Source organism: Cnephaeus nilssonii (assembly GCF_951640355.1).
Source record: "Cnephaeus nilssonii genome assembly, chromosome: 14".
NCBI classification, from domain to species: domain Eukaryota; kingdom Metazoa; phylum Chordata; class Mammalia; order Chiroptera; family Vespertilionidae; genus Cnephaeus; species Cnephaeus nilssonii.
This window is the reverse complement of record NC_137085.1, coordinates 29,513,983-29,584,526: the sequence shown is the minus strand read 5'-3', so window position 1 is coordinate 29,584,526 and position 70,544 is coordinate 29,513,983. Positions and strand designations below refer to the sequence as shown.

Here is a 70,544-nt window from a genome sequence, read left to right as displayed (position 1 = left end):
CCTTTGTCTCCATCTGGATGTCCCACAGGTATCTCAAACCTGAGACAGCATAACTGAACGCATCTTCTCTCCAGTACCTTAACCTTCTATGTCTTCATGGTCCACAGTCATTCAACTCTATCCTTAAAAATGCATTCCACAGTCTTTCTTCTCCTTCCCCAACCTCACCCATATTTCTTCACTTGTCTAACTTCTACTCATTCTTCTTGTTTTGCCTTAGACATAGTTTTCTTTAGGAACTTTTTGCCAACCCCACAAATTTGTGTAAGCTACTCCTTCTATATGTTTCTACAACACTTTATTTTTTAAAATATATTTTTTATTTATTTCAGAGAGGAAGGGTGAGGGAGAGATAGAAACATCAGTGATGAGAGTGAATCATTGATCAGCTGCCTCCTGCTGCCCCCTCCTGGGGATCGAGCCTGCAACCCAGGCATGTGCCCTTGACCGGAATAGAACCCAGGACCCTTCATTCCACAGGCTGACACTCTATCCACTGAGCCAAACCAGCTAAGGCTATTTCTACACTTTAAACTTACCCTCTCATAATACTTATCACAATATAGTATTGTAATTGCCAGGTTATTTATCTGTTTTTTCCCCACACTTCAAGCAGGGACCTTATCTAAATTGTTCATTGTTTTATTTCTAATGTCTAACACAAGCACTGACACATAGTAGGCACTCATTAAATATTTGTTGAAGTGAATGAATGAATAACTAAATCTTCATTCAGCTGGATTCAGCAGTTCAAGAATGTTCACAGTTCAGCCGAAACCAGTTTGGCTCAGTGGATAGAGCTTCGGCCTGTGGACTGAAAGGTCCCAGGTTCGATTCCCGTCAAGGGCATGTACATTGATTGCGGGCACATCCCCCGTAGTGGGTGTGCAGGAGGCAGCTGGTCGATGTTTCTCTCTCATCGATGTTTCTAGCTCTCTATGTGCAGGAGGCAGCTGGTCGATGTTTCTCTCTCATCGATGTTTCTAGCTCTCTATCCCTCTCCCTTCCTCTCTGTAAAAAATCAATAAAATATATTTTTTAAAAAAAAGAATGTTCACAGTTCAATATGCACTGTGCCTATCTTGTGCCATTTTACTTCCTAAATTGTTGATTGGATGTGTTCCCTTATCTATAATGCTACTGTCTTAGCTCAGGTTCTAATCATTTCTTGATTGGACTCCTGTAACAATTTCCTAACTCAAACCTCAATCCCCTCTGCTCTCTTCTCCACACAGCTTCTAGAATAATCTTTCTAAAATCAAATTAGAAAAAAAAATCAAATTAGATCATACCACTCCCAAGGTTAAAGACTTCAGTGAGTCCAAAACCTAAGCCTAGTATAACAGAAATCCCCATGCTCTGTCCCCTGCTTACCTATTCTCCAGCCACATCACCCACCACTCCCCCACAGGTACCCACCTCACCAGGCTGCTAGACTCTTCACACATACACTATCTCCAACTATCTACTCTCACTCACTCCTATTTTTTAATAAAATGTTTATTGACCATTTGACCTGTGCCTAGCAATGTTCTAGGTACTGGCGATAGCATGATGAATAAAAAGACAAAAATACTTGCTCTCCTAGTGAATGAATTCTCTCCCTACTCGAATGGCACCTTCAGCAGGATGCCTTTCTTTAGTGCCTCCACAGAACTATAATAATATCTTTATGATGCTTTATCACAACATGCTATAGCTGTTGGTGTACTTGAATACAAGGGTAGATCTAGGTTTTATGAGACATCTAGGCTCGTGTCTGTTATTTTGTGTGTGTGTACATCTTTAAGAAAAATTATTACTAATATGATATTTCTAAGCCCTTTCCAAGGTCTTGGAATGAGCCTATGCAAGCCACTTCATGGCACATCCACTCCTATTTACTTATCTCCCTCTAGACGGTGAATTTTTAATTTCTATACCCCCACTCTACTCACACTCATGCCAACTCAGAGAGGCCTTTATCCCAAATGTATTGTCATTGTTTACTGCTTTCCCAGAGAGGCCACTAAATAACAAGAACCTTGCCTAGAAGCTACATCGACCTGTCTTCTCTTAGGGGTGACAATGCCCTGGAGCTTGCTTTTGAGCTAGTGGATCACTAATTCTAACATTTCAATCCAATTCTTGCATGCTTTACTGGAAGTAGGAGTCCTCCCAAAGGACCACTCACTGCCTCTCCAGGGTTTTCCAGACACTTCAATTAGTTTTCAGACAATCCCATAAGGCATAGGACCTCAGAAAGCAAATTAAAAACATGTATAAGAGTCTCCCCAACAATCACCAAAGGATTTCAAAACTGTTTACAATAGGGGCTGTCACATGTACAGAGAACAGACCCAGAGTCCAAACTTAGATAAAGTTTTTCTGGCTTCTTCACTCAGTTTACATAAGACTTTAAGGCTATCTAAGTCTGCAATCTTCCTGGTCCAAAATAATTTTGTCTGCTTCTTCTAGAAATATATATTCTATTGGTCCAAATATTTTCTGAACTTTCCAAAATCAGATAATCAAAAAAATTAGAATAATAAGGAACTTAGAATAAAATTAATAAAAAGATACATAGATGTATATGTATATCTATTATGTTCAAGCTATTGTGAGAAATCAAAGAAGAATAACATTATCCCAGTTCTCAAAGAGCTTATAAACAAGTCTTTCCATGGCCAGATTTATATTACCTGTATTGTTATTTGCCCCCTCTTTTCTATAGCTCTGAACATTTTATTTTTCTAGGGTTTTACTGAACATGAACCAAGTCTCATTAATAACTCACATGCTTCTGGCACAAATTAGAAGTAACTGCAGAAAAAATAGCACACTTACCAACTATTCTCCTAAATGGGGAAGACATACTCCAACAGAGAAAATTGACTTTGTAATGTCTTAGAACCAGGCAACATATCCTAGAAATTAACTAAATTTCATTTGCTGGAAACTAAGCAACTGCGTTCCAAGGAATGACTAAGCGTTTCCATGGGCTACTATGGCCTCCGTTTAGAGGCAAAAAAAATAAAAATTAAAAAAATAAGGGCATAAAAAGTAATAACCACCAAACATTTATGTTAGTACCTTTGAGTACTCACTAAATCTCAGACAGTGAGAGTAAAACATGGTCCTTGCCTTGAGAAATTCATAGTCTAGTAAGAGAGACAGAAATCCAGATAGTGATACTACAAAACGGTAGAAATGAAAATAGGGACAAGCACGGGGGGTGAGGGTGGGGTACTAACCTAACCTGGTGTGAAGGAAATAATATCTGGCCTGACTTTTAAAAGAACATAAGGTTTATGGCAAAACTGTGAGGCAAGGTAAGGCAGGGTACATACACCAGTGAGGTTACCAACCAATAAACAGAAAACAACTTGGACTGATTTAATTAGAAAAGGAGTTTATTGGAAAAGAATCCCTAGAAAGACTGAAGATCCAAGATTAAAAAAAAAAAACAGAAACAAAAGGATACTTCTCAGAGTAAAAAGTCAAAATCACACGAGAGAACCAAACAAAGGAAGATGCTGTGGTGCAGTCACTGAACCCTGGTTTCTCCAGCTGAGCTTACCCGGCTATTGCACTGGACACGGAAATGCAGGTACTAGTCAGTGAGTACTGGGACTGGACACTGGATGCCCAGTGCAAGACAGTGGTTGCCCACTGGCACCCTTCAACACCCATAAAACTGGTGATTCCGAAACCAGAGAAAGGAGGTTCCGATGCTGACAGTTTAAAGAGGAGCACTATGGCAACATTCCAAGGAGATGAGAAGGCAAGAAAGAGAAAATGTACAAGTGCAAGCCTTTATTGAGAAAGAATGATCCCAAGTCAATCACTTAAGCTTTAAACTTAAAGTAGGAAAAAGAGGAGCAAACCAAACCTAAAGCTAGCTGAAGAAAATAAATAACAAAGAACAGAAAATAGAAATAAATTAAATAGAAAATAGGAAACAAGGAAGCAAATCGATGAAACCAAGAGTTGGTTCTTAGAAAAGAACAAAATGGACTAACCTTTAGCTAGACTCATCAAGGGAAAAAAAAAGAGAGAAGACATAAATTATTAAAATATGAATGAAAGAGGAGACTTCACTAGCAATCTTACAGAAATTAACAGGGTTTTAAAGAAATGATATAAACTTTATGGTAACTTATATAACATAATTAGGAAGATTTATATAACATAATTCTATAGAATTCCTAGGAAGACACAAACTACCAAAATTAATACAAGAATAAATGGAAATAGACCCATAACCAGTAAAGAAGTTAAATCAGTAATTTAAAAGCCCTCTACATGCCAAAACCGGTTTGGCTCAGTGGATAGAGCGTCGGCCTGCAGACTCAAGGGTCCCAGGTTCGATTCCGGTCAAGGGCATGTACCTTGGTTGCGGGCACATCCCCAGTGGGGGGTGTGCAGGAGGCAGCTGATCGATGGTTCTCTCTCATCGATGTTTCTAAATCTCTATCCCTCTCTCTTCCTCTCTGTAAAAAATCAATAAAATATATATTTAAAAAATAAATAAATAAATAAAAGCCCTCTACAGATAAAAGCCAAGGTTCAGATAACTTAAATGGTGAATTTTATCAAAAATTAAAGAATAAATAACATCAATCTTTCACAAACTTTCCAGAAAATAGCAGAGGAAGAATCACTTCCCAACTCATTCTATTAAGTCAGTATCGTTGGAATACAGACAAAGGTAGCAAAAGAAAAAAACCATAAACCAATATCCCTCACGAATATAAACACAAAAATCTTCAACAAGATAATAGGAAACTGAATCCAACAAAATATAAAAAAAATTAAACAACAAAATCAAGTGCTGGCAATGAAGTGGAAAAAAGGGAACCCTTGTGCACTGATGCTGGGAATGTATATTGGTGAAGCCACTACAGAAAACAGTATGGAGGGTCCTCAAAAAATTAAAAATTAAACTACAACATGACCCAATAATTGCACTTCTGGGTATTTATGTGAAGAAAATAAAAGTACTAACTCAAAAAGATATATTCACCCCCATTCTCATTGCAGCATTATTTACAATAGTCAAATGTGGAAATAACCTTAGAGTCCTTTGGCAGATTAATAGATAAAGAAAATATATAAATTTAGCCATAAAAAAATGAAGTTGTGCCATTGGCAACAACATGGATAGATCTTAAGGTCATTATGCTAAGTGAAATAAGTCACTTATATGCGAACTTCTAGTTAAAAAATAAATAAATCATGAGGACATAATGTGCAGCATAGTGACTATAGTTAATAATACTGTGTTGCATATTTGAAAGTTGCTAGAGAGTTAATCTTAAAAGTTCTCATCACAAGAAAAAAAACTATGTAACTATGTATGGTAATGAATGTTAACTAAATTTATTGTGGCGATCATTTTGGGATATATACAAATATCAAATTATTATGTTTTCTACCTGAAACTAACATGATGTTGTTTCTCAGTTATACCTGAATAAAATTTTTAAAAAATAAGGATCTTAAAATGGGGAGATTATTCTGGGTTATCTGAGTGGTCCCAATGTAATCACAAGGGTCCTTACAAGAGACAAAAGCAGATAGGTGAGTCAGAGAAGGAGATGTGACAATGGAAGAAAAAGTTAGAGTTATCTGCTGTAAGAAAGATTTGATTAGCCGTTGCTAGCTTTGAGGACAGAGGAAGGGGCCACAAGCCAAGAACATGGTGGCTTCTAGAAGCTAGGCAAAGAAATGATTCTTCCCCAGAACCTCAGGAAGGAATACAGCCCAGCTGATACCTTGATATTAGCCCTGTAAGGCTCATTTTGGACTTCTGATCTTCAGAATTTTGAGATAAATTTGTGTTGTTTTAAACCACTATGTTGGTGTAAATTTGTTACAGCAGCAATAGGAAACCAATCATCACTGAGGAAGAACACACTTACAAGCTCACTCAGATTATTGGCAGAACTCATTTCCTATGGCTGCAAGGCTGAAGCCCTGGATTCTTGCTAGCTATTGGCCAGAGGCCATCTTCAGCTACGAGAGGCTCCCTTAAACAGATAAAGAACGTCTCTGAAAAACCTATAGCTAACATACTTAATGTTAAAAAACTGAATGCTTGTCCTGGCTGGCATGCTCAGTGGTTAGAGCAATGGCCTGAGCACCAGAGGGTTGAGTTAGATTCCCAGTCAAGAGCATGTAACTGGGTTGCAGGTTTGATCCCTGGCCCTGGTCAGGGTGCATGTAGAGGGAGGCAACCAATCTATGTGTCTCTCATTCTCTCTCTCTCTCTCTCTCTCTCTCTCTCTCTCTCTCTCTTTCTTCCTTGCTTCACTCTCTTCCACTCTTCCTAAAAATCAATCCTATCTAATAATAGACAAATATGCAAATTGACCATACCTCCGATACACCGACAAGCCACGCCCACAAGCCATGCCCACCATCCAATCAGAGAGAGTATGCAAATTAACCCAAACCAAGATGGCTACAGCCACAGAGAGCAAGGTTTCCTAGGTAACAGAGGAAGCCAAGCTTTCTGCCAGCCATTGCAGGCCTAAGCCTCCACTCAAGCTACAAAGTTTCAATTATAGAAGGTAAACAAATTCAAACAAATGGCGGCAGAATGGAGCTGAGAGAGCAGGCCAGGGTTGCCGCCGGCAACAGGGGAAGCAAAGCTTTCCGCACACCCTGGCCGGGCCCACCCGCTTAAGGCAACAAAGTTTCAATTATAACCCCAACACAAATGGCTGCCGGCCCTCGGAGGGAGCCCCAGGCTTGGCTCTGCTCCAGGCTACAAAGTTTCAATTGTAGAAGGAAAATAAATTCCAGATACCAGGGCCTCTGCTTGGGTTGCCAGGGGGCGTGGCCCGCCTGCAAACCACCATAGGCCCCTCACTCAGGCCACCCCACGCCCCAAGGGAACCCCACCCTGATCAGGGACAACACCCTTCAGGGCAAACCAGCTGGCCCCCACCCCTGTACCAGGCCTCTATCCTATCTAATAAAAGAGTACTATGCAGATTGATCATCACTGCAACACACAATATAGCTGCCCCCATGTGGTCAAAGATCCTGCCCCCATGTGGACACAAGATGGCCACCACAAGATGGCCAGCAGGAGAGGGCAGTTGGGAGGCACCCGGCCTGCAAGGGAGGGCAGATGGAGGTGATCAACCCTGCAGGAGAGGGCAGTTAGGGGTAACCAGGCCGGCAGAGGAGGGAAGTTGGGGGCAAACAGGCTGGCAGCAGAGTGGTTAGAGGGTGATCAGGCTGGCAGGCAGAAGTGGTTAGGGGCAATCAGGAAGGCAGGCAGGCAAGCAGTTGGAAGCCAGCAGTCCTGGATTGTGAGAGGGATGTTCGACTGCCCGTTTAGGCCCGATCCCATCGGGCCTAAACGGGCAGTCGGACATCCCTTGAGGGGTCCCAGATTGGAGAGGGTACAGGCTGAGCTGAGGGACAACCCCCCTCCGTGCACGAATTTCGTGCACCGGGCCTCTAGTGGAAAAAATATCCTCAAGTGAGGATTAGCAACAACAAAAATTTGTGCTTAGTAACCTCTCCATACTCTGAACAATCCTTACAGTAAAAAGCTATCTTTTCTGAACATGAGAACTTTGCATGGAATCTTTTAAAAAAGGAATTCAATAAATTTTATACTGTTTGTAATAGTGTAATTTAAACAAAAATTAAATAATAATTATGCATTTTCCTTAACCCACACACCTCCCTTCTGTCTCTCTCCTCCTTGGAACTTCCATTGCATTTCATTCCTCTGTTGAACACAACTCATTTTCTGTTTTGCATTAGATTCTCCGTCAATGCTTGTTTCCTCTGTGAGATTACAGTTCCTTGAGGGAAAGTGCTGTGTCTGACTCTTATTTGCATCCCTTCTAGTTCTCAGCACAATGCCTGGCATACTATAGGTGTACAATACACTTTTTCTTTTTTGAATGAAGAAAGAAATTAACCGACAGATTTCTATGGTGATATTATTACACCCTTGTCTTCCATGTAAGCCTAACACACAGCCTAGAAATAAGACACTCACTGAAAACAGTCCAGAGAATCTTATCTGTGAAAATTGTTGGTGTGATATAATTCTAAAGAATGTCAGGGTCCGCCAGGCTATATGGAAAGCTGCTCTTCTGTGTTACTTTCACAAGCAAGAAAAAGAGGGGGGAGTGTAGTGGTTCCTGAGAAATATGTTCTAATTTTAGAACTCCATATATTAATGGTTAGTAGCCTTTCCTTTCACAGTGGTACTACAGTAAAATGGTTGGGAACTTGTAGTCTGAAGTCAGAATACCTGTATTTCAATCTCACCTCCACCACATAGTAGCTATGTAACCTCAGGCGAGTTGTTTAACCTACCTGTGTCTCATTTTCATCACCAGCAAAATGTAGAAACTAACAGTACATACCCTCCAAAATATGGTGTGAAAATTAATGGCTAATATATTTAAAGGGTCTAGACTAGTACCCGGCACTTTGTTTAAAAATGATAGCAAACACTGGCCGGTGTGTGGCTCAGTTGTAGAAGTGTCCCGTGTACCTAAGGGTCATGGCTTTGATTCCTGGTCCGGGCACATACCCAGATTGCAGGTTCAGTCCCAATCCGGGTGCATGCGGGAGGCAACCAATTGATGTTTCTCTCTCACATGGATGTTTTTTTTCCTCTCTTTCTAAAAATGAATAAAAAACATCCTATATAATAAAAGGCTAATATGCAAATTATCCCCTTGACAGGGAGTTCGACCAGGGGCGGGGCCAAGACGGCCAACTGCCCAAAGCCCGCCACCCCACCAATTCATGCACGGGGCCTCTAGTATTTAATAAAAAAGGAAAGAGCCCTAGCTGGTTTGGCTCAGTGGATGGAGCGTCAGCCTGAGAACTGAAGGGTCCTGGGTTCGATTTCAGTCAAGGGCACATGCCCAGACTGTGGGCTCCATCCCCAGTAGGGGGAGTGGAGGAGGCAACCAATCAATGATTCTCTCTCATCATTGATGTTTCTCTCTCTCTCCCTCTCCCTTCCTCACTGAAATCAATAAAAATGTATATTTTTTAAAAAAGTGATAGCAATATATAGTACCATATTTCTCTTATATCCCTCATTGGTTAGTTCCATGTTGTTAAGGACAAAGCGGGCCCTTTTTTTATCCTCTAGAACAGTGTGTAACAAATACTAGATGTTCAAAAAAAATGATGATGTGAATTGTATTTGAGATATAGAAGCTGAATGCACAAGAAAATGAAAGTATGCATAAAATGTAAATGCAATTAATTTAAATAAAAGGGTTCTTGTCATATTGTTTACATATCTCCGGTCCTTTCTTTGGGACTAGTTGCTAGGTGCTCTGTGACCTGACCTTTTTCTCGCCCTCTTCAGAGCATGCAGTTTGGTGTAGGGCATGTTACACGCATTACAGCACTGCTGTTCAGATAGTCTGAGGGAAGAGGTTGCTGCAGCAAAAAGTGGGTTACATTACAGACAGAACCGCTCTGCTGCCGGAAACGAAAGGCCCCCAATTTAAGAAACCGCCCCGGGAAGAGTTGGACCAGCCACGCATTTTGTGACCGCTCGTTCGGACCTTCCGTGGGGGAGGACTGCGAAGGTGAGCGCCCAGGCCGGGATGCCCGAGTGAGCAACTTGGTGGGGGAGGCAGCGCCCAGACCGAGGGTGCGGGGTGAGTCCCCCTCCCTTCCCAGCCAGGTGCGGCCCCAGGAGCGCGGGCGGGCGCGGACGGCAGCCTCGGCCCCTGGCCGTGACCCTCCCGGGGCGCCTCCTCCCGGAGGCCACTGACCTTGCCGCGGGCGGCCGCGCTGGCGCAGTCCCCGCGCCGCAGAGCCGGGCGCTGGTCGGGGGCGCCCATCCACGGCCCCCCAGCGCCTCACTCCGGGGCCAGGTCGCCGCTGAGCCGCGAGGGCCCAGCCCGGAGGCACAGGGGGCGGGGCGGGCGCACCCCCGGCCCCGCGGTGGTCTCGCGCGGGCGCACGCGCCGCAGTCCCGCAGTCGCGCGGGGCGGAGGGCGGGGAGGGTGGGTGTGCTCCCAGCGCGCGCCGCCGCCGCCTCAGCCTGCGCTCCGCCCGCGCCGCCTGCTCCCGGCTGGGCCCCAGCACCCAGCGCCCAGCGCCCAGCACCCAGCGCGCCGGCTTCCCCGCGGCCATGGGTGACGCGGGGCCAGCGGTGTAGTCCGCCACCCCGGAGCGCGCCCCGCACCCTGACAGTCCGGGTAAGCGGGGTCGGGGGCGGCGGGGACCCTCGGGGGACGCTGAGGTGCTGTGTGAAGCCGCCCGAAGGGGTCCCTGTGCAGATGGAGGAACCTGCCTGTCGGCTGCCTCCGCCCTTTGGAGAGCCCCGCGGCGCTGGTGGGAGCTGTCCCCGGTGGGAACGGAGACTCCCAGGGCTCGCTCTGCGCTGGCTGCCATGGGGAGGCCCGGGGCATGGTCCCCGGAGAGCGTCTGTGTAACCACGGGAGGGCAGGGGTAGGCTCTGGAGTTGGGGAGACCCCTAAGGGAGCCTCAGAAGCCTGCGTGGTGGCGGATGGGCCCCACAGAGGACCAGTACTTCAAGGAGGACCTTCGGCTGTGCCCTGGAACTGTCTGGAAGGAACCTCTGCCTGGGAGGAGAGGGTCCTGCTATGGGATCCAGGCCAGGAGTAACTTCCCATATGCCCAGAGGACTTTGGCCTTGACCTGCCTCCGGACTGAACGTGCCCTCACCTGTGTCCCTCCAGTGTGGTCCAGAGGTGGGCACCTTGAGGGGCTGCTTGCCTTTGCCCATTGCCCCTCCTTAGGATTTTTGTTCTGGGTGACAGCCCAATTGGCTGCAAGCTGGATTTCAGGGGAGGCAGGAACTTCTGTAAGAGCGCAAGGCTCAAGGAAGGGAAGGACCAGTGAGGGAGGCCTCTGAAGCAAAGAAAGGAGGTTTGAATCCCTGGCTTTGAGCGTGAGGAAGAAGTAAACTCAGGTGCAACAGCTGAATGTGGCAGGTCCTGTCAGGAAAGTCCTTTGAAGGAGGGAAGAAAGGATGTGTAGGATTCTTGAGCACCTGGGTGCCAATTCTACACCAGGGATGTTTAGCATCTTATATAATCCTTACAGCAGCCTTGAAATTATCTCCTTTTAAACATTAGGCGCTTTAGATTCAGAGAGGTTTAGCAATTTGCCCAAAGCTTGGAATCATGAAATCCGTGTGGTGTTTTTTGTTTTGGTGTGTGTGTGTGTGTGTGTGTGTGTGTGTGTGTGTGTGTTAGTTTATTTGGGGAAAAGTATCAAGGAGAGGCAGGAACAAGAATGCATGTTTTTAAACAAGTTGCATTAAGGCACCAAGCATGGGGCTTTGCCATTGTATATGCTCAGTAAGTGTGATGATTAAATAAGAGGATGAGGAGATTTTCATTGAGGATGAGATTGCTGCGGGACTGGTTTCCACTGAATCTCCAGATTTCAGGGTGTGGCTTCCTTCACTGGCGACCTCGCTGTGAAGATGCCTCTGGCTGGCTCTGGACTTGATTGGGTTTGGAAGAGGCCTCTGGGTGTGGTCTTTGACAGGACTTGCTCCTCGGAACTAGGGGAACCCTTCAGAGGACGGAGTGTCCTGAGACAACCCTCCCGGCTACAGAATCCTTGAGGGAGAGGAAGGGGAGACAGGGTCATTTTTAGGAAGCACGACCCCCTGTCCGGGGGCCATCTAACTACATGCACCAGCAGACATTGGCCCACAGGTACCACTCAGGACACTGGTGCCCCATAGTGCCTCAGCGTGAGGAGGAGGAGGGTGGGAAAGGTGCAGAACGGAGGAAAGCTTAACGTTGTCTGGGGGACTGCAAAGGGTCTGCATCTGACAGTAATGCACCCTCATCTTGCCCCCTCAGCTGTGGTCGTGCTTTCATTCCACCTGAATCCTAAGGGTGTGAATTTGGGAATCAAGGATAGACTCGTTTCTTGTCAAAAAAAAAAAAAAAAGTGGAGTTGTGCAGAAGCTAAGCAATGGAATTCTCCACAGAGCCATTCCGCGAGAGCTTTTCTGTTCCCCTTCCTCGCCTCTTCCACTCACCCAAACCTAGTGGCATCTTCCTGTAATGGAAGTGGCTTCCTCGGGCTGGGGTTACACATAGTGAGAAGAGAGAGCGGGCCTGTGAGAAGACAGGACAACCTGTCTTAGCTTTTGTTTTTTGTTAGCTTTTCTTTTTTCACTTGATGGCCGCCTGAAGCCTGGGTGTGGCACCTCCTGCACAGCTCCATGGAGTAAACGGACAAAGGTTTATCTTAGCACCTCCCCATTACAGAGCTGTTTATTGTCCCCTTTCAGCTCAAACCCCTCTCATCAGCTTAAGGGATATATATTTCTAAAGGAAATCAGAAGAAGCAAACCTGCAAATACGATCTTTGCTCCAATTCGGAGATTTGTCGTTAGAGTTTGATTCCTAAACTGGCCTTTTCATTGAGGGCTCTTGGCAATCGCACCCACTCATAACCCTGGAAAATTTGCTGGATGGCTCCAGATGCTCCCCAAATACTGGACCTTGGATATTACCTCCTAAGAATACCGTCTAACTGTCCCCTAATCACAACATGAGCTTGCAAATCAAATCATTCCAGATGGGTGTGAAGGATGTAACCAGGGCCCTTAATCTTCTCAGAGCAAAACAAAACAAAAAACTATCTTTACAAAGGGAAAGACAAGGGGAGAGAATGGCTCAACCGATCTCACTCGAGTGTATACCCATGTCCTGGACAGTCTTTAATCTTCCAAATCCTCTCTGACCACATTCTTACGGTTTTCTTCCTCCCACATTTGCCATCTTTTTGACAGTGCTTCCTTTTCCTCAAACATGAATAGTAGGACCTTCCCAGTCCATTTCCCCCTGCTCCCTGTATTTCCCCCCACCCAGTATGCTGGTTCCTAAGTGAATCATATTTATGCAAATAGTTTCCTTTCTTATAGCTACAGAATCTATGGTCTCCCAGTCCCACATGCTTTTCTCCAGTAGTGATTTATTCGTTGCTGATGGGACATCATTATCCACTCCACCCCTCAATCTTCATGACCAGTTCTGACAGGAATTATTTACCAGCTTTGGACCAAGAAACCAAGACCATCAGTGTCCAGCTGGAGACATGATTATTTTTTCCATTATAACCTCTCCCTCCCCTCTCCTCTCCTTCCAGCAGAGAACCACATATATTTACTAAGTGCTACCTACTTACCAGGCGCTATGCTAGATAATAATGAGAGTTCCTTGCCCTTGAGGAGTGCTCACAGAATCAGTCTGCATTTCTTTAATCATTTACTATAAAGAGTAAGAAAAGTAAGGGGGAAATTACAGCTTTACAGAGTATCCACAGGAATCGGTGTGGAGTATGCCTTTTCCCAAGCATCACTGAAATGCAACTCTTCTATGCCTCCTCTGGCAGCACATTCTTAGTCCCCCTGCCATTGCCCTACCCACGTTACTTTTGCTCATATGCCTTGAGTAAACTGGCCACACTCTTGACTTCTTACAATAATATGGCAGTACCTTGTATTTGAATAACGTTACAATTTACAAAGCCCTTTTATGTACATAACCTCTGGTGTGAGAAATGTTTCATCTTACTGGGGTTTTCTCACTGAAATAACAGTGTGTAGGTTGACTGGCTTGCTTGCTTTCCCTTTTCTTTCTCTTTTTTCTTCCACTTTTTTTTTTAGACTTCTAATCAGGCTTATGGGTCTCCCAGAGGGAAAAGGAAAAGCCCCCATGATTCACTACAGTCACCTCTTACCAGCTCTTAGGCTAGAAAGAGGAGTTTCCTGCTGGGTGGTCAGCCCTGGGACTTATCAGAGCTAGCCTGCTTCCTGACCTCAGAAAATCCAATTCTCTGGGGTTTCTTTTCTCCCTGAAAATCGACATTTATATACTCCTTTAAACAAGCACTTTTAAGCCTACTATCTCAAACCATTTCTTTAGGCTGTGCCTTATGTGAACGCAGGCTTCCTTGCCTATTACGACTCAGCACCCAGCTGGCTTCATACCATCTGAGCCGTGATGGAGTCCCCATATAGCTCCATGCCTTGGCATGTGCTTTTACCTCTTCCTGGAATGCTTTTTTTCCCCCCTTATCCACTGGGGTAACTCCCACTCATATTTCAAAATTTAGCTCCAGCAACACCTTTTTTTTTTTTAATCCCATACTTATGCCCCCTACACACACACACACACACACACACACACACACACACACGCACACACGCACACACACACGCACACACACACACTGCACTCTCAGGCTGAGTGAGGTTCCATTTGTCACTCTACCGACAGTTCAGTGCTTGATTTGTGCCTGGCACATAGTAGGCTGCATTCATCAAATATTTGTAGGCTCTACAAACAAGCAAGTTGTGATGATTGTGGTGCAATAAGTGCACTGAATGGGGCTGAATAGGTGTTTCAGGGCCCCAGTGCCAACAGCGAGGAGTGCCTCTCCGTCTTACTGAAAAGCTCTGCTGGCTGAGTGCAGTCACACCCGCCAATCGCTGGTGGTGTGCTGTTCCTTAACTGCTGCTCTGCTTCTGTGGGAAGCTAGCACTGTAGCTTTTCATGAAGACTCATCCCTGGCCCCCCTGAGGCTAAAGATCACGCCACAATTTTGTCCTCATGCATATTAGAGCCGTGTGGGCTTTCAGAAAACATTAGACAACAGGACCTCCCTCCCATCTCATTCTCTTGAGCTGAGTGCAAGAAGACAGTTTTGCTCATTCTTCAGCCCTTCTCCTGGAAACCCCCAAAGAGCCTGTGCAGCTGGAATGACGATGCCTTCCTGGGCTGACTGAAGCCGGTGCTGCTGTGCTGGATAAACATCGGCGAGTAGAGGAGGACAGGGCGGTTCCAGGTAGACCCCTTTAGGGTCTGTAAAACATGGGAACTAAACGTCTGTAGGCTACTGCCAAGCAACAACATGGCTGAGTAGGAGCAAGGGCACTGTGTGAGGCACTGGATTCCCAAGGCAACACCTAGTCCCTGGAGAACAGCCAGACCATTTGGGGCTTGAATTTCCCCCAACGAGCATCCAAAGGTAAGGGGACTCTTTTTTGGTGGTTTTTGTTTAAGGTCTCAAGGGAGGTGTTAGTGTCCACAGGGAGTTTGAAGTCTGTACTGTGCATTCTGCATTCTTAGGCCCTGGTTCTGCTTGTATTTCAGTATCCTCGTGGCTGGTCATCGTCTATGTTAGGTCTGTGGCTTTCTCTGAGGCTGTCTTGCAGGCACGTGCCTCCTGGAGCCAGTTGTCAAACACCTTGAAGTTTTCACCTTCTGTGCAGATGCTGCTGGTGCTAAATGTCGCCAGCCAAGACCCAGCCCACACCAAGCCTGAGGGCTTCCGGCACATGCTCTTAGGCAGCTGCCCTCTGTGGGCCAGGCCTCAGTGCCGGGGACCATGACGTTTGGAAATCTGAGTCTCTCTTTCCTTAGCATTGTGGTTGTAGACACGGACTGAATTTCAAAATTCTGTAGCTCTCTCCTGTTGTCAAAGAAGTTACCCATAACTATTGTATGGGTACTTGTTCTCATCCCCAGTAGCCCTGTGACTCACTAGTTAGGGTGGTCCACCTCTGGGGAAACAGAGTAGATGAGATGAGCTGGTGACTGCAGTTTCTAAAACTGAGTTTTGAAAATTTTTGCCAGATCGGTCTCTCTGGCCAACTTTGAGGAAGAAAAAGGCGGCTAATACCATGATCTCAAATAAACTTACGTTGCCCAGTCATCTCTGCAACATTACTTCAACAAAGATCTCTAAAACACCCACTCCCTGGAGAGCAGGGGAACCATATAGACTTTTCTCCCTCTTGGCGTCAGTGAGAAACGAGGATTCCTTTTCCCTCCTGCTCAACCCACTCTGGTTGGTTTTCCTGTCCCTCAACTCAAGAGATTTTCTTTGTCTTGTTCCTGCCTAGGGAAGCCCTCATAACCATCCAAGCAATCGCTTTTAGTGGCTTTTGAGCCTTTTCCAAACAGCTGCCATTCCCATATCAAGAATCAGCTGAAGGCGAATAGAGTAAGTCGCATGCCAAGTGTGGAGAGTCCTGCCCAGTAGGAAGGTTGTGCCCCAGGCTCATCACAGCTATAAATCTTTATGGCCTTCCTATTTCTCTACCAGCTCCACTTTGCCCTTATAAATAATCCCACTGCCGGTGTAAGCACGGGCTCTGCGGAGAATGGGTGTGTCTTGTGCACACATTCCACGCTGCACACATATGTCTCACTGCCTGACAAATACATCTAGACAGACTTCTCTCACCCGAAGGAAGATTCTGGTTGTCATCTATTTTCATTTCCTCCAGATCATATAGTCAGACAGCCCTATTCTGCCTTCTGCCTTCTTATCCTTCTGCCATTCATACCACCTGCTCCTGCTTCCTGAGGGTTTTTCCAAGCTTTCCCTAGATACCACAAATTCTCTGACAGTCATAGCATACTTAGGACAATGTCTTTTTATCCCTTTCATCCTTGTTAGGGAGGCAGAAAACCCCAATTATACCAACCAGCCAAACAAGTAATCATTAGGTATAATTTATGGACTCTTTGTAACTTGATTTCCTTTTAACTCTCTCCTCTTCCTAGGATTTCTTCCAGCACAGGAGAGGCCAGGGTTTTCTCACCAGGCATTTGTTTTTGCCATCGCTAATCACTACCACTTGTTTCTCTGGAAATTAGACCTGACGTTGTTAATTTCTCAAACACTGATGGTACACATCGTGAATATTTCAGCACATTTTTGCTTTTAGTCAAGGTGTCTTTTGTTATGTAGGTTTGAGCCTCTCCATTAAGCACTAAGGATTATAGCCTCAGTTTTGAAGCCTAATTTTGTTGTGCCCTCACAATTTATATCAAAATTAAAGCCATGTCAATTCAAATGACTTGGTATCTTGTTTGGATTTTGATGGTTTCTTTTTAATGGTTCTGCTCTGTATTATCTGCATTACGGGCCCAGAAAATTGAACCGTCTCAGGTAAAATGAAGAGCAGTACACCAAGATTCTGTGGTCAGGACTGGAAAGTCCTTTTTTATTTGTTTTTATGTTTTTAGTTTTGCTGGTGGATGTCATCTTCAGTCTTCATTGAAATTACTTTAAGGACAAACCCAACATCATTGCAATATCATGATAAACAACTGAGAAGGCTTAATAGTGATTTGTGTTATCTTGACAGAAAATAATGCTTGTAGCAAGATTACATTGTGTTGGGGGATATCTGTGGTTAGTTTGCTGATACTAGTACACTATTAATGAGTCAGTTCATTCAGAGTAACCCTTCTAATTGGCTAGTCTTTGTTCAGAACTCTTATTACACATTATCTGAAAAAGCCAGTAAGAACCAAAAGCATACCATTGATTTTCCTCCAATAAATCAGTCTTGGAAAAGCGAATTGTATATGGTTATTCCAGGTCTCCAAATAAGTGTTTTTGAACGTTTTTTTCCAACCCATGTCTTCTTGCTGATAAATATAAATGTGATGACTGCTCCCTAAACTTCTGATACAACTTCTGGCAGGGGCTTCCCAAACTATTTAGGGAGCTAGTACCTTCTATGTATCCCAACAACCAAGGAGATACTGTAAATATCTGCTGTGTTATAGAGCATGTTTCAAAAGAAGGGGGGTAATGGCTTTTAATATTAGTTTTCCAAACAAATATTATAATTGATGTGCTTTTCCAATTCACTCATTTATCCCCCTCCTCTGGGAGTTTCTTTCTTTCTTTTTTTAATGTTTTTATTGATTTTAGAGAGAGACAAAGGGGAAAGAGAGAGAGAGAGAGAGAGAGAGAGAGAGAGAGAGAGAGAGAGAGAGAGACTTTTTCCATTATTTTTAGAGAGAGTAGAAGGGAGGAAGGGGAGAGAGGGAGAGGGAGAGGGAGAGGGAGAGGGAGAGGGAGAGGGAGAGGGGGAGGGGGAGGGAGGGGGAGGGAGAGGGAGAGGGAAACATTGATTAGTTGCCTCCCACAACCAGGGACTGAACCTGCAACCTGGCATGTGCCCTGACCAGGAATAGAACCAGCAGCCTTTCAGTTCACAGGAGGACGCTCAACCAGCTGAGTCACACTGGCCAGGGCACCGGGAGTTTCTTATAGAGACCTCCCACCTGCCCAGTTCGCCACTTAAGAATCATTGCTCTAGACTGCATTCCTGTTGAGGTTGTTTCCACCTTTAAATAACTGTAAACCATGCCCTAATAAATATTATTTTAAATATGTCTAAAGGGCAGAAGATCAGCCTTTCATAGAGTATGGTTTTCCTCAGTCAAAGAGTAATATTAGTAGCTGTCCACCTCTGCTAGACCTTCCAACCACATAGATTCTTAAGACAAGCTTGAGACTTCTGTTAAGTTACTTTATACCCCACAATGTTGTCCTTGTCTTTTATAGGTAACCATCTTTAAATCAAAAGACAAAAGTGTAGCCCTGGCTGGTGTTTCTCAGTAGTTGGAGCATTGGCCCACAGACCACAGGGCTGCGGGTTCAATTCCTGGTCAAGGGCATGTACCTGGTTTGCAAGTTTGATCCCTGGCCCCAGCTGGGGCGCATGTGGGAGGCAACCAATCAGTGTATCTCCCTCATATTCTCATTCTCTCTCTCTCTCCTTCCTCCCTTCCACTCTCTCTAAAAAACAATGGAAAAAGTATCCTTGGATGAGGATTAACAACAACAAAAAGTGTAGTCCTCTATAATAAAAAATGTAAAATGATCCTAAGGCTGTGTTTTTTTTTCAAATTGCAGGTCCAGACCCATTAGCAAGTCATGAAATCATTTTAGAGAGACACTATCAGGGTTATTTTAATGGAATAGGATAGAGGAGATAGAAAATCTCAGAGAACATCACATAGAGTAAAAGGAGGATTGTTTCACAAAAGTTTGGATTCAGTTTCAGATCTACGAACATGTGTTTGTAACTATGTGTGTACAGGGTCATATCATAAACTATATGTCTTACTATGGGTCACAGTTAAAAATTAGGAAAAACATACCACAAAAGGTTTCTGAGGAAAATATTGTGCCCTTGGAAATAGTAATGGACCACGAGGAAGGTCTACAGTGAAGGTTGCGTGTCATTTTGTGTTGTCCCTCTTGGTGTGGTGTGCCTGTTCCTGCTCTTCTCACTGCCTGTTAGGCCTCGCTTTCCCACCTAACTACAGAGCACAGCTGTGCTTGTGAGGGGAACATAGGGCCTTCCTCTTCAAGAATCCCCTGGGTCCATAGCCTCCTCAAAAGCTCTAACATCTACACGTGCGCCTTCCTCTCCACCCCAACCCCCAACCCCACCCTGGCTGGATACTGCGTCTGCCAGTCCCAATCGCCCCTCAGGGCTTCACTCTGGCTGGATACCCTCATTAGGTCACATTTTTAAAGAAATGTACACTTGAAACCTATATAATTTCATTAACCAATGTCACCCCAATAAATTCAATAAAAATTATTTTTAAAAATAAGTCAGACAGAGAAAGACTGAATGAACTACTGTATAGTCTCACTTATATGTGGACTCTAAAGACATTGAACTCATAGAAACAGGGGCTGGGGGATAGGGAAATGGGGAGATGCTGGCCAAAGGGTAGAAACATTCAGTTACAAGATGAGTAAGTTCCAGGATCTAAGGTACAGCATGATGACTTTAGTTGCAATAAGAGTTCAACTTCAATGTTCTCACCATAACAACAATATAATAATTATGCGAGGTAAAAGATGTAAGTAACATTATTATGGTAAAACTTCACAATCCTATATAATAAAAGGCTAATGTGCAAATAGACCGAACAGCGGAACAACCAACTGGTCACTATGACGTGCACTGACCACCAGGGTGTGTGTGCAAAACATGGCGGACATCAGCCATGGCGGGATGGTGGAGCAGGTGAGCGGGGGCGCCAGACCAAGGCGAGCCTCTGGTAGTTACTGAAAATTCTTTGCTCCCACGCGCCATGGTCCCGCCTGGCACTTTCATCTGCTGCCGGCGCTAGCCCTGCTTGCACCAACTGCTGGCGCCCAGCACCAGCCCCAATCACTCGGCGCCGTCAGCGGGTGTGAGCTGCGTCTGCCAGTCCCAATCACCCCTCAGGGCTTCTCCACCTCCCCCTGCTCCTCCCACTGTCAGCACCAGTCCCACTCACACCAGCTGGCACTGGAGCCGCCGCTCACACCCGCTGCCGGTGCCCCGGTGCCAGGCGCCAGTCCTGGTCGCTCACTACCAGCCCGATCACCCCTGAGGGCTTCTCCACCTCCCCCTGCTCCTGAGGGGCGATCGGGACAGCAGCTGCCGCTCACACCCACTGAGGGCACCGGCCTTCAGTGGGTGCGAGCAGACGGGCGCCTCAGCGCATGGGAGCAGTGGCAGGAGTGGGGCCACAGCGGGAGGGGCTGGGTAGGGGCTTGGAGGATGGGCCGAGACCTGCCTCTGTGCCCACGGCAGACTTGCAGCCCACAGTTCCTTTCAAGGTACATGAATTCGTGCACTGGGCCCCTAGTGTGTGTGTGTGTGTGTGTGTGTGTGTGTGTGTGTGTGTGTGTATCAATCAAATCATCACATTGTACACCTTAAACTTATACAATGTGATATGTCACTTATATATTCAATAAAATTGGGAAGTAAATATAAAACTGCCCTCTCTCTCTTTACCCTTGACCAATCAGTTATTTTATTCCTAAGTTTCTCCAATTCTATTTACATGGTATCAAATACACTTAGTCATCATCATTCCTGCTGCCATCATTTCAGTTTAAACCCTCTACATCTTGCCTGGACTATTATAATAGCCTTCTAATGGCCCTAACCTTTTCTCCTACCCTCTGTCACCTTTTCCCACAAACAGAGGGTAACTTCCGACCCATCCTTCAGAATCCACGCTGACTCCCAGTAGCGTGGTCTCACCTTCGTTTAAGCACTTCAGAACTTTGTCTTATTCTTCTTTGAGTTTTAATATTAAGTAGCTTGAGTGGTAAGACTCTTCTTCTCCTGTCTTCTGTTTCCTATGATGAGTGGTTAGTGCCTTGCACAAAGTACTGTTCAAAAAGCCTTGATTATAATGGATAGAGAGCAAGGCTAAAATGGACTCTGCTCCACTTTAAGTAGAACAAGCATTCCCCCCGCTGAATCCCACTAAGGCCCCTCAGGCTGGGAAATAGCAAACAGCTTTGCAATGCACTCTCACTTTCCAATGCCACGCTCTGCAGAGGAAGAGCAGGGATGACGTTACTTTTTAACCTGTACAGGAAATGACCTTTCTTGAAAGGTTCAGAAAAATCAAAGCAGAAAAATGTGGGAGTGACATTAATGAAGCCTTACAAATGTGAGAAGCACCTTAGAGCTTGTAATGGGCCAGTTGTCTGTTGTTGGGTCAGCTGAGAGATAAACAGACCCCTAAAGAGGCATAGCTATTAATTAGGGGGCAAAGGAGAGTTTGTGACTTTGACCACATGGTAGTGTTTCCTGCCTACCTATTCAGGAATCCTCTGGAAATAGGAGTTCATTCACTCTGACTCAAAAAGTAGGCATTTGATGTGGCTTATCTCTAGATGGGTTGTGCACAGCTCTTATTGGAGGAACTTCCCTTAAATCAGAAGGCTGAAATATGTTGCTGTAGTCTTACATTAAGCCTTGGGTCATCATGTGGGGCAGAAGAGAGACTTGGGATCTGAGGTCTCCAACTATCTCAAGGTAGCAGAGGCCTGGGATCCCTGAACCTAATTGGCTTTGGGACAGGAAGGATGATAGAAATACCATCGTGCTTTCCAGTGTACTAAGCACAGGTAAGCCTATGAACTAATGTTATCTTCATGGCAGCCCTATGAAGTACGGTGAGCAGACAGCCTTCATTTCATAGATGGGGGGGGGGGGGGAACCAAGTCACAAGACCAGTCAGAAGTAGAATCAAGGTCTTCTGACTCCTTAACAATTGCTCTCTCCACCCCACCACTACTGAGTTTAAAATAAAAAGAAACTGCAGTGGCCTGTGTTACACAGTGGTTAGAACATCAGTCCACATACTAAGGGTCACAGGTTCAATTCCCGGTCAAGGGCGCGTCCCTGGGTTGCAGGTCTAATCCCTACCCAGTCAGGGCATGTGCAGGAGGCAACAAATTGATATGTCTCTTTCACATCAATGTTTCTCTCCTTCCCTCCCTTCCACTCTCTCTCTAAAAAAAAGAGAGAGAGAGAGAAACTATTTAATAACATTTGCCACTTAGGTAAATGCTTGAAACTGATTGGCTCAACATGGTCAGCCATTGGCTGAGTCCGGGCCCCTCTGCTTTTTGCTCCCAGAGCCATGGGGGTGTTGATGTCCAAGCGGCAGACAGTGGAGCAGGTGCAGAAGGTGAGCCTGGCCGTGTCTGCTTTCAAGGATGGGCTGCGGGACAGGCCTTCCATCCAACGCACAGGTGAGCTTCCAGGGTCCCACCATGACACTGTAGAGGGCTCTGTCCAGGAGGTGCAGGAGGAGAAAGAAGCAGAGGCAAGCACCTCAGTGCTCCAAGAAGAGAGCAGCATCAACCGTGCAGCCTGGGAGAGGCTCCGAGATGGGCGTGGAGTGGAACCTGAGGAGTTTGACAGGAACAATCGTTTTACCCCTCCTGCCTTCATCCGCCCTACCCGGAAGCTGGATGATGACAAGCCTCCAGATATCTGCTTGGAACCCAGAGAGCCTGTGAGTGTCCCGTTAGGGAAGGTTCACCAAGTGTTAGACCTTCTGAGGATCAGGAAGCAGGACAGGGAGGCCTGGGTATGGTTAAAGTGAGACTCAAGACCAGAAAGATGGAGTTGACTCTAGAACGATCTTTGAGTTTCTCCCACACAAATAAAATGGTTAGTTACATTCTGGATTAGTCTTAGTGAAAGACTTGAGGCAGTAGGTGACAAGGAATGATACCATGGCAGGTCTTCTGCCAGCCTTCCCACCTACGGGATAGTACTGCCCCGTGTAGGGAGCATTTGGAAATTAGTGGGGTGGGGAGAATTTGGGGAGGACACAATAACTGTGGGAGTTGCTACTGGTATCTGGTGCCCAGAAAATCAGGATGCTAAGTGTCCTGCAATGCCTGGGACAATCTCTCACAACAGATTATTCTTTCCAAAAATGGTAGTAGCATTCCTGTTCAGAAACATGGTCACACAGGCCGGAGCAGCTGGAAGAGCCTGCTGGTTCTTGTCTTCCAGAGACAAGACGAGAAATACTGCCTCAACACTGCCTCCAGTTGGAGTTGTTCCTCTAGGCCGGTGGTCGGCAAACTGCGGCTCGCGAGCCACATGCGGCTCTTTGGCCCCTTGAGTGTGGCTCTTCCACAAAATACCACGTGCGGGCGCGCACATACAGTGCGATTGACACTTCGTGGCCCATGCGCAGAAGTCGGTTTTCGGCTCTCAAAAGAAATTTCAATCGTTGTACTGTTGATATTTGGCTCTGTTGACGAAAGAGTTTGCCGACCACTGCTCTAGGCTGCTCCAGGGAGACAGCCCTATAGGAGTAGCTCTGTGCTTGGTGGCCAGAGGATCTTGCTGCACATCCCTATTCATTCCTGCCATCTTTCCCCAGGTCGTCAATGATGAGATGTGTGATGTCTGTGAGGTCTGGACGGCCGAGAGCCTCTTCCCATGCAGGGTCTGCACCAGGGTTTTTCATGACGGCTGCCTGCGTCGCATGGGCTACATCCAAGGAGACAGTGCAGCAGAGGTGACCGAGATGGCACACACGGAAACAGGCTGGAGCTGCCACTACTGTGTGAGCCTGGACAGCAGGGGCCATGGGCTGCTGCACCTCAGAGAACATGGCACTTTTTCTGGAGGCCCAGTCTTAGAACACTGGTTTCTAGGCAGTGATCTAGGAGTTTTCCAATCCTGTCCCCTAGTAGAGCTAGGACAGGATCTCTCTACTTCAGTACTGTTGACATTTGGGCCACAATAATTCTTTGTTGTGGGGGCTGTGTGCATTGTAAGATTTTTAGCAACATCCCTGGCCTCCTCCTGCCACCATCTAAACACTAATGATTCTCAAATCTGTGTGTCCAAACCTAAATGTTCTCTGTCTCTTGGACTTATATTCATCTCTATGCTTTACATGTACTTCATATTCAGCATGCCCCCAGATGAACTTATCTTTCTCCCAAAACCTGTTCTCCTTCCATTTCTTATCTCCGTGAATACCACTTCACCCTACCCCCTAGTTACCCATCCCAACTTATTTCTCTCTTTCATTCCTCACATCTAGTAAATCAACAGGTCCTATTGATTCAACTTCCTAATACCTCTCAACTCTCCATTCTCATGCTTTAGTTTAGCCACTCATCTTTCCTTATCTCTACTATCGCAACAGCCACCTAACTGCTCTCCATGCCTCCAGACTTTGCCCCTCTAATCCACTTTCCACACTGCAGTCAAAAATCTCACCGTGTTACTCCACACTTCAAAATCCTTCAGGGACTCCCCTTTGCTCTCAGAATAAAGGCCCAATTTGAGGGGTTCAATAAGGGGCAGTTGAGGCACTTCATAGCCAGGCTTCTGCCTACCTCCCCTCCCTTTTATCATTCCTTCCTGCTCTCCCCACACACACACTCTACACTCCAGCCACAGTGCACATCTCACAGTGTTACACACCACTGTGCCCAGCATATACAACGTGCTCAATAGGTGTTTATTGAAAGAATGGTTTGAGTTCTTTATGAAATCCACAAATGAATATTCATAAAATGTCTGCTTCCTATTCTTTGCTGGTATTTTAGGGGAGAGGGGAAATAACATACTAGAAAGGATCTTTGATATTTTAAAGACTGTAATACTGTAAATGGATGTTAACAAAATAACACATCAGTGCTCTTTTGAAATTAAAACTTCTATGGCACCACAAAAAAAACCACCCTCGTTTGATTTTAGGAACTTTGTCATAATGGCATCTCTTTCAAAACCACTTTGGAGTGATACAACCCATTAGGAGCAGAGTTACAGTTAAAATTATTTTAAGCTAAAATACTCTTGAGCACAGTCTAACACAGAAGCCAGTTCCCTAAAATGGATAAAGATGGAGCTTCTCTAGTGGATGGGGCCAGGGATTCACAACTCCACCCACTCTCTAGTCCACTTTCTCCCTAGCAACAGCTTCCGAAGGCACTTCCGAAGTATCTCCGAAAATAATTTTTAAAAACTGTTTTAGTAAAAGGGACTCAGGTCTGGAGTCAGGATACCTGGGTTCTGGGGAAGCCCCTGCCCCACAGTTGAGCAACTCAAAGCAAGCCTTTCCCCTTTCTCCTTGATTGTGAATGAGAGACTAGTTTACATGATCTCAGAATTGCCTTTCGGTTGAAAAACTATTTCCGTTTCTCTGGATCTTTGGCCTTTCTTCCTTACTGGCCTATGTGGCCACTGACTCAGCTCTTCTTCTTTTTCTTTTTTTTTCTTCTCAGAACAATCTCAACCTGCTGCTAACCGAGGAGGAAATGTATAGCCTCACAGAGACCTTTCAGCAGTGTAAAGTCATCCCTGGTAAGGCCGGAGGGTGCTGCCGGATGGAGCGGGGCTGGGCTGATTTCTCCGTCATACTTCCCAGGATGGAAGGAATGTCGTGGAATGTGGGGGTTAAGGGGTAAACAGGTCCCTGTTCCCAAGCTGTTGGCCAGCAGGAGCACCCACACCTGACCACAGCCTGAGTCATTCTAGTGATGGGAGGTAAAGGCTCTACAAGAGCTGTGGATATAGGGGCCCTAGAGGGCACCCTAGAGGTGAATGGAGGTGCCCCGTAGGATGGGGAAGGAGTGGGCATGGCTAGCATGTGGTGCCTCCCCGCAGATTGCTCTCTGACGCGGGAGGACTTCCTGCGCTACCGCCACCAAGCAGCAAAGCGGGGGGACAGTGACAGGGCCTTAAGCGAGGCGCAGGAGGAGCAGGCAGCCCGCCAGTTTGCAGCCCTGGACCCTGACCATCGAGGACACATCGAGTGGCCCGACTTCTTGTCCCACGAGTCCCTCCTACTTCTGCAGCAATTGCGTCCCCAGGTAAGGGCCGGCTGAGGTGAATGTCTGTGGGATACTGGGTGGCAGACTCGTGGGAAGCACGCTGGGCAGGTTGGGGGAACACGGGGTACGCTCTGAGGAGGGACCAGTACCAGAAAAGGGCTCAGGTTCCCTCCAGTGGCAGGCGACCCAGTGCCTCGGCTGAGGAAACTGCCCAAGGAAGACTGATCTGCACTGGACCCCACTGCGAATGTTGGTGTTACCAGAAAGGCTCTGGGCTGCCGCACAGGGAGGCTGCAGAGGTGGTAATGGAGGTAAAATTCTCTGTGGCTTGACAGTTTACAAAATATTTTTACCCCCAAGATCTTAACTTGTCTCTTCTTCCTCAGAACTCTCTGTTAAGGCTTCTGACGGTCAAGGAGCGGGAGCGAGCCCGGGCCACCTTCCTGGCGTGGGGCAGCGGGAGCACCATCAGTGAGGCCGAGTGCCACCGAGCACAGCACTCGTGGTTCCACAAACACCTCCCACAGGCTCCTTCCTCCAGTGTCAGGTCCGCTCCCCACCAATCCCTGCCCCCACTACACCCCCCCCCCACCTTTCCCACCTACATGGCCGTGGATAGGAAATGTACCTGTTTCTCCTGCCAAGAGCCAGGAGAGGATCCTCCTGTGCATCAGACAGAGGACAGTGACCCCTGTTGGCCAAGGCACCGGGCAGTCTGTACTCCAAACTGTTGCCCCACATCAGAAAGCCTAGACATGCACATGGGTTCACCAGAGTGTGGGAGAGGCCAGGCTTTTCACTCCTAACTACATGCGCTTATGCCCAACAGCATCAGCCATGTGGGTCCCATAGCAGACAGCAGCCCAGCCAGCAGCAGCAGCAAGAGTCAGGACAAGGCACTGATGCCCACAGAGCATGAATCCAGGTGAGTGGGATCTCCTCGACTGGCTGTGTGTGCTCCCGCAACCACCCAATACACACAAATAAGAGGGGGTATTACCCATTGTCACCCCCAAGCAGCAAGTGCCCACCCTAGAAACCAGGTTCCAAGAGAGCACATTTGACCACAGATCCTTAGGGCCTGCCAGCTGGTCTGTCAGCTTGGAAGCACAGCTGGCCATAACCATGTCAGGCACAATCCAGGGCTCCTGGAGTTTTGTCCAACTCAAGCCGCACTGACACTGGGATCAGGTCCCATGAGCCTCCGGGCTCTGCAACCAGCCTCACAAGCCTGTCCTTCGATTCTCTTCCAGATCTGTGGACTGGCCCGCCTTCCTGCGGGAGAATGTCATCTACATCTTGGCTGCCCGCCCCAACAGCGCAGCCATTCACCTGAAACCCCCAGGATAGCGGGGGGCAGAGAAGCTGGATTCTGGGACAGTGGCGTTCTCTCCTTTTCCCTTCTCCCTTTCCCCCCACCAACCTCTGGTCCTGAGACTTAGGAGGATGGAGCACTGCCAACATCTCCGTTTGTCACCAGGCTTTATGGCACTGAAATCACCATTCCCCTCACAACAGAGGCAGGAAACGCACTGCTACAGGGAGAAGCCCCGGGAGCTGTGGCAGCACCCAGTCCTGGACACACACACCCACCTCCACGTGACCCACCGCCGCACATGTGTATGCCTGCACACTCACCCCTTGCAGCCCATGCTTTCAGAGACCTGGTTCTTCCGGTTTAAAAGGACCAAAGCTCCTTTGTGAATCCCCTGGTACAGATGAGGGGTCTTGACTCACCCCATTCTATTGGCCAGTTCCAATTCCATTAGATAAGACACTGGCCAAGCGGTTCTCAATAAGGGGCATATCAGACTCACATGCTGTCCTGGAGATGCTGACACGTTCCCTTTTCCCCCATTGAAAATCCCTCCTGTGCTGAGCCACTGTTCTAGTAGGTGTGTGCTATGTCCCTCAGGGTTGTTGGGGTGGGAAATGGTTAAAAACCACCACTGCACTTCAGCACATGATTTACTTCAATTCCAATTCCTGGTAACAGAGACGGTAACTAGTCTGTGGAGTCCTAATTAGAAAAGGGAGGCAGTCCCTCCCAGGGACCCAGAAGTCTAGGAACTTCTCAGCCAGGTCATTCAAGTCCTTTAAAAGTCCTTAGAAGAACTGTCAAAAATCAAGGTGAGCCATCCTGGCCCTTGTTTTTCAGATGCGACCTCATGGCCCAGAGCCCAAGGGGCCTGAATGGAATAAGTGTGATGGCAGGAGTCACAGCTCTCTGTGTTAGATGCTTCACCCAAGTCAGCCACCACGGAGACCTGAAGCCTGAGCTCCAGTGAGGACAAGGTCTGGATGGAAGAGGCGAAGGCTCATGCTTTTCTGTCCTTCCAGCTCAACTCAACTATGGACCTAGAAAAGTGTGTCATTGTATGGAGAACAGAGCCAGCTTCTTCCACAGACCAAGAAAGAAAAGCTCCACAGAAATTCTGAGGAGGGACTTCTTTCAACCACCCTGGCAAAGAGGTTAAGAGGCTGGATCTAAGAAGAGGATTTGCATCTCAGCTCTCTTAAGCAGATAAAATTCCAGCAAAGCCTCACAGAGAATTCCGTTTTCTCTTCTCCCCATCACTGAGATATGGCCTGAGTTGCTACTTCTCCCCACTGTTTGCTACATGTTCTTCTCCACCAGGGTAAGGCCTGGGCCTAGAATGGGAGACCTTTGGGGACACGCAGAGGCTGCCACAAGGCCACCAAGCCTGGCCTCCAAGCCCCAGCAATCCTTCCTAAGTTCTCAAGTCAGTGCATGTTGTGGGTCAGCCCTGGTCCTTGGGATCAGGTTTCTGTTTCCAACCTAATGACAGGTTTGGCCAGATCTGACTACCAAGAGTTATTTGAGAGGGGGTTGGCTCTATATGCAGAAGCCAACATAGCTCTATTGCTCAAGTAATTTGTACTAAATTAGGTGTTTACAAAAGCAGCAGCATACAGCTCAGTGTTGAGATGCTTAGAGGAAAGAGGGGAGCTACAACCAGGAGTGTGGTATATGGTCTCCTGCAGAAACTGCCTGACCTGGAAACAGGGTGAGAAGCTCCTGGGGTTGGATTATTTTGGACTAAAATGAGACAGATAGAAGACGAGACTGGGTTCATGTATATGACCCTGGAAAATTCAAAACCCACAGCTTTTTTTTAATATATTGATTTTTATTGTTGTTAATCCTCACCCAAGGATATTTTTTCCATTGATTTTTAGAATAGAAGAGGGGAGGGAGAGAGAGAGAAACATTGATGTAAGAGAGACTCATCGATTGGTTGACTCCCAAACGTGCTCTGACTGGGCCCAGAGATTGAACCTGCAACCTAGGTACGTGCCCTTGACTGGGAATTAAACCCACAACCCTTCAGTGCGCAGGCCAATGAATGCTCTAACCCCTGAACGAACACCCTGGCCAGGTCCAAAACCCACAGGTTTTTGTAAATATTTCTTACCCATACTCTCAGGACTGATCAGTAGGAGGGCTCATTATTCAGTCCGGCCAAAAGAAAGAAAAGAAAGAGAAAGCACATGACGCGGGCTGAAGGACTGCATCTGAAGCAGCCAGGCCTAAGAAGATTAAAGCACATTAAGCACAGGGCCTCCTGCTTACTCTCCCGACAAATCACTTTCTACACCAATGGCCTTGGGCTTCTTGATCTCGTGGACAGGGCGTTTTGAGTAAAGACAAGCTCTGGACTTTGAGAACTGAACAGCTTTTTTCCTCCTGCCTCATCATCAGTCACAGGGACTGGAAGTCTACCCTCTTGTTCCCTGACCTTTACAGGTCAAGGTGATGCCTATCTCTCTGGAGGTGCAGCTTCTAGCTTTCTGTGGGTGAGTGGTGAGAGACCATGGGCCCGGTCAGGCTAGCTGGATCCCTAGGCCTGGCAAAGCAGGCCCCGGAGTTCTTCCACAACAGGATCGGGCCCATTTGGGATCACCTCTCCCTATTCCAGGACAGCAAGCTTCCTTGGTAGGGGTATGCTGCAGAGGGCCCAGGGAACATTGCCCCCAGCAAAAGGTAGAGTCCCCAGGCCACAGGAGTCCCAGGAAGCTGAAAAGCATAGAAAAGCGACCAGCTTCTTCTCTGTAGGCATCTAATGTTTTACCAAAGGAGAGGTTCCATAGTCCTCCCAGTCCAGCGTTGCAGAAGCCCCACCCCAGCCCCTGTTCAGGATCTCCCTTTGTAGTGCCCTAATCCATGGAGCCCTTTTATAAACCTAGTGAACTCCATTCTCTTTCCTTTTCAAACCCTTTCATCACTGTGACTGTCTGAAATTCTGCCAAGCACAAAAATTACTGTCTGACTCTAATAAGGATAAGAGAAAATGTTTCAGGCTTTTCTTGGCAGCCCAAAACTGAGATCAGTGCTTTTCCCAAGAACTCCCCACCCCACCCCCCACAACCTAGAGAAGCTGGAGTTACATATATGCTCCTCTGAAAAGCATCTGCCCTAAGCCTGTTTTTCACCCAACAGTCCTCTTCCCCATGCTCAAATTTAAGGACAGGGACCTCTGGATGACACCATGAAGCTGCAGCAACAGAGGGTCAGCTGAGACAGTAGCTATGGCCACATAATGTCTCTAGGCCTGCCCCGTGGCTTCCTGTGCTAAGACCAGCCTTCCCCAACAGATCCAGGCTCTGCACTTTGGAGCAATGACCGCTTTGGATCCCAGGGATGGAGCAGTTCCCTCACTCCTAGGTACTGACCCACTCTCAAGTGCTCTTCTTCCTTTGAGGACAGCCACAGCCAAAGCCATGAGCACATTGCCTCCTCCTGCCCTCAGCCCAAGTGACTGGGCCTGCAGGGCTGACACTGGCCTTTCTGGCCCTGGTGCTCCCTGTGGGATGTCACCCTGGCCTTGTTTGAGTGGCCAACTCGGGGGGTTCCCCCATTCCTATCACCAATATGGGAAGCACAGAATCAAACTGCCTGGGAAGAGGACACCTCACAGGGGGTTAGCCCAGGATTGTGCCTGGGCCTCTTAGGCCAAAGCACAACCTCAACCGTTGCAGGTCTCACAGCTTTAGTAAGAGTGATGCCAGGAAGCCCTAAAGCCAAAGGGAAGCTCAGCAGAAGCTGTCTGGCAGGGCCCCAGACCAGCCCTGACCACCCCAGAGCCAAGAGTAACCTCCAGATAGGACTGGAAGCAGGCTCTAGTGGCCCGCAAGCATGTCCTCTTCCAACCAGCAGAGTAAAGGCGCTATAAGGCAGAACAACCTTGATGCCACAATTTCAGGACATCCTGGCAGCACCTGTAACCATACCCTGTTCACCCCTCTATTACAGTGGAATAAAATTGCTACTCTCTCCATGCCATTTAGTTTGCATTTGCCCAGGATCTCTCTCTGGGCTCTTGCCTGCAGCCTGGATAATAGAGATCTCCCTGAGTGGACGATACTAATGCACATGCCTGGACTGGGCACTTTCCCTGCTGTTGCTTTCCTGCTGCCACTGCTTTTGACAACCTTGAAAGGAAAAAAACTAACAAAAACAGCTTGTAGAGTTTCCACCAGACCCAACTAGCACTAAGGAAAACCTTGTTCCCTCTGGGCCGCATGCCCTGATGACCCAGATCATGGAGACGGTGAAAGGTCTGGTCTGGGCCACTAAGAAGCCCAATCACAGTGTGTACAGAATGGGCTGGTGTGCCCACGGATATGAACAAGGTATAAGTATCAAGGCCTTTCCATAGCTGGTGAAACACGGGCCTTCAATCTTAGCCTCCTTTTAAGAGATGGCGGATGCTCTGTCTCCCAGCCACATTCAGGCTTGTGAGTGAGGTGGGTTCTGAGAGCACTCAAGTAACAATGGGGGATCCTATGTCCTGTGGTCCTTCATGCCCTTCCTATGTGCTTCTCCGAGGAAGGTAATTGACAGTAGCTGAGGGGAACATCCCCAAGCCCTGTCTCCGCATCATCCCAGCTGCATGCTCCTCCCCACGCTCAGCTTTCACTCTAGAAGGAGCCGATGCTCCAGGGGGTGAACACAGTGGAAATCATAATAAAGAGATTGTGATGCTGTTTCAGCTTCCTGTTTCCTATTGTTTGGGGCATCTGGTGAGTTTCTGTGTGATTTCCTATCATTGGCCAATTCCTGAGTCTGAGTCTAAGACAGGAGCAGCGATAGCCTCCAAGAACACAATGCACCATGGTTCTCTTTCTAAAGCTTTCTTGGTACTGACCTTCCCAAGAACTAAGTGATGTGTGGGAGTGGGAGGAGGCAAGGGTTCCATCACCAACACAGAGGAGATAGGGAGGCACTGAAGAGGCCAGAGTTTTTGGAGAAACTGAGGAAGAGGTAAGTCTGCTTTGTAGTGTCCCACCCTTCCCAAGAGCCCATTATAAACACTTTTCTCCTCCCAGTTCCTGCTGAGCTACAAGTAGGGAAGCTAGTTGGCTTGTGTTTTCTCCTGGTTTTCTGGGCCCTTCTTGTTCTGAGAGTTTCTTACCCATTCTTGCTATTTGTTTTAATGTGACATAACAGGGTTGGTTAACTGCAGTCTGGAGAAACTTTCAGAGGACGAATCCCCACTCATCTCTTTACCCAGTTTGAACACAACCAGTACCTGTAGCAGGAAAGCATCTCTAGCCTGTGGCTCAGAGGCAGATTCTCTACCTCCAAGCCAAATACAAATAATTGTTAACATTTTTATGCACTGGGAAGTTCTAAGTGCTTTGCATAAAGTAATCCATCTTCAAAACAACCCTATGAGATCTGTATTACAGATAAGAAAAGTGAGGAGCAGTGATGCTGAAAGTTTCTCAAGGTTATACAGTCACACAGCTAGGAAGCGGGGGAACCAGGTAGTCTGGCCCCAGTACCCATGTTCTTAATCTGCCCACAGTTCCAGGCATAGCTGGGGGTACAGCCAATGGCCTCTGTCTAAAGTACACCTCACAGAAACAGCTGCTGTGTGGTCCAGCACCTCCCTTTCTACCTACTGGGAATAGACATATACAAGTAGCCAGGCCGACAGCCATGTCACAGGATTTCTTACCACCTGCACAACTCAACCCATTCACTCACGGTGTTCCCATACCCCTCCTCCCTGGAGTTTCCCATGGAGGTCCGTCCAGCTCAAAACAGCTTAATAACAGGTCCCTTCTCCTTTCTCCAGGCTCAGGGAAGCAAAGCATTAGGACAGGAAAAGGCATAAAAGCTGGGCCTCTGTGGACACCCAAATGACAAGATTTCCCTACCCTCTCTCCAGCTGAGTCCTGACTGGAACTTCAGACCCTCAGAACCCTCCTACCAACCGCCACATGTTTCTAGGGCTGGCTGGCGCCTTGGTGCTGCACAAACTCCCACCCACCCTGGCCTGCATTGGCTCAAGTGCACTCCTCTTTATCTCTAGGGAAAGTCATTCCCCCAAGGGAAACAGCAGCTGCCACATTTGCTAAACATGGAGTAATGTGATCTCTGTCCCACCCCACCCAAAGAGTCACTTGAAGTTTGACATTGCTAAACCTGTTTCCTCATCTGTAAAAATCTAGAAAATGGTCTCTTTTCTGTCTTCCTCCTAGGCTGATAGTTGAGTGAGGATAGAATGAGTTAGATAAGAGGAAAGAGCTTTATACACTGCAAGGCACTGGGTGAGCAAGCATGGATTTCTGGCCCCATCTGAAGGCAATGTGTTTATCATTTTCCTACCCACCCACAGGCATGGCTGGGGATATGGCCATGGCCTCTGTCCACAGTGCTGAAGTCACAGCCAATCCAGCTGGGAATCTTCAGTCCCTCTTTTTTCTTTTTCTTTTCCTTTTGTAGTATACTAATTTACTCATAAATAAATTTAATTTACAGTCTTACATTTTAACATTTATCAAAAACAAAAATATAGGATACTTCACAAATTTGTGTGTCATCCTTACACAGGGGCCATGCTAATCTCTGCATGGTCTCAATTTTAGTATATGTGCTGCCAAAGTGAGCACTTTGGTTCCTCCCTGTCCCACCTTTAAGTAAGCATCAAGGTGAGATTTCCAAGCCCAGGGATTGCCCTGAAACTCAAAGCATATTGCCAAAATGGTTTTTATTTCATTTATTTCAAGTATCTTTGTTTTTAGAGTAAATATAACACTCCTTTCAAAATTATAACCGGTACAAATGGGCCAGATGTAATTTAGCAGCTCAGAGAGAAAAGATGTTGCAGTCTTCACTTGGTTTGGGTGAACAGTATGAGGTGGCTATAAAAAGACTGATATAACATGAGGCTACCTGGAACAAAGTTCCGAGTCAGAGGAGAGAGCAGGCTGGCTTATTTGTACACTGTACTGGCATGGGAGGGGGAAAAAATCTAAAAGCTAAATCAGGCTCCAAAACTGAAACCCAGACAGGGGAGCATGGTCTTAGTGCCTGGAATGGAACAAAGCAGAAGAGGAACCCATGAAGGCCTGAGGGGTGTTCAGCCTGGAGAGGAGCAGACATGAGGGATGCAGAGGCTGATACCTGGCAGATGGGACCTATAAGGGCAATGTGACCTCAAACACAGAGCTAAGACCAAAAATGGAGTAGAGGCAGATTTCTGCTCAATGGGACTAAAAGCTAACTGTATATCAGTGAAGGGAGTGAAGCTGTATAAGCATATCAAAGAAGTGTTGGATTGGGGAGGAGGATGCCTCACCAGGTATCCAGTACTCTTGAGACCTATGATGCCAATAAATGGTTAAGTACCTTCTGGTGAGTGCCCAGCCCTGAGCCCAGCTGAGCTGTAGGGAGATCCATGCTTGTACAAACATACATGACCCCCAAAGCATCAGCATAACTAAGTTACGAACTTTAATTTATTTAGTTCAACCTTTTAGACCAACTGCTGTGCCTGCAGCTCTGGGTCCTGACCTGAGAGAAAAGATCAGAAGTTCTGGGAAGCTTGCCTCTAGGACCTGATGTTGCACGCCCTCTGCTGGTCATTCCTTGCACTGTCCTCTCACCCAAGGCAAGACATGATCCCTTGAGCCCTTATGGTACTGGATGCAGCCTCTGGATCCCTCACATCCGCTCCTCTCCAGGCTGAACACCTCTCAGGCCTTTATGGGTTCCTCTTCTGCTTCAGAACATGCAGGGAGATGCCAGGCAAGTACCAGAGAGTTAGATGGCTGGTCATTGTTCAAAGTACAGGATCAGAACTGAATCTTTGGATGAGTTCGAAAATCTATCTAGATGAGGGCTCACCCATGTCTAGGAGGAGGGTTGAGACTGAGACGGGGTTTGGCGAACTGTCTGGTTCAGGACTACGACTAAGGCCAAAATTAGGACTCAGTGTGGGACTGAAGTCTAGACTCAGGTGTCAGCATGTAGTATGTAACCAGGTGAGATGCTATGAGTCTGACCTCAGGAAGAAGTCAGTCTGCATCCCAGGTAATGGGATCAATGTAGCATTCCTGTTCCAGGTGGAAGCATCAGGTGATAAGCACCAGCTCTGGAAAACGCAAGCACAGATACTGCCAGGGGATAAATATAAGGTATGGGGGAACAGAATGAGGTAGTCACTAATCTCTAAAGGCCTCCCAACCTTAAAGATAGTAATGGGCAGGCTAGAGCCCCCTTTCTCCTCAGAAGGTAAATCTCAGCTTCTAGTTCCTATTAAAGCCCCCTACCAACCCTAGTACTGTCACATACAAATCACGAGTACAATTTGGTGACAGGAGAAGTCAAAGGGCTAGTCCTGTCACTGCAGAGAGCTGGCAGCTGTGGGGGTAGTCTTCCTATCTCCCAGGGTTCTGTTTCTACTGGCAACAGTGCCTGGCAGCCTCCCACACCCAGACCTTAGCAACCAAGGGAGCCCCTGGCAACTGCTGCCATGGTAACAAGACAGGGAACTGAGCATGGGATGGAGGGGGAGCACTTCCTCTGAAGCTTTTGGGATATGTGCAAGATAGGGGGCTCCCCCTCCCATACACAGTCTGGGACGGAACATGTGCTCCTGTCTACCTCCCCATTGGCACCCACCCCCACGTGTGCCCCCAGGTTTCCGGTTCCTTCAGGGTGAGGAAATGAGGGACACCTAGGATTATGACATCCCCACAGGGAGGGAGGGTAAATGGGGTGTTTGGAACTGACAAGATCACAGATGCATGCACACACCAGCAGACACGATGTCAGTGTGTCAGCAGCCATGAAACCTCACTTGATCCACTCTTTGTCATATAGACACAGGCGTACACAGTCATTTAATCACACGTGCACACTAACACAAAATCACACACCTACAGCAAAGAACACAGAATCAGGCTCACTACCACACAAAACTAATCACACACACACACACTCTTTCTTACTCACAAGCTGCATTACAGCGATAACAGTACAAATAACTCTCAATCAGACAACCATTCACAGATGCACTCACACACCCAGATAGCTGTGAACGTTCAGGCTAACAGTTAATTTTGTGAGGATTAACTATATGCCAGGCTCAGAACTAGGTGCATCATGTGTTACCTTAATTAACCCTCACAATAATCCTATGAGGTACTGCTGTTGCCCATCCCCATTTTACAAAGAAGAAAATGAGCCGAAACCGGTTTGGCTCAGTGGATAGAGCGTTGGCCTGCAGACTCAAGGGTCCCAGGTTCGATTCCAGTCAAGGGCATGTAACTTGGTTGCGGGCACATCCCCAGTAGGGGGTGTGCAAGAGGCAGCTGATTGATGTTTCTCTCTCATCGATGTTTCTAACTCTCCCTCTCTCTTCCTCTCTGTAAAAAATCAATAAAATATATTTTCAAAAAAAGAAAATGAGGCACGGATGTGGCAAATAACCTCACGAGGTCGACCATCGGTCTCCAGAGCTTCCATTTTTCTACCCTAGCCCTCACCCTGATTCCTCACACAATACACTGGATACACCGGGGCCATGGGACAGAGGGCAGCAATAGGGAACCCAGCAGACAACGGAGTCCGTGCCACCAACACCGGAAAGCACAGCTCTGAACCCTCAGAGTGCTCAGCCTACACGTTAGCGTTCACAAGGACCAGGTGAAGGGCGGGTGACTACATTTTCTGCCTCCGTGTTGGCACAGGCAAGGCTGGAGGAGGCAAAATACACAACTGGAACAGCAGGAAACAGAGCCACGCACAAGCCAGGGCCCCATGAGTCTGGAGTTAGGGGAGTGAGAGCCTCCAGATCTGAGGAGACAGCACCAGTCCTGGCTCCCTTATCCTACTTTGCCCATCTCCATGGCACACTACCCCATTCCCTCATCACCCCACCTCCCCTCCCTGCCTCACTCTCCCTCACTCCATCTCTCCCACCCCTTTGCTGCTCACCCCATCTCCCCTCCCTCCTATTCCTTGTTCCCCACTTCCCTTTCTCACCTTCTCGTCTCCTACCTTATCTCCATTCCCCACCTTTCCTCACCCCCCTCATCCTATCTTCCCGTCCTTCTCTCCTTATCCCCCAAACCCCATCTCCTCTCCATCCCCTTCTCACCCCACTTCCTTTCCTTCCTTCAGACCTCACACTTCTTCACCTGGACACCCACAGTGAGTACAGAAAGAAGACAGGTAGTGGAGACGGTGCAGTACCCCTAGGCCTCTCTGCTGCTCTGCTCTGTAGCCTAGGCACTGATGCTCTACAAGCCTCAGTGTCCAGCTCTATCCAGTTTGCACGACCTCATGGGTGTCCAAACTCTGTCTCTGAAAAAACGGCAAAGAGAGAGAGGTGAGAGCTTGGGCCCTGGCCCTTCCTTTGTCCTCAAACCCTCCAAGAATTCCTTCTCCCTCTTCACCCCGAGGTTACCTCCTCCCCATCCCCCCCCCCACCTCCACCCCCTTCTCTGTAGCACAGATGGGCCTGGGAGACAGTGACGTGGGCGCCAGGCACCGTGTCTGCTCAAGCGTCGGCTTCCGCTGGTGACCGCCTCCGCAGCCCTGCCGGCTCTGAGCAGCGGGGACACCGGGCTGAGATTTAATGGGGAATGGGGGTGGGGTGGGACCGAAATGTAAGATTCTGAGGGTGTTCATAAAGGAGATCATGTGGCACTCCGATGAAGGGCTAAGGCGGGGAGCTCGGATGGGAGAGCTCATAGGAGCAGAAAGAATTAAGAATAGGATAAACCAGAAGATCTTGGGGGGAAGACTGGAGATCATATGGGGTCAAGAAGAGGGAAAAGTAAAGGGTCGGGGCGGGGGCGTGTAAAATGTAGGAATTCAAAGGGAAAGTGGGATGAAAGATCATAGAGAGAAGCTTAATGGGGACGGTGGGCTGCTCATGCACGAGGCAGCTAGGATATGGGGATTATGCAGAGAACGAAAAGGGGACTCAGAAAGGGAATCGTGGAGGCGCTACACCTGGGGAGAACTACCAGGTTACAAGGGAGAGGGCAGAAGGGCACTGAAACTCTGCGTGTCTCCGGGGCCTGTTTTTAAAGGTCGCGCCAGGTAAAGCTAAATCAGGTCAGGTCGAAGACAGATCACAGCTGGATAGAAAACAGGCTAAGAAGGGGTGACCTTTTGACTCTACTCCAGAGACTACACCTCCCAGAGTGCACGATTCTCTCTCCTACCCTCCTAAATGGTGAGAGGGGAAAATGCCCAGAGTCACCGCCAACTGGTGGGCGCACTTTTCCTTTAAGGCTACCTTTGACATTGCACAGGTTCCAGAAGGTTCTCCCGGGATTCCAGCTGTGGCCAGCACGTCCCACCTTCCCAAACCGGAGATTGGACTAAGATCGTGGCGCACCCCACCTCCCGGCTCGGGTCTGAGCCCCGCAGACCAACCAATAAAATCAAAGGGCGCGTGGAGGTGCCACCCTCTGGCCCTTTCACCAATGACAGAGAGAGAGGCGTGGTTGACTGATCCCCGAGTGCACCAATCAGACCCCCACCAATCGCTGCCAGCAGGGTGTGCGCGTGTGGCCGGGTGACAGGGGTGGAGAATGGACGGCTGTGGCCGAGCCACTCGTAGAAAACTGTCCAATTACAGCAGAGGTTTGAGTTGAGTGACGGGCAGACGGCGCAATGGGAAGCGTGGAGGCGGAGCCGTGGGGGCGGGTTCCCGGGCCCGCTGTCTGCGGCCGGCGGGCAGGCGACTCCTGTCCCGAGCGGAGGCTGCGGAGCCGGAGCCGGGGGAGGGGGCAGTGGCTGTCGGACGGACCGCGGAGGCGCCCGCAGCTCCTCACCGGTGAGGGCGCCGATCTAGGACTCGGGGATCCTGGGAGTGTGGGCGTCGCGAAGTCAGGGGTCCTGGGGCCCGGGGGTTGGGACACTGCGGGCCCATCGGCTCCTCTGCGGTAGGGTGGCGGGGACTCGGGCTCTGCAAGGTGCTCGTTGTCCGCGACCCTCTTCCAGGGGACGGCCAGCGTCGGAGCCGGGGGAGGGTCGGGCCAGGTCGGATGGGGTTCCGCCGGGAGGAGGCGTTTCTGAGCCGGCCCCGCCACCCAGCACCGGTGACATCACCGACCACCCTCCCCCGCCCGAGCCCCCTCCTCTGCTCGCCGCGCCTTTTGTCCCGGCGGGGCTCGGCTCTGCCCCGCCCCTCCCCGCGCCTCGGCGAGGGAGGAGACTCCCTGTCAGTGACTTCATTGAGTAGGTTCTTGGGGCTTGGGGTCGGGTCCTCCCCATAGAGAGGCGGAGGAACTTAGTGCTTCTCAGGCCCTCACAGACCATCACACCTGTCACAGGTACACGCGCCGCCACTCACACACACACGCTCGCACTGCCAGCCTTACTGTCACCCTGCCACACAGCCATTCACAATCAGCCAGACATTGCCGCCCGTAAGAGCTGGCGGCCACTGGACCCCATCCCTTCACTCTCCACACCTGGGCTTCAGGTCCAGCTCCTGTTGCACCGGACAGGCCTTGCTGGGTAAGTGCCTCTGAGAACCTGAGGAGGTGCCGGCCAGAGCTGCGGCTTTCCAAGCAGGCTCTCCCCGGGGGAGCGAGCAGAGGTGAGGGGCTGGGCTGGGCATGTTTAAGCGCACAGTGCTCTCCTGCCCATCCCCAGCAGCATCCCCACCGCAGGCCCGAGGAGCTTTCCGGAGCTTCCCACACTCCTGGGGAGAAGACTTCTTAGCCAGCTTGATGTTTAAAATTCAGCTGGAGCCCTTAAAACTTCGAGCGTGGACGCTGAATGGGTTTGTAAAGTTCCGGTAAGTCCCTCCGGAGAATGGCACTCATGTCCATGCCAAGTCAGATTCTCCGCATCACATCCCCCTCCATTGCCTACTCGCCTCCTCCATTTCATCCTCATCTCATTCCCATTACATATAAGTGCCTTCTACCTCACCCCTACATTTGAATGGAGTGTACCCCTTACCATTCATCTCAAACCCTTCAGGCATCCATTTATTTCCCACAAACATCTCCAGTATTTTAATTCTCTACCTCTCTCTTTCAACCCACTGGTAACCCATTTTCAACCTCAGCCACTTCCATTTGCCACCCTTTATCCCCCTCCATCAGTACCTCATTTTCTGTATCAGCCACCTCCCCTCCCTAAACCAGTCCCCCTTGCCATTTCTCCTCATTTTTCATTCCTGCCTCAGCATTAACATCCTCTTTATTCTTCTCCATCAAAGGCAGTGCCAGGCCATGGGGCTCCTTTGTCATTCCAACGCGTGGCTTTTGGGTAGGGGGAGGGAGGGAGAAAAGGGCAATTCTTGAAAGAGAACACCCTGTGTCTGTGGAGGCAAGAGAACTATAGATCTAGAACAGCTAGCAGGTGGGTGCCAGGGAGGAAGCTGGCCAGATGAAGAGGTAATACAGGGACATCAAGAGGATGGTGGGAGAACTGGCAAGTCTTTCATTTGCCCTCTGCCTAGAAGCTGCTACAGTTCTCTGGGGGCACCCTGTTGGTGTGCTAGGGTTCCTTCCCAGTCCCCAGGGAAAGAAGATGTGGGCCAAGGCAGAGATAGCAGACCACCCCCAGATCCTGCTCAGATGGCTTTTACTGCTGCTTCCGAAAATGGCTGCCCTCCCCCAGCTGCTCTTTCTTCTCTGCCTCCTCCAACCCCCGCCTCCCCCACCAGCCGTGACATACTGATAGGGGGAAGAAGGGGAGTACCCACCTTTTGGGAGCCTTCTCTTTGTCAGAGTGAGGTGACTCCCAGAACCATGAGTCAACCCAGCCACCTGCAACAGGCCCTGTGGGGGCAGGAGCTAGGGCCATGATCCCTACCTACCTGGAGTCTTGAGGCCTTCTCTTACGAATTATTGCCCTCACTCCTGCCAGGAAACCCTGTACCCCTCGCTGAAAAACCCTATACCCAACAGAGGCAGAAAAGCAGGCCTTAGCTGTGGCTGCCAGCCCAGGACATTGCTAGAAAGACTCTGGTTCTCCGGGCTTTGGTAGGGGTTGGCCAAACCTCAGAAGGGCTGGAGAATGGCTTCTGGCCATTCTCCCAAAAAGCTTTAGATACAGGAACGTTCCCTTCCCTGCATATTCCCCACAGAGACATTGGTGGAGGGAGGTGAGCATGGAAGAATTGGGGCCTTATGTTTCTCCCTCATATAACAAATGCCCCTGCATCCAGCTTAGAAGGGACTACCAGAGGAGTGTGGGCCTGGCACTGGGCCAGACCCTAAACCACCGGGCAGGCGAGAGAGAGGGAAGGTATTAAGGAAATGGTGGTTAGTGCCCAATTGCCTCCTAACAACTAAGGTTTAAAAGGGCCCTACCACCAGGATGCTTTTGTTCACTAACATTCGTGCTTAGGCGGCACAGACACGTCTTCACACACAGTTTTGTGTGCAGACACTGGGAAACGAGTAAAGGGAACAGTTGCCCTGATTGGGGGAAGGACAGTGATCATCCCCCTACTAATGAGGGAGTTAGAAGTGGCAGTTTCCAAAGGCTGTGAGTCATCCTCTGATCTGAGTCACACGTGAGGCTTAGCATAGTCTGGGGACCAAGAGCAGGGGGGCCTGGGGTCTCCAATGCAGAGAGAACTCCAGGCACCCACACCCTGACTCAGCCTGGTTGGCCAGGACAGCTGGCTGAAGATGTGGGCCTGTCCCCAGTCCTAGGCCACTGCCCCAGCTGCCCTTAGCCTGGGCACCATGCCTGAGGCATGGCGTAGGAGACCACGATACTCAGGTGACCTCACTCCGTACATTGATCTTCACCAGCTTCTGTGCGTGGCTTTGTCAGTCCATGGTGCCACCTCACTCAGCAGGTCCTTCCGGGGGTCCTCAGTCCGGCCCAAGGATGTGGGCCTTAGCCTAGCTCCAAGAAGTGGGCCCGAGCCGCCCGCCTGCTGCTGGGAAAACCCAGGAACTGAGGAAAGAATCACAGAATCCTAGAATGTCCAAGCCGGAAGAGATCATCTAGTCCAAACCTTGCTTTTTACTGATGGGGAGACAGAGGCCCACAGAAAAGTCACGCAGTGACTTTTAGGGATTGCAGGATCATCAGGAGCAGGGCTGGGGCAGAAGGGAATAGAGGCACCAAGGATTGGCCCTGGATTTCTTTCAGAAACAAGGAGGCCAGTGCCGGTCCAGTGGCTGTGATGGGAAAGGATTATTACAAGATTCTTGGGATCCCATCGGGAGCCAATGAGGATGAGATCAAGAAAGCATATCGGAAGATGGCCTTGAAGTACCACCCAGACAAGAACAAAGAACCCAATGCTGAGGAGAAGTTTAAGGAAATTGCAGAGGCCTATGATGTGCTGAGTGACCCTAAGAAACGAGGCCTCTATGACCAGTATGGGGAGGAAGGTAAGAGAGCAGCGCTCCAGCCTGATATTGGACCCCTGTCCTTGTCTGGGGTCCTAGGTGACCCAATTCTCATAACAGGGAACTGGAGACTGAGGAGGGGGTAGGGGAGGCGAGTGTTCCTAACACTGACACCCAAGGGAAAGAAGAGACCACCCACTTCCCAGCCTCAGCTTACCATAGTGCCCCCCACCCCGCTCTGCCCCTCTCCCTGCTTAAGTTCAGGCCTTATCGAGGTCTGAAGCTAGAACCGGAGGCCTTCCCCCTCCCACTTCCCCCTCCCAGCCCTTATTAGTCCTGCCTGAAGTCCCTGCTGCTTCATTGGCTGATGAGGAAGGTTAGGAAAAGGGAGTGTATGGCTCTCTGTGGACAGAGCATTTACATTCATCAGCATAAAAGTTTGACCCTTAAGCAGCCTGGGAATTAACCACTGGAGCGCTGAGCTAGAGACATGGTTGTTCCTTCTCTGCCCGGTTCCTGCCCACTTCGGGCCATCAGAACAGAGGTACGGCTTTGCCTCCCTGAGGAAGTGGCAGAGATCCAAGAGTGGAAGGGAAACTGCTGCTGGCATATTGCCCCCTCCCTGGGGTAGCTGGTGGCCACGCACAGGGTGGCAGGAAAGGCCCAAATAAAGCCTCTGAGAGGGCGGCCCCTCCCAGCACATCCCACGGGCATGATGTAGCAGCTAATTCTGGGCCTGCCCCTCAGGGCCGCCTGCCACCCGCCAGCCACAGGCACCTGTCAGGCTATATTAAGAGACATAGTCACAGCTGAGGACTCTCCTTCCCGGGAGAAACTGTCCTTCCTCCCTAACTACGTGCACCTTTCTTTTACATTCTCCTCTTTACTCTCCCCACTGTAGCCTCAAATTAGATAGGCTAACCCTATGCCCTGTGCCTGATACAGAGTTTCCTCTCCTCCTCCTTGCTTGGTGTCCCATGCCATTATCTTCTGGCACCCCAGTCCTCCCAGCCCCCTCTCCTATGTCTCCAAGCCACTAGTTCCTTCCATTTTTTCCCTGCTCACCTACCAACTCCCAGATTCAGCAGGCGCCTTCTGGATTCCCCAGTACTCTCTCAGCTAAGAAGGTGTTTTTCCTCTGGGATGGAGGAATGGGAGAAGTTGAGGCGGGGAAAGAGGGTCGCCTTGCAGACACTATGCCACCATGTGACCTTTTTGGGAATTGCACTCATTCCTCCACTTGCCTCACCTTTGTTTAGGAAGAAGGTGAGAGCTGGGAGAGAGCTGGAAACTTAACCCTTCTGCATGTCCAAGCCTAAGTGAAGGGCAAAGCTCAGCCCCTAGGCCCAGACACTGATTTCTAAAGCAGATCTGCACCCCAGGAGGATGCAGCACAGCCTTAAAGGAGACAGCCAGAGCCTGGGGAGGGAAAAGCAGCCTTGGAAATGTGGGTTATATTTCTGTCCGCCCTGCCTCCTCCCCATCAACCAGACAGAACAGTTGTGCACATAGACTCTGTACTCAGCCTGGCTGGGGACAAGTTGTTCCCAGCTTGAAAAGGGGGTGGTAGTGGTACAGCAGGAATCCCCACAGAGAAATTACCCCTTCCTGTTGTCATTAGTCCAACCTCCCTCTTTCGCTGAGCTTTGCCAAGCTCCTTGAACTCACCTGATAATAACACCTCCACAGAAGGAAAGAACAGACCCTGCGTCTTAAGGAAGGGGTGAAAAGGCAGCTGCCACAAGTCGCTGAACTGCCTACCACTTGGCCTCTCTAATGAAATCCAAATCTAATGAGGCTCATTTAGGCTCTGGCTTCCGTAGCCAATTGAAATTCTAGATAAAAGGCCTTAAAAAAGAGTCCCTTGCCGTAGCTTGGGCTCCACCCTAAGTCTACACGTTATAGATCACTTCTCAGTATTAATCCCCACCTCGATCCTTCCTCTGTGCCCTACTCTCCCCATCCTCACCACTGCCATCCCCCCCTTAAGGCTGCCTCCTTAGACAGGACCTAACTCCAGCAAGAGCAGCTGGGGTCCCCACCCACAGTGTGCCAGCTCATTCATTCATTTTGGCTGCTCTGATATTAAGTGTGAGGGGTAAGGCTTGGTGTTATATAACTCCAGGGAGCTCCATTCCCATTGTAGTCTATGTCTCTCCAATGTGTGAATGGCACCCCCTGGAGTTGTGCAATCCTGTGAACCCTGACTACGGGAACAAAGCATTTGAAAACTTTTTCTAAAGAAGTAGCTCCTCATCTCCAAGCTAATGAGCTTTCCTGTTTTTTGGGAGTCCTCCTTATTTCCCGTTTGGTCAGAAGTCAGGGAAAGAAGAAACGGCTAGAAGCAGAGTGAGAGTGGGCCTCCTCCTGGACCGGATCCCTACTTTATTTGGGACAGGTCACTTACTAGCCCCTGTGTCATCAAATCTTGCCCACTTGCCTCATGCTCTGTGTGTCTTTGGAGATAAACAAAAATTTCAGTGCCAGATATGACTTGTAATGTGACCCAGGCCAGCCACTCAAAGCTCGGAGACATCTTTGGGTCATGGGTACATGGGAGAGATTACAGGACTGGAAGTCACATCCTCCAAGATTTCCACTCTTAGCTTTTCCACCCACTGGGAAACTCAGCCTCTTTGAACCTCTGATGTGCTTTATTAAAAATATAATTAAGAGTAAAAATTAATCTTGCCAGAGAACTTCCTTACTGTATTAGGCCAGCCCTCTCTCTGGGAGTTAAAGATTTCGTCTTTCTCTAGGTCCATGAGTTGGGAGCTAGAGAGCAGGGAGAGGAGACTGGGGTGGGGCCCAGACCAGCCACACTGTCCCTAACTTCTCCTCCCTCCAGGCCTGAAGACCGGCGGTGGTTCGTCAGGTGGCTCCAGCGGCTCCTTTCACTACACCTTTCATGGGGACCCCCATGCCACCTTTGCCTCCTTCTTTGGTGGCTCCAACCCCTTCGATATCTTCTTTGCCAGCAGTCGCTCCACTCGACCCTTCAGTGGTTTTGATCCAGATGACATGGATGTGGATGATGATGAGGACCCATTTGGCGCCTTCGGCCGCTTTGGCTTCAATGGGCTGAGTAGGGGTCCGAGGCGAGCCCCGGAACCACTGTACCCTCGGCGCAAGGTGCAGGACCCACCTGTGGTGCATGAGCTGAGGGTGTCCCTGGAGGAGATCTACCACGGCTCCACCAAGCGTATGAAGATCACAAGGCGGCGCCTCAACCCTGATGGGAGAACTGTGCGCACCGAGGACAAGATCCTGCACATCGTTATCAAGCGTGGCTGGAAGGAAGGCACCAAGATCACCTTCCCCAAAGAGGGTGATGCCACACCTGACAACATCCCTGCTGACATAGTCTTTGTGCTCAAAGACAAGCCCCATGCACACTTCCGCCGAGATGGTACCAACGTGCTCTACAGTGCCCTGATCAGCCTCAAGGAGGTGCGGCCTGGGTCAGGTTGTGTGTGTGCTGAGGGGGGATGACAGGGACATCCTTTCCCCGTTTTAATCTTTTTCTCTCTTCCCAGTCACTCTACCCCACCGTTTCCTCACTGTCTGTCTTATTTTCCCCAGGCACTGTGTGGCTGTACCGTGAACATTCCCACCATTGATGGCCGAGTGATCCCTTTGCCCTGCAATGATGTCATCAAGCCAGGCACCGTGAAGAGACTCCGTGGGGAGGGCCTTCCCTTCCCCAAGGTGCCCACCCAACGGGGAGACCTCATTGTTGAATTCAAAGTTCGCTTCCCAGACAGATTAACCCCACAGACACGACAGATCCTTAAGCAGCACCTGCCCTGTTCCTAGGCTCTGCCCCAGCCAGCCCAGAGTCTACCACAGCAATACCCCCACACTCACCCCACCCAATGTGCACCCAACTTGATGTCCACTGGACACTGGCAACTTATTTTAAATGCAAAAAAAAAGCCACTGGTTTTCAGGAAAATGTTCCTGTCCCTGACCCCTTTCAGAGCTGGGCTGCCTTGGGGGAGTGGGAGGGAGGTGGGGAGAACTAGCCCAGACCAGGGGTCAATTTTCATGTCACTAGCTTTGAATCCAGTTCCCACTCCAGTGGCTGGAGAGTGACCTGAGTGCTACTTGAAGATATAGAGATTCCCTGTCCACGCCTGTAAATAGCATACCCTCCTTCCCCTCAGCTTTGCTGATACCTCGCTTCTCCCTTCCCTTTGGCTCCCGCCTATGGGGGAGGAAGAGGATAGAAAGGACACTGCTTTCCCACCCCTGCCCCACCTCCTGGTCCACAGTGTCCGAGGTTTTCACACACATATTCACACACACAAAGCACTCGCCTAGAGCTGTCTGTGCCTCTCCCGGGTTGAGATAGAAAGGGAAGGTCCATAACTGGGCCACTGAGCACGAGACACTTTTCACTGGGGCAGGGAGGTGAATGGGGCCCTCAGCAGCCTCCCGGACAGCTCCCCTGCCCAGACCCCACAGAGCTGAAAGTTCTGTCCTCCCTGTTGCTCTCAGGAGTGTGCAAGCCTGGAGGGAGGGGAAGGGGGCCTGCTGTATTAAAGCTAATGGGGAGGGGGCGGGCAGGATCCATCTCCCAGCCTTCATCAGGAAGGGAAAGGGCTTTGGGGTCAGGTGGCAGCTATTCCCCAGCAAGAGATTCAGGGTCACAGGTTTCTCCCCACACCTCTGAACTCAGGGCCTAGCCACCCCAAAACTTCCAAATCCCATTTTTGTGATATGTGTAACTACTTATTTCTTACCCTTCATGGAGGCTGTGTGGGAAATTTCCAGCCCTTTGATGCCTATGTGACTCCACCCCATTCCCAGAGTTGTGAAAGATCCAATATAGTGCAGGATCTAGGGTAAGACTACTTCAGCAAGGTCCTGGGGTGGGGTCTTTAGGTTTTCTCACTTTGACAAGCCCCTGAATGTTTTTATAGTAGTTTTTTTTTTTTTGTATTTTTTGTAATGACAGTATTATGAAAAAAATAAAATATTTTAAAAATATGGCATCTGAGCCCCAGCCAGGTGGCTCAGTTGGTTGGAGCACCATCCTGTACACCAAAATGGTTGTGGGTTCAATTTCTGGTCAGGGCACATACCTAGGTTTCGGTTCCATCCCCAGTTAATCGCATTAGAGAGGTTTGATCTCCAATCAGAGCACTTATGAGAGGCAACTGATCCTCTTGATATTTCTCTCTTTCTCTTGCTCTCCCTTTCTTTCTCTCTCAAATCAATCAACACATCCTCAGGGACGGATATCTATACATATAAAAGGCTAATATGCTAAGTGTCCCCTCAGGAGTTTGACGGGGAGACTGGGAGTTCAATCGCTTGAACCAGGGGGTGGTATGGAACATGGCGGGCAACCAGCGGTGGCAGGGTGCTGGGGGCGCTGAGGGAGTGAGGGCAGGAGGAGGTGGGGAGGCAGGGAACCTGATCGGCCCTGATGGCCCGCCTGGCCTAGGGACCCTACCTGTGCATGAATTTTGTGCACTGGGCCTCTAGTATACATAATCATCTGACTAGAAGCAATGAACCTGGGCTGGAGGTGGGTGTGCAGTGCCAATATCAACCTTCCTCTGGGGCCCTGGTCCCCTTTGAGAAGCCAAACAGGACTTCAGTATAAGGTGGAGCTGATTCCCTCCTTCCTCTAAGCCCAGACTCCAGGGATTTCTAAAACATACACTCCACACAACAAAGACAGAAGATACCACTCACTATAAGAAGAAACAAATCTATTTGGAAAGAATAAATATCCTTTTTTATGAGAAACAGAGACTATCCTCTTTGAAGGCTGTGCTATCACAAGAATGAAAAGATTTTCTCTACAGGAACTAGAATTTTCCTTTGAGAGAAATTTCCCTCTTAGGAGGAGATGGAGGAGGACTTTCTGGATGACTAGAAAAGACATATCCCCACAGAAAGCCTGAGGCAGTGAGGAGAGCTGGAGGTACCTGGGATCTTTGGTCCATGCTGGTGGGGTCTGGCTGGGAACACAGGCTCCCTGGGAGGCATGGACATCGTAGCTGATCCTCAAATCTCATAATTTTCCAGCGATGTGTGTCCCGGTCTCTGAGCCACCTGTCCTGCTGAGACAGCTCTGGTCCTCAGGGCCTGTGTGCTGTGCTGACTGCAGGGTACACCCGTCACTTTCCTTGGATCTTGGTAGAGAGGAGCCCTGTAGTCCAAGGAGTGCCTATTGTGGGCTCTGCCCAGGCCTAGACTTTGTCCTGGTGCTGATTTTCCTCTGCACCTAAGCCCAGATTCTTCCCCAGGATCCAGCCCAGGATGACCATGCCCCACTGGGCTTCAGTGTCCCCAGTGCCATGAAGACAGCTCTGCCTTCACCTGGTCCTGGGCTCCACACAGAAGTTGACACTGAATAGGCTCTTCACCAGAACCTTTTTGCCCTTGCCTTTTTCCCTGGGACAATGCCAGTGAAAATAGTTTCTCATCCTTTTATTCAAGGTACTTTCAGAAGGAGCGTGCTCCTTCCAGTGCAGAAACCAAGGGCTCTTGTTCACAAGGGTGTCTGCTAATCCCATGGCCTGGGCAGGGAGAGCCCCAATCCTGCATCTCCTACTCAATGCTCCCCTATTTTGGATCTCCTAGTAGGGTTGTGCCTCTTGACTGGGGCTAAACTCTTGTCCTGGCTCTTCCCTGAGGCCTGAGGCCTTGGGATTCAGGTCTGCTGGGCCAGATACCTGCCTCTGGTCTCCATGTGAATACAAAGGATATAGGAAATTGTCATGTCCCTACTGGGCACTCTCTGAGATGGGACTATGAGATTTTAGAAGCCAAGCTATCTGAGGCCAGGGGCACTTCAATGAAAAAGACCTGAAGCTGACTTTGCCTGCAATTTTAGCCTTACCCTTAAAGGTTACATGGAGGATTTGTGGTCTTTTAATGCCCATGTAACCCTACACATACATGGAGGGAGGGAAGAAGGGAGAAAAGGAGGGAGATAGAAAGAGAGACAGAGAGAGAGACCTGTATAAAAGTCAAGACAGTAAAGGAACTGGGGGAAAATTCCAGTTCAGCCAGGTCCTAAGAAGTGGGGGGTCTTTATTGGGTTTTCTCACTTTGACAAGGCCCAGAATCCTTTTATAGTAGGTGGTGTGTGTGTGTGTGTGTGTGTGTGTGTGTGTGTGTGTGTGCGTGTGTGTGTGTGTGTATGTGTGTGTGTGTGATTTTGTAATGACAGTACTATGACAATCATCTGCTTATTTGTATGACCATAATATTTAAGTCTTGGCCATCCTGAATTTTGGGCAACCAGAAATTTGGGGGTGGGGGGTGGGCAGGGAGCATTCCTTGGTCACTGGAGCCCCTTGTCCACTCAGATAGCCATTTAGTTTCTGGGCATCCCCCAGACTCTCATAACATCTTCTGATTGTGGCTTAGGAGCTGGAGTCTTCTTAGACTTCACTTATCTCCCTGAACTCTCTGGCCCTTGAAGAATCCCTAAATAATCTCCAATATCTTTTTCCCAAACTGGAAACTCCAAGAAGGTGCTGACCTCTATGGTGATCCCCTTCAGACACTCTTCTCTCTGTTCTCTGCCTCTGGGGCACTGCTGGCTTCTGTTGGGACACAACTCCACTTTCATCCCCTGGGTCATGTCCTGCCATTGTTTGATTTGGAGTGACTCTGGACTGTCTCTCTTGTTCCTCATACACTCATACTCTATCACAATTTATCCCTTTTAATGGGTATGAAGAGCTAAAACTGTGTCTGCTCTTCTCACTAAGGGTCCTGCATGAACCATGATTAACATCTCAGCGGCCTCTGGCCTTTCTTGCTCAAAGCTGAGGGGGAAGGATGAGAACTATCCAGGGTATGAACTGATTTTTTTTTTTTTTTTTTAATCAGCTTGTCTCCTGACCTGCCTAAGGTTTTCTTTTGAAGAACCTTGGCTTAGCCATCCCTGAAACATGGGTGGCTGAGAGAGAAAGTAAACTGGGGAAGGAGCCATGATTAGGTCTCTATCAACTTAACAGTTTTATGTATGCAAGGACCTTGAAAGGTAAGCTCTACCTCTGCCACACTCAAAACCATATAATCTAGGCTTCCTAGTGCTTGTCAATCTAATGCCTACATTAAGGAAGGAAAGCTCCCAAGAGGCATTCAGGCAGTGTTCCTGATTTATTAAGGGTACTAAATTTCCAGTTTCCAAGGACTTCCCAGAAGGGGGCAATGTATAGTTGGCAGAAAGCCATGAATACACATTTCTAGAGGTCCCGCTTTGATTGAGCTGCCCCAGCTTCTTGCCCAAATAAATCTTTAGGGTATTTTTCAGTTGCTTCAAGTCTAGGTTCTCTTTTTTGAAAACATTGATAAGTCATTTCCTGACCCATTCCCTGCATGACTCAAAAAGTCACTTTTTATCTCCTCTGAAGAATCAGCCCCGAAACCTTTACTGGGCAACTTTCTGAATTCCTTCATAGCTTACATTTGGAGCCCTTTCTCGGGATCTGCCTCAGACCTTTCCCTAAGTCATTCTCTAACTGGAACTTTGCTGGGCCCTTCACATGGAAACTTCCTGGATGTCACAATCCAATCTTTCTTAGATCCTTGCTGCTTTGGTACATAAACACAACAGGCTTTAAAAGTCTATGATTTTACTTAGCTAAGATTTGTCTATTAGTTACCCTGAGGCTGCATCAGTGCCAGAGTATCTTGGAATCTACAGGCCAGGACCCACTAGTGTTAAATGGGACTCTTTCAAAAGTGAAACTCCTCTTGTTCCAAATAGTATTGCTTATAGGACATTCTATGCAAAGAATGGAAACTGACACATAGACATGGACGGCTAGGCTATACTGAAAAAAAGTAAAAACCCACAAATTTTCAATCTGCTTCTCTAACGGGTATTAAATTTCAGTTGAGGTTCCAGAAAAGGACACTCAAGAGGCCTTGGGATGGAGAAGAAGGTAGTATAGTAGGAATGGTAGCAAGAATGTGCCTGAGGTAGGGGCTGGGTGTGAAGCAGGGCTCGGGGTTAGGAAAGCAAGGGGAAATCTTTAGCCTGCATTTAAACTAAGGGGCAGAGGAGTGGGCATCTCCCTGACAAAGCAAAGGGAGACTCCAGTAGAGAACACCTCCCAAAACAGGACAGTAGCTACAAGGAACTCACTGAGCAGAGAGGGAAGACCCTAGAAGAGCTGGCTTCATTATGTTGTAAATGGTCCCCCCAGGTTTAGGGATGTGAGCGTTGCTCTGGTTTGTCTTCAGTGCTCTGCAATAGTCGCATTTCAGCAAGTGACTCTAAAATAGCCCTAGAAGAATGAAAACATATAAAATTATATACATCACCCAGCAAAGACTGGAAGACTCATCGGTTCCAATGATTTAATGAAACCTCTGTCCAGTCATTAACTGACCACTAAGCTAACCAAGCAGTGGTCACACACAACAAACAATATAGACTTCACAGAATTACTTCAGAAAAATCACTATGCAAACAAACTCTAGAAAATCTGAATTCTAGAGTTGCCACATTATATTATTAAAAATGTCCAATTTTCAACAAAAAGTACAAGATATGTAAAGAAATAAAATTTTAAAAAAATGAATAAATTTGGCACACACGCATACATGGGGAGAAAAACAGCAATTATGTGACCCCTCGGAAGCCCAGACATTGAACTTACTAGACAAAAACTTCAAACCAGCTATTTAAAATATGTTCAAAAAAGTAAAGAAAACTACATCTAAAAAATACTAATGGGCCCTGGCTAGTGTGGCTCAGTTGGTTGGGCATTGTCCTGTGCACTGAAAGGTTGCAGGTTGGATTCCCTGGTGAGGGTACATGCCTAGGTTGTGGGCTCAGTCCCCGGTGGGGACATCCAGGAGGTAGCCAATTGTTGATGTTTCGCTCTGGCATTGATATTTCTCCCTTCTCCCTTCTTCTCTCTCTACCAGGGTGACAGTAAGGATGGGGAAGAGAGACAGATTTGAGAAACAGCTGAGAAAATTAGCAAAAGTTGGTGACTGATTTCTTATGGGAAAGATGAAGAGCGAGCAGTGTAGATGGCTACTGTGTTTCTTGCTTGGGTGACTAAATGATACTAATTACTTTGGGGGATACAACAGGAAGAGCAAATTGGGTCAAAAGAAGAAAATGACCTAAGTTATGGAGATGTTAGGCCTGGGGTACCCGTGGAAAATGGAGCTTAGGGATGTTTAGCAAGAACTGGGATTTATGGGACAAGCTCATAGAAGTCAGTGCTGAAATAACTAACCACATAAATAGCTACCTCACTACCTCAGAGATCCTACTTTGGAGAGTAACACAGTCATTAAAAATTATGTTAGGCCGAAACCGGTTTGGCTCAGTGGATAGAGCGTCGGCCTGCGGACTCAAGGGTCCCAGGTTCGATTCCGGTCAAGGGCATGTACCTTGGTTGCGGGCACATCCCCAGTGAGGGGTGTGCAAGAGGCAGCTGATCAATGTTTCTCTCTCATCAATGTTTCTAACTCTCTATCCCTCTCTCTTCCTCTCTGTAAAAAATCAATAAATTAAAAAAAAATTATGTTAGGAAGAGTTTATAGTGTGTAGAAAAGGTTTACGCTAAAATATTAACTGCTTTCCTACCTTACAAAAACCTGTTTATTTAAGCAATGTAGAAATTTGAATAGTAATGTCTGGAAAGAAATACACAAAAATGCTATGGAAATTATTTTGACTTTGGAAGTTTATGGGATTCCTCCTTGTACTTTTTCATATCTTCTAAATTCAGTATATACTTTCATAATGGGAAAAACTATTTAAAACAGTAACATTTTCTCCTATCTCTAGTGGGACATGGCTAGTGTTTCTATCAAACACAGGACCTGACACATAGTAGCCTGTCAATAAATGCAGCAAAATACCAATGCCTGAGATTTGAAGGCAACTGCTTTGAATTTCCCTCCCTTCTAGAAGGCTGGGGCCTGTCCTGTCCGCTAGAATGCCTCATCACAGTGGACCTCCACTGGATCACAAGCCTGCTTCTGCCCATCAGGACTCAGCTTCACCTCTGCCCACTGACACTGCCCTGAGGGGGCTGGGCTGGCCTCCCACCCGCCATTCCCACCGCACCCCCACCCCCAGCCCCAGCCTCACAGCTCCTGCAACTGCTTTGAAACAACTCCCGGGACTGTGGGCATCGTCCCTTCTGTGGGAGCTGGCTTGGCAGGCAGAGTCTGAGAAACTGACCCCTCCCAGAGGGCGGTTCTAGGAGGTCTCACCGTCGGCTGATCAGTCCTGGCATTCTCAGGGTACTGGCATGGGATCTCTGTCCAAGCGGCAAGTGGAGGTGGGCCGCTGGCCAGGCCCTTAACTCAGCGTCCTTATAGAGAAGGATAGGGAGGGGAGGGAAGAGGGGGCAGGAGGAAGGAAAGAAGGGAGAAGGGACAGGGAGGCGGAGGGAAGGCGAGTTGGGCAGCAAAGGGGGCTGAGGCCAGACATCGAAGCTCAGAAGCTCTGCTGCGGATCCTGGGCGCAGCCCCCCCCCCCCCCCCCCCCCCCCCCCCCCCCCCGCCAACCGAGGTGGGGGAGTCCCACAGCGGGAAGGGCACTGGGGCATCTGAAAAGTCCCATCAAAATCTCGGCTGAGCTTAACTGCCTCCGGTATCAAGGAAGCCAAGGAGGCTGATTTGGGCGTCCAGAGGTGCGGCCTCCTGAGTTAGCCACCAGGAAGCCAGAGAAAGAGTCCCGCTGCAGGCCCCACCCCGCAACAAAAATCCCGCCCATTTCTCATTCTTTCGCCCAGAAGTTACTGAGTTCTAACCTGATACTAAACACCAGATGCTGGAGTTAACGCAGGGAACTGGGTAGACAAGGTCCCAGCCCTCAGATAATTAAGACATAAGCTTCCACAAGATATGTGATCAGTGCTGGGACCCTGCCAGCAGGCGAGGGGATCCCAAGGCAGGTGCTGGGCGTGGAGGCCACAAGGGCATAGGCGACCAAGGAGACAGAACTAAACCTCACATCACCCTGCTTGGCCCCGAAGGATGGCTGGTTAGCTAGAGACGGGTAAGATTCCTCAGGGAAGGAACAACCTAAGACAGGCACAGTCGCATAGGGGCCATCAGGAGAGAACTTGGGGGTCAACAGAGGTGGGGCACAGACCTTCACCCCCCCCCCCAAGTTTGCAGGGGCCTGAACCCTCACCCCTGCTGAGGGAGATCTCCTGCCCCCATCTCCTGCTCAGCTTCACATGCCCAGCTCAAATCGGGACCAGGTAACAGAGACTTGGCTGACAGCAGATGCCCTCTCACTGCAACAAGACTTGATGGAGATGTCTTGCACCCATGATCCGGGGAACTGGGGTCTATGATATCTAAATCCAGCCTAGCACCAGGAATGCTCAGGGCCTACTCAAGAAGGCAAATAATCCTCTCCACTAATAATTACAGAGTAAAACAAGATGGTTGTTAGAGTATTAAATTTGACAGTAAAATAGTAGTCAAGTTTTCAGACTAATTTAAATTGGCCAATCAAAATAAGCAAATACTCTAGAAAAATCCATTGTACTGGACAAAAAAGCTGTTCCTAAAGTGTTAACTAAAATTTTTATTGGTAGTTCATCTCATGGTAAAATTGCGTAACATATAATGAACCTAAAGCAGTCACATTTTAGTGCAAAAAAGTAAAATTTAAAAGCTATCAAGATTACAGCATAAAATTTCCAAAAGCCTCCCAATATTTAAACCAAAAAAGGGGGATAGTAGAAGAATATCATGTAAGGAAAAATACCCTGTAAATAAATTACATCTAGAAAATTTTTACTTTAGAAAATTAACTTTCATTTGCAATGCTAACAGCAAGACACCCAGGTAAAACATACATGGTGTCAAAACAAGCCAAAGGAAAATCGTTTGGGCAAAAAAATGAAAAAGGATCGCAAGTCAAATTTATAGAAAATATTCCTTTATTAACTTTTGGTCGAGAATATGTTTGTATATTTTCAGAAAACAACTCCGAGACCATGTGGATTCCTGCAACAGAGAGGAATTGACAGGAGTGCTCCAGCCATGAAGTCAGAAGAGAAACAGTCCAGAGATGGAAGACGCTGACCATGCCTTGCCATACTAGCAGTCAGCAGATGTGCACCACTGCAGATTGCCCAGGACCAAACCAGAGAGGGTCGGACCTGCATTACCACCATTTGTCCACTATCCAGAACTGAAATATCATTGCTGTTATGTACACATAAACAACTGTTGGACATAGAAATCGGGACTCAAAAGAACTTTTGGCCCAGAAAGAAACTCACTATAGACTGATTCATTTGCCTCTCAGCATAACCATTATTGCTTGTCTCATTTTCGGTTCCTATAAGTGTATTCCTAGTATCACATGAGCTCACTCATCTAGGGGAAAAGATGAACAACATAGACTGAAGAACAAGAACAGCATTGATCAGACTGTCAGACCTCAGAGGGAAGGTAGGGGAGGGTGGGGACAAGGGAGATAGATCAACCAAAGGACTTGTGTGCTTGCATATGAGCCTAACCAGTGATCACGGACAACAGGGGGATGGGGGCATGCGTGTGGGGAGGTTTGGGATGGGAATGGGGGGGGGGGGGGGTTGATGACAAATATGTGATACCTTAATCAATAAAGTAATTAAAAACAAACAAACAAAAAAAAACCACATAAGCTACAATCTACTGTTGAAAGTACTGGTGGGGGAGGAGAGGATAAGGGCACCCAGCCCAGCTTGGCGGGGGTGGGGGTGGGGGTTAAGGAAGGCCTCCCAGAGAGACAACGTTCATTGTAGCAGGAAATGGTTTCTGATTCCTCTGCAAAGTGGAGGTCTGGCACATCACCTGTGGGGGAGGGGGGGCGGTCTGAGGAAAAGAGAAGTTGAGAAAAATGAAGAAGGCTTGAATTGATTTTTTAGTAGAAAGGGTTTGCTTGTTTTTTAAGGAATTATGTAAGCGCCACAGGTAGGGAGCTTTTCCTGTTTTGATTAACAATGTATTCCAAATACTTAGACCAGTTCCTAGCACACATCAGGCACTTAATAAATGGAATTCATGAATAAATGCTTTTCAAGTGATGCTTGGAGCTGATCATTAATTGCAGACTGTGAGTTTATGGGGGCACCAACTCACTCATGTGCGATTTTATCCAATAGTGCCGAGCCACTTCCTACAGGGCAGGTCTGGCAGAGGCAGAGTTGGGATTTTGCCAGGTGAAATTATGAAAGAGAATGAATTGAGAAGAGCTTGGGAGTTTGACCATGAAGTCTATTGTGGAGAGGGAGAAAGTGGAAGGATCAATGGAATGGATGTCCTGACAAGGTTGAAGAATTGTCATCTTTAGGACAAATCTGAAGGTTAAAGTCAGAAGATGGGATGTCAGACTGGAAGGCAAAGCAGTTCCTGATGATGAGGCTTCAGATATGACCACAGCTGGACTGGAGCAGAGGTAAAGGACTCTGAGATGAAAAGGTCTAGGAATTGAGTCTAGGTCATTGAATGGTCTATCCACACAGATGTTTGGGTCTCCCATAGATCCCCTCTTCAAGATCCCTGCTCTGAAAGAAATTAAATAATAATAATAATAATAAAATAAAATAAAACATAAAAAAAAGAAGAAAAAAAAAGATCCCTGCTCTGGGCCCCATCCAGACTCTTCCCCAACCTTCAGAGGACCTGCATTCATACTTCAAGTTATGCCTTAAATCATAAAAGAATAATGATATAGCTCTGGGTCAGAAACCAAAATGGGGAAGTTAGGGAGGGCTGTAGTGGATATCTGTTTTGTTTTCTTTGTTTTATATCAGCATGCATACACCTTTCTGGAAACAGTATGTCTATGTCCTCAGAAGGAACTACCACACTCCCACTCCTTCAGTCTCAGTCCATGTGCAGGTGGAGTGGTCTTCCCTCCATACCCTTATTCCAAGGGTATATGTGTGGCTCAGACCTGTCAGAAGAAGCAGTCTATTCCCCTGTGAGCAGTGAAATGAGTTCAAGGATGGATACATACCAACTGAAACCCATAAGTCATGATGTTGCCAGAGTGACATCACATTTTTAGCATCAATTGTACTGCTACTACACAAAACCTGAGAGAAGTCAGCATAGAAGACAGCCAAGAAGTGGACAGTGAGTCCTGCTGACATTGAATTGAGTCCCTGCATCAATCCTACTACCTGAAGCCAGCCCTACCCCTGGAATTTTCAGTTATGTCATAAATTCCCATTTTGTTTACACATGTTGGATTTTATTTTCTGTCATTTATATCCAAATAATTCCTCACAGCCCTAGTCAGTTTGGCTCAGTGGATGGAGTGTCGGCTTGCGGACTGAAGGGTCCTGGGTTCAATTCCGGTCAAGGGCACATGCCTGAGTTGCGGCCTGGATTCCCAGTAGGGGATGCGCAGGAGGTAACTGATCAATGATTCTCTCTCATCATTGATGTTTCAATCTCTTTCTCCCTCTCCCTTCCTCACTGAAATCAAGTAAATATATATATATATATATATATATATATATATATATATATATATATATAACACACACACACACACACACACACACACACACACACACGCACAAAATAAAAATACAAAACACCCAAAAAAAACCAAATGATTCCAAGGAGTTGTAGAGATTAAATGGGATGATAAATGTTAGAGTATAAATTTATTCCATAACACTGAGAAGTAAGAAACATCAAATTACTTAATTTTTCTAAATTAAATTAAATCTGGCTCAAAACTCCCATTTACTGGAGTTCAAAGACATCCAATCCTATATAATAAAAGCCTAATATGGTAAGTGTCCGGTCGGCTGTTCAACCAATCAAAGCATAATATGCTAATGATATGCTAAGGCTGCTCAACCGCTCGCTATGATGTGCACTGACCACCAGGGGGCAGACAGTCAACTGGTCAACCAGTCACTATGACATGCACTTATCACCAGGGGGCAGGTGCTCCAACCTGTAGGTTAGCTTGCTGCTGGGGTCCGGCCGATTGGGACTGAGATGGGCCAGGCATTCCCTGGAGCCCTCCGGCGGTCCTTCCCCAGCTGGCCAACCTCCTGCGTCCCTCCCCAGCCCCGATCATGCACTGGTAGGGTCCCTCAGTCTGGCCTGTACCCTCTCACAATTCAGGACCCCTCGGGGGATGTCAGAGAGCTGGTTTCAGTCTGATGGTGGAATGACCAGTTCACTATGATGTGCACTGACCACCAGGGGGAAGACGCTCAACGCAGGAGCTGCTCCCTGGTGGTCAGTGCGCTCCCACAGAAGGAGTGCTGCTCAGCCAGAAGCCAGGCTCACAGCTGGCAAGCGCAGCTGTGGTGGCAGGAGCCTTTCCTGCCTCCATGGCAGCGCTAAGGATGTCTGACTGCCAGCCGTCAGTTGGTCATCCCCCAAAGGCTCCTGGACTACAAGAGGGTGCGGTCTGGGCTGAGGGACCCCCCTCCCCCCAGTGCATGAATTTTGTGCACCAGGCCTCTAGTATTAACCATAATTGGGTCCTTTCCCCTCTTTAGTGTGGTATAAATGGACAAAAAATAAAGGAAAAGAAAATCACTTAGGAAAGCTCAGTTTGAGCTTGTCATGGTTGCCCCTGGGATGTGCATAGTCTAAACCCTTATGGTCCATTCAAAGGCAGGTGACTCCACAGCATCTCTGCCAAGTTTGTACACCAGCATCTTTTGTTGCCGTTCCTAAGATTATGTGTTAGATGTTCAGTGCCCTATTAAATCAGCTCTCCCCATTAGAAGTCCTGATGCCTCCTAGTGAACCCATCACTACCCATCACTACATCTTTTTTCCCAAGTCCCTGGGCCCACTGCTATATTTGGGCAACTCCTCTTCTTTCAACCCAGGATCCTCCATCTTCTCCTTTTCAAGAATGCCCAGCTAAATTAAATTCCCCTCCCACACAAGAGCCTGAATAAGATTGTAGACAAGGTGTCTTGCAACTTTAGTTTGGGACTAAAAAATAATAATCCATTAACAATTCCATGAGATAAGAAACCTCGAATTCCTGGAATAGAACAGTTACTTTTTAAATATATATAACTTATTGATTTCAGAGAGGAAGGGAGTAGAAAGCGATTGAAACAGCAATGATGAAAGACAGTCATTGATTGGCTGCTTCCTGCACACCCCCTACTGGGGATCGAAACCACAACCCAGGCATGTGCCCTTGACCAGAATCGAACCCGGGACCCTTCAGTCCTCAGGTTGATGCTCTATCCCTGGAGCTAAACCGGCTAGGGCAACAGTTACCTTTTTATCCCACTGGCAAGGCATAAGAGAAAGCAATCAATAACTTGGTAAATTATGCTGCCATAAATTAACTAGCACAGAATAAGATCCAGTATTGCCTTCTCTAAAGACTCAAGCTTCTTCATTCATAGGTAGCAAATGCAAATGCCAGGCAGGTAATACAAATGAGTAAAAAAATATAAGAAAACAACATGATAAACAGCAACTAACCCTTAGCCTGGGCATTAACAATGAAACTATGATGAGAGCCATGCTGAACTGGAGAGCACCTGTCCACTTCAAAGGGAGGGAACAACCGCTACTTAACTCTAATGGTCTTTACTTGGTGGGAATGAGAGTCAGTATTGCCAAATTTTAAACTTGAAATATTATTATGTGCAATCTGTTAAGTTACGTGCTGGGCTACTTATTCAAGTTCTTAATAAAAACACTCCTGGCTACATTGCCTGGGCCAAATGTAATATTTCAGTTGGTCATCTTTAAGCCTTTTTATGGTTTCAGCTGCTACATATTTGCTGTCAGCTGACAAATTTACTTCTTCTCCATAGACTGTTCTCCCAAGCTTCAGATCCAAGTATCCAATTGCCTCTTGCCTAGCTTTTCCTTGTCACAGGTATCTCAAATTCCAACGTCTAAAATGGAACCCATCAACCCCAAACACATGCTAAATTGGTTTCCAGGTCTGTGTTTCCTATCTCAGTACAATGATACAATTACATACCCAGTTTCCTCTCAGAAACCCTGGAGTTATTCTCAACTCTCCTCCCTCCACCCCATCCCACTGGTAACAAAGCATAATGTTATATCTGTGGAATTCTACTTGAACCCATTATTCTCCATTCCCACCATCACTGCCTTGGCTCAGGCCTCATCTTTTATTTTGCCTAAATTAAAGCAAGAGCTCCCTAACTAGTCTCTTGCCTTCAATCTCTAATCTTTTTGCCCTCACTATAGCCAAAGCATTCTTTGCAAGACACAAGCTTGATGTTGTCACTTCCCTGCTCAAAACTTTTCTAATGATTTACCATTACCTTCAGGATAAATTTCAACTTCTTAGACTGGTATTCAGGACCCTTCATGATCTTGTCTTTCCATTTCTATCTCCTACTGCTTCCTCAACCCCCACCGAATTGAAACACCTTAATTTTCCCTAATAGGACATTTTCCTCTACCCTAGCACCTTTTCACAAAACCAAACATTTAATCCTCTTCGGGGACATAACCCCTCCCCCCACACACACACACAAGCAACCCCTTTCCCCAGGCTGGTTAGATAACCTTTTCTGCCTCCAATGTGCATATCTCTATTTTATTGTCTACTAGGGGCCCAGTACATGAATTCGTGCACCTTGAAAGGAACTGTGGGCTGTGAGGCTGCGATGGGCACAGGGGTGGGTCTCGGCCCATCCTCTGCGCCCCTGCCCGGCCCCCGGTCCCCTGTCTGCCGGCAGACCCACTCCCTCCGCCACCTCTCGACCCGCTGACGACGACTACCATGTTCCACGTGCACCCCCCTGGTGGTCAGCACACGTCATAGTGACTGGTTGTTCGGCCGTTCAGTCTATTTGCATATTAGGGTTTTATATATATAGATTACTTGACTGACTTTCCCCACAGAAATAGGACTTACTTTAGAGCAGTGGTTCTCAACCTTTCTAATGCCGCGACCCTTTAATACAGTTCCTCATGTTGTGGTGACCCCCAACCATAAAATTATTTTTGTTGCTACTTCATAACTGTAATTTTGCTACTGTTATGAATCGTAATGTAAATATCTGTTTTTTCCGATGGTCTTAGGCGAACCACTGCTATAGACACAGATATTTACATTACGATTCATAACAGTAGCAAAATTACAGTTATGAAGTAGCAACGAAAATAATTTTATGGTTGGGGGTCACCACAACATGAGGAACTGTATTAAAGGGTCGCGGCATTAGAAAGGTTGAGAACCACTGCTTTAGAGACTCTGTCTTCTATCTACTCGAGACTGAACACAATAAACTAGGCACTCAATAAATATATGTTGAATTAATTAATCTAATCCAACTTAGGGTAGCAATGGAGAAAACTTTCTTGCCCAAGATCACATGGCCAATCAGGGAAGAACTAGAAAACCCAGGTATCCTCAATCTTAGTTCAGTGCTCTTTCTACCAGACTAAGCTGGCCTTTGAGGCAGGTGATGTGAGAAAAGAGGCTTTAACTTGTACTGTGAAGGCAGAGATGGAGGGCCCTGAAAAGAAGAGATGACATGGAATAGAGTGGTTGCTTTAGGGTAAAGAGGGGCAAATGAAGAAAAATGGTCAAGTACATTTTATTTGTCATTCTTAACATAAATGCTTGCCAACAATGTCACAGGCAACCTAAAGTCAAATAAGACAGTTCACAGTTGACAAGAGATTTAAAAAAAAAAAAAGAGGGAGCAGACTCCATTTATTAAAGATGGAATGAGACTTGTAATGGGAAACCTTAAAAGAAATAAATTTTTAATATAGCATGTAAAACCTAAGCATATAAATGTGTACATTTAATTTTCAAAACAACCCTATGTGGTAATAATATTATTCCCATTTTAGGTGAAAAAACTGAGGCACTGAAAGATTAAGTTTGACTGAGATTTCATGGGTAGGAAGTGACAGAGCTAGAATTTTCTAAAAAAAATATTTTTATTGCCTAGCCAATTTGGCTCACTGGATAGAGCATCGGCCTGTGGACTGAAGGGTCCCAGATTCGATTCTGGCCAAGGGCACATGCCTGGGTTACGGGATCAATGATTCCCTTTCATCATTGATGTTTCTGTCTCTCTATCCCTCACCTTTCCTCTCTAAAATCAATAAAAAATATTTAAAAATATTTTTATTGATTTCAGAGGAAGGAAGAGAGATAGAAACATTAATGATGAGAATCATTGATTGGCCACCTCCTGCACACCCCCTACTGGGGATTGAGCCCACAACCCAGGCATGTGCCCTTGGCTTGAATCGAACCCGGGACCCTTCAGTCTGACATTCTAACCACTGAGCAAAACTAGCCAGGGCCAGAGCTAGGATTTGAATGAGGCATTTTTAATGTTGGAATCCATGTCCTGAACCACAATGCTGGAAGCATAATTCTGACCATGGTAATCAAGACAAAAGAGGATCGCCCAGGTTTGTGTGAAGAATGAATTGTTTCGTGGACACATTTTTTTTACCTTAAGTTCAGAGAGAAGGCTGTTAGGCATGTGGGGGTTGGGAGTTCTTTGTTCTGAGACACAGTGATGACATCAAGATAAACTGCCACTAGGCTGAGAAAAATGGACTGGTTGCTAGAGGGCCTGCTTGGGGCTGAGGGGGACAAGGGGCTTCTCTGGGGCCAGCTGACCCATTCCCTTGCCTGCAGACACTGTGGCAGCAGTTGCCTCCAGAGTACAGGGAATATAGTGATACTATTCCTATTCATGGTTTGGCAGATCCAGAGGTGGTGGCAACTTGGGAACTGGCGAAATCTTCAGCCCTGGTACTCTGGAGACATGATGCAAGGCAAGGTGGGTGCCACATCTGAATTTTGGTGAGGAATCATTGACATGGATGTGAGCCCAAATAAGTGACTATAAGCCTTAAATGTGAGGCAGGGTGACTGACCACTGACACTAGATTTGAAGCCAGATCAGTGATGACTTACCCTAGATGTAGGATTATGTAAGAAATGCTGATCTCCACCGGTGCGCTGGGTAATGGCCATTAACACTGGATGGGTAAGTGACTGTTGATCACAGATGTGGGGCCAGTTGAGTAACTGTTCATTCTGGATGTGGAACAGAGACGGAGAGCTTCATGATACACCTTTTGACTCTGAAAAGGCTGACAGTATTTTTTCTCCATTTCCCAGGGCCTATCACTTCTACACCATGTGGCTTTCCTTGGTCATCTGTGGAAGCAGAAGTCAGAGGAGGAAGAAGAGGAAGAAGAAGAGGAGGAAGAGGAGGAGGAAGAGGAGAAAGAAGAGGCGGTATCTCTGGATCCATTGAAGCCATATTTTCTTTCCAAAGAAGCTCCTATTGGACAGCAAGCCACCACAGCTCCATCCCAACCATCCTGTGATCCTGAGAGCCTCCACCAAACCATAGAGACAACAGAGCTAGTACTCACACAGACCCCAAGCCCTCCTAGATCATTCCCCACCTTTCAGATCCTGACCAACCTACCTGTGAGGCATAAGACAACAGCAGGCAGTGGTCTACAGCAGAGAAAAAGCCAGCTCTTCTGGGGGCTCCCTTCCCTGCACAGTGAGTCCTTGGAGGCCATCATCCTGAGTTCAGGTGGCCCCTCTCCCCTGAAGTTACCTGTTGGTCCTTCTGTCTGCTTCAACAAGTTTTCTTTCCTGCCTAAGTCCAACCTGCTGTTTCCCCAGTATTGCTCCCCAACCCAACTTCCTACCCCTGAAGTCCATACTACAAAAGATCTGGAAGAGATGGCCCCTAATCCTCAGCAACTTCCCTCTCCACTTTCCCCTTTTGTCCCATCACTACCCCTCCATCTTAAGTGCTTCCCCATAGACCACAAAGGAGTCCATTCAGGTGCTCAGGCACATACAGAGTGGCTTCTGTGGCAGAGAGTGGCCCCTCAGGTCTCTGAGGATCAAGCCCTGCACCCACAGCCTGAACTCCAAAGAACCAGACCCTCCAAGTTTTCCCCCTTATCTGAGGTCTGGCAGGGGAGGCCATGGGATCCTGGCTTCCCACAACACATCCCAGATCCACTCTCTGCCTCTCTGCTGTCTCCCTCTAACTTTCTGGGAGTCATGACTAAGTTTGAGGCTCCATGGAGGACCATGGTGCAAAAGGAGGATCCCAAAGCCTCTGAGACAGCAATGCTAGTTCCCAGCCCAACCCCAGCCTCTCTGCCAGAACGCCAGGGAGTCAGCCCTATAGGAGACCTATATGGATCTGAGGACCACTGGGAAAACAGAAGGCAAAATGAGAATCCTCCGATTTCTAAGCCTCCAATCCTGGCCCCTTTCCAATCTGTAGCCCCCATAACAGAGCCTCAAGGAACTAGACCCCTGGAAGTTCCCCCTGGATGTGAGTCTCAGTGGAGAACCACAGGACATAAAAAGAGTCCTCAAGCCTCTAAGCTCCCAATGCCAGCACCTTACCAATCTGATTCTCTGTCAGAACCCCAGAAAGTCAGCTCTGAAGGACCACCTATATCTAAGGACTTCTGGGGAACCATAGAATACACACAGAAGCCTCCGGCCTCTGGGTATCTAATGCCAGGCCCCTGTCCTCCCTCAGACCCCCAGCAAGAACTCCAGAGAGGCAGTCCCCTGGGAGATTTATCTGGATACAAGCCTCACTGGGAATGCAGAGGAAATCCACAAGTTTTTAAGCCCCCAGCCTTGGAACTTAACCCAGGATTCTATGGTACCAGCCCTGCATGTATCCCATCAGGATCGGAGACTCTATGGAAAGGCATGCAAAAGACAGAACATCTTTGGGTCTCTGAAGATTCACTTTCATCTTGCAGCCTTCCTTCAGCCTGTCTGCTGGAGTCTCTAGGAATGGGCCCCCAGGGAGGCCTATCTAAGTCCAAGGCTTTGTGGGAGACTATGAGGCAGATAGAGAACCACAAGACCTCTGAGTCTACAGACCCTTCATGGGGGGACATGAAGCAGAAAAAAATCTATTGTGCTCCTGTGTCCCCATTCTGGGACCCCAGCCCACATCCAAATTCTATGTCAAAGTCTCACTTAAGTGAGCCTATAAGAGACCAAGGCAGCTATAAGCCTGAGGGGGAAGCATTTGAACAGAAAGAGAACAGCTGGGCCACTGAGCAACCAGCCCTATCTCCCAACACACGTTCTGCTCCTCTAGCAGGTCCACACATTGACCCTGAGTTTGTGTGTGGGAATGTGCAACAAAGAGAGACCCCCCAAGGCCCCAGCCCCCCAACAGTGGATTCCCTGCAGCCAATAAACTGGCCTCCCACCATAGCTGAAGCTCTGAAGACTGAGCCCAACCAGCCTGGTCTACCCAAGGAAGACCTGTTCCCAGGAGCTAAGGCAGAGATTCCACACTCCCAGAGAGAGGCTGACCTAGAGATATCTACCCATTCTGGGATCCAGGCCTGGCACTGGAGTAAAGAATTAGAACTCAGGCTGAAGAAACTACAGCTGAGCCCTGCTTCCAGATCCCCTGGTCCAAGTCAATCATTTGGCAGCTCCCCTGCCCTGAGCTCCACAACTCCTGGCACTTGGGGACTCTCTTCCTGCTCTTCACAGCAGACGTATCCCCCCAATCTGTGCTCCCAGTCTTCAAACTGTCAACCCCCACAAGTTGAGCGCACAGTGACTCAGCCTGTCCAGGTCTCCCACTGTTACCACTCCCACTCCTCTTCCCATCCTCAGCCACAAGGGTCAGGTAGGGCAGAACAAAGGTTTCAGAGAGAGGAAAGAATGAAGGCAAAGATGGTGGCCCAGGTCTCACTTCAGGGACAATCTGTTCACATGGAGGCTGATGAGAACTGCCCAGGCTTGAGAGGGTCCTCAGACCCCGAGGTTCCGGTCTCAGGCAACAGACAGAACAAGGCTTCAGTCCTATCTTCAGCCAAAAAGAGAGAGAACCCCAGGAAACCCAAATCAGGAGACCACAGTGGAGGGGATGCAAGATTGGGGTCACTCACAGTTACAGGAAAGAGCCATCCAGCCCAGGCCAGACTTTCCCAAAGATCTCAGCACGGGAACCGGAGCTCTCTCCACACTGCTCTCCCCCAGCAGCTTCGCTCCAAGGCTGCAGGCCCCCAAGGTAAGCGAGGAGCAGAGCTGAGAGCTGGTGATATCCTGATCCCTCGGCACTGTAAGCACTGCTGCCCTTGGGCCCAAATGGAGAAACATCTCTCTCCCCCCACACCTAAGCCTCCCCTTACCAGGGGTCTCCAAAGGATATTCGCCAAGCTTCCGGGTACCCATGGACCCCTGCCCACCAAATCCAGTCAGCATGAGAAAAAAGCTGATAGTATTGGCACCTGAGGGCTGGGGAACAAGCAGAGGAAATCCTAATAAACTAGCTAAATTAGACAAATCCCACTCATTTCTTTGGAGTCTGGGGTACTGGGAATGTCAGTTCCCTATTAACTTCTCCATCAACTACATTCCCTCAGAATCAGATCCCTAAAATAGAGAGCTCAGGATTCTGCAGGCTTAACTTTCTTTTCAAGCCCTTCACAGATAGATGATCAATCTGGGATCCATACACCCCTACTCTATAGGGTGAAGCTGAAAGGCCAGGGAGCACAGTCCAGTGCTGCCCTTGAGAACTTCACAGCAAGTGAACAAGAAAAATACACCTCTTCATATGAGCACAATTGGTCTTGGTCTAGGCAGACCCAGGGTATGCCTGGGTATAGTCCCACTTCACCCACTCAACCCACAGTTCTCCACATATCTTTCCATCTCTTCTCAGCCCTCTACTCTTATTCTCCCTGGGTCAAATCAACAACCGTTCATTCCCATGGCTACAAAAACAAGTGCCTTTCATGTTTAATGGCCATTTGGATTTCTTCTAGAATTGCCTGTTCATATCCTTCACCCATTTTCCACTGCTGCACTATTTGTTGGATATTGTATTAGTTTTCTGCTGCTGCTATAACAAATTACCACAACACAAATTTACTTTGTCAGAAAAATAAAATCAAGGGGTTGATATGGTTGCATTCTTTTCTGTAGGCACAGAGCAGGATTCATTCCTTGTCGTTCCTGGGCTCTAGAGGGAGCCTTGGCTACTAGGCCTCTTTCTCCATCTTCAAAGCTACCAAAGGCCAAGTTCTCATATCATATCAATCTGCTCTCCATTGCTTCCCTCTTCCACTTGTAAGGACATTTATAAATACTTGGTCCCACCTGGGTAATCCAAGATACTATTACCAACTTAGGCAGTTGGTTAGCAACCTTAATTCCATTTACAGCCTTAATTCCCTTTTCCATGTAAAATAGCATAATCAGAGGTTGCAGGGATTAGGACATTGGACATCTTAGGAGAGCCATTATCCTGCTTACCATAACCTATTATGTATATCACAGTTATTTTCTCCCAACCTGTGGCTTTTCTAATTTTGTTTAAGGTGATTTTTACTTTACCAAAGTTCAAGATTTTTATATAATCAAATTTACCAACTTTTCCCTTCAGTGGCTTCTAAAATATTTTTTTTCTGGTACTTTTATGTATCAACTAGTGGCCCAGTGCACGAAATTCGTGCACTCAGGGAGAGGGGTGTGTGTGTGTGTGTGTGTGTGTATGTCCCAGCCTAGCCTGTGCCCTGTCAGTGAGGGAGCCCCGTGATCCATCGCCCCAAAGAGGTAGGCCCCGCCCACTGATTCAGGGCTCCTCAATAGATTGCCCCAAAGAGGTAGGCTGGGCCGCAGCAGAGGCCTGTGGACCTCCACGTGCCTCAGGATCCCCAGCGCAGGTGCGCGGAGGCCCCAGACGCGGCCCTGCCCCTTTTGCTGCGAGTCCCTGCCCACCCACGCCTGCTGCACACACAGCCTCCAGCTGATTGGTCATTAAACATGAGGGCATCCGGACCATTTGCATGTTACCCCTTTATTAGTATAGATAGTATAGACTAGAGGACCAGTACATGAAATTTGTGTACAGGTAGGGTCCCTAGGCCTGGCCGGTGATCAGGGTAGATCGGGGCCTTCCAGCTGTGGCCTGCCTTCATTCCTCACCGTCCCCTGGTGGTCGTCACACATCATAACAAGCAGTCTAACTCCCAAGGGGACAATTTGCATATTAGCCTTTTATTATATAGGACTGGAGGCCTGGTGCACAAATTCGCACACAGGTGGGGTCCCTCGGGGTGGCCTGTGGGGACCAGGCCCCAGCTTGCGGCCCCAGGCTCGTGCCCCGTTTCACAGCCCTGCCTGGCACCCTGCCATGGCCTGGTGCCACCTCCTCACCTGCTCTACCATCCCGCCAGTCCTGCTCTGGTCAGGGCCCACCTGGGGCCAGCAGCACTTCCACTGCTGCCCACTGCTGGCGCCGCGCTGCCAACACCCACCATGTTGCACGTCGCCCCCTGGTGGTCAGCGCATGTCATAGAGGTCAAACTCCTGGTCAAACAATTTGCATATTAAGGCTTTTATTATATAGGATGTTAGGTTAACCTAAGTTTTGAGTATGGTAGGCAAAAATTTAACTCTCCCCACATACCTCCCACAAAATAGATGTCCAATGTTACCAGTACAATTAAAAATATATAGAGCCGAAACCGGTTTGGCTCAGTGGATAGAGCGTCGGCCTGCGGACTGAAAGGTCCCAGGTTCGATTCCGGTCAAGGGCATGTACCTTGGTTGCGGGCACATCCCCAGTAGGGGCTGTGCAAGAGGCAGCTGATCGATGATTCTCTATCATCGATGTTTCTCTCTATCCCTCTCTCTTCCTCTCTGTAAAAAATCAATAAAATATATTTTTAAAAAAATATATATATATAGAATTCCTTGCCTGGCTGGTGTGGTTCAGTGGTTGAGTCAACCTATGAATCAAATCAAGAGGTCACAATTTGATTCCAGGTCAGGGCACGTGCTCAGGTTGTGGGCTCGATCCCCAGTGTGGGATGTGCAGGAGGCAGCCGATCAATGATTCTCTCATCACTGATGTTTCTATCTCTCTCTCCCCTCTCTAAAATCAATAACATTAAAAAAAAAAAAACTTATAAAAAAGGTGGCGATTAATGTTAAAAAAAGGTATAAAGCAGGATGATCTCATTTTGATTTTAAAACACCACTTATAGACATACACATTTACACACATTCACAGAAAAAGACTGAAAAATAGCAACTAAAGATGGTGGTCTCTGATTATTGGGAATATTCATTTTAAAAAATATGCTTATATTTTTCTAAATTTCTACAATGCACATTACTGCTTCTATAAAAATAGGTTATTTTGAAAGTGAATTGCCTATGCTGTACACTTGGTAATTGTAAGGTAAATTTTGGCTTTTTGACACATACACACAAATTAATCCTCTTAGCATTGAAATCTGACTCACTTCCCTGTCTAAATCCCCCAGATATCTTTGGACTAAAGTTCATTCCTGACATATGAAAGTCTTCACGTGATTTCTGACCCCTTCAAATTCACTTCAGGACTCCCTTGCTAGCCAACCTGATGATTCTTCTGTATTCTCTACCTTCTGTGCCTTTTGCTAATTGCTCTCCTGCACTTCTCCATGTCGTCTCCCACCTTCCTTTAATGCCCAGTTCAGACTACCTTTCCTATCTTGGTTTGGTTTACCCTTCTTGCAGCCACATAACAAAGTGTACCTTGTTGACAGCACTTGTTTCCTGATAGTATGGCAATGAAGCCATTCAAAGAGAGATTCTATGGTCAAGTCCACATTCCCAATCCTGTATTCTTTCCATTCTACAATATTCCCTCTACTCTGTATATTTGGTTCAGAAAAACAGCCAGTCAGAAGGTACGTATTATTCCTCTGTCTCCTCACTAATGTCACTATTCTATTCCAAAGCTTTATTTATAACCCAAACCTGAGGGCCTGAGTCCAAAACTCACCACCTGCTGGCTAAGGGTGGAACTGAAAGTCCTTTCTTTCTCCCCACCTATTGCCCCCCCGCCCGCCGCCACCACACTCAGAGTCACAATGACAATGCAATTCTGAATTTCTACTTGACACAGGGATATTTAATGACTCTATCCATCTCTAGATAGCTTTATGAAAAATTCAAGTCCTAGATTCTTGTCTTTTTAAGGACTCGGTAGGTTGGGCAAGAATAA

The 70,544-nt window shown here is 47.9% G+C and overlaps 3 protein-coding genes across 8 annotated transcripts; all 3 read left to right on the top strand.

Annotated features, from left to right (window-relative positions):
- Positions 1-22,253: 22,253 nt before the first annotated feature.
- On the top strand, positions 22,254-27,276 carry PHF24 (PHD finger protein 24; the record flags this gene model as incomplete). Of its 3 annotated transcripts, XM_079791196.1 has the most annotated exons (8): positions 22,254-22,301; positions 22,413-22,631; positions 23,517-23,702; positions 25,378-25,456; positions 25,760-25,965; positions 26,313-26,473; positions 26,756-26,851; positions 27,180-27,276. In XM_079791196.1, 8 exons carry the CDS (start codon positions 22,254-22,256, stop codon positions 27,274-27,276), a joined length of 1,092 nt encoding a protein of 363 aa, XP_079647322.1. The 3 variants fall into 3 exon arrangements, with proteins under 3 accessions (XP_079647322.1, XP_079647321.1, XP_079647323.1); XM_079791195.1 differs by having other exon boundaries at positions 22,254-22,631; XM_079791197.1 differs by lacking the exon at positions 22,254-22,301 and having other exon boundaries at positions 22,504-22,631; positions 23,582-23,702.
- An 11,655-nt stretch (positions 27,277-38,931) lies between these two features.
- On the top strand, positions 38,932-47,726 carry DNAJB5 (DnaJ heat shock protein family (Hsp40) member B5). 4 transcript variants are annotated; one of them, XM_079789870.1, is made up of 5 exons: positions 38,936-39,035; positions 39,863-40,004; positions 42,329-42,573; positions 45,380-45,981; positions 46,114-47,726. In XM_079789870.1, exons 2-5 carry the CDS (start codon positions 39,937-39,939, stop codon positions 46,345-46,347), a joined length of 1,149 nt encoding a protein of 382 aa, XP_079645996.1. In that variant the 5' UTR covers positions 38,936-39,035; positions 39,863-39,936; the 3' UTR covers positions 46,348-47,726. The 4 variants fall into 4 exon arrangements, with proteins under 4 accessions (XP_079645998.1, XP_079645996.1, XP_079645997.1 ...); XM_079789872.1 differs by lacking the exon at positions 39,863-40,004 and having other exon boundaries at positions 38,932-39,035; XM_079789871.1 differs by lacking the exon at positions 38,936-39,035 and having other exon boundaries at positions 39,072-40,004; positions 45,380-45,997; positions 46,114-46,295.
- A 15,107-nt stretch (positions 47,727-62,833) lies between these two features.
- Positions 62,834-67,139, top strand: SPATA31G1 (SPATA31 subfamily G member 1). The gene is made up of 2 exons (XM_079791297.1): positions 62,834-63,293; positions 63,638-67,139. The coding sequence occupies exons 1-2, from the start codon at positions 63,063-63,065 to the stop codon at positions 66,773-66,775; spliced, it is 3,369 nt and encodes a 1,122-aa protein (XP_079647423.1). The 5' UTR covers positions 62,834-63,062; the 3' UTR covers positions 66,776-67,139.
- Positions 67,140-70,544: the final 3,405 nt, after the last annotated feature.

Excerpts from the sequence above, each read along its gene's own strand:
- DNAJB5 (XM_079789869.1), top strand. The coding sequence starts at position 39,823 with ATGTTTAAGCGCACAGTGCTCTCCTGCCCATCCCCAGCAGCATCCCCA. Across the intron at positions 42,574-45,379 it reads TGACCAGTATGGGGAGGAAG|GCCTGAAGACCGGCGGTGGT; the intron begins GTAAGAGAGCAG and ends TCCTCCCTCCAG. Across the intron at positions 45,982-46,113 it reads CCCTGATCAGCCTCAAGGAG|GCACTGTGTGGCTGTACCGT; the intron begins GTGCGGCCTGGG and ends TATTTTCCCCAG.
- SPATA31G1 (XM_079791297.1), top strand. The coding sequence starts at position 63,063 with ATGGACTGGTTGCTAGAGGGCCTGCTTGGGGCTGAGGGGGACAAGGGG. Across the intron at positions 63,294-63,637 it reads GAGACATGATGCAAGGCAAG|GGCCTATCACTTCTACACCA; the intron begins GTGGGTGCCACA and ends TCCATTTCCCAG.